The following is a 63,719-nucleotide window of genomic DNA, read 5'->3' as shown; positions in this document are numbered from 1 at the left end:
TTTCCTCTCCACCTATCCTCTCCTCTATCCATCTTCTATCCGCCTCCCCCTCTCTCCCTATTTATTTCAGAACCCCCTTCCCCTCCCCCATTTCTGATGAAGGGTCTAGGCCCGAAATGTCAGCCTTTCTGCTCCTATGATGCTGCTTGGCCTGCTGTCTACAACCCCTCGAGGTTTCGTTTTGTATTTTTTTTACTTGGCCCATCATCATCCCCATTTGTTTTGTACTTTTTTTGTCATTTAATTCCTCCTACACTCCATCCAAAACAGATTTTCCCTTTTGTTCTCCCCTGCCCCTTTCTCTGCCTCCGTATCTGCTTAAAACTGTCACATTTGTAACCAGCATTTTTTCCCAGTTCTGGCCAAGTGTCATGACCTAAAATATCAATGTTTTCCTCTTCCTACAGTTGCTGCCTGACCTGCTGACTACTTGCATCTTTTTCTATGATTTTAGGTTTTGGGCATCCATAGTGATTTTATTTTGTAATTAACAGCTTGAGTTCAGTCCAATATTTGGCATGGGCTAAGAAAGGAATCATTACATTGTCGAAAATGTATGAACAATCTTATTGCATGATGAGCTGTGTACTTAGCACATTCTAGGTAGACTTTTTAAAATCACTTTTTATAATTAATTTTAATATTCTACATCAGTGAATAATATACAATTTCTTTGTGCATTACTATTCAAATATAACACTAATATTTCATTCTAGATGTGAGTTTTAACCAATCTGTTTGGTTTCATACCTCCAGCATCAGTGGGATTTGAAATCAGATCTTATGCGTCAGTGGCTGGGACATTAGCACAATGTCAGAAGAGCCAGAGAAACTGATGTTATCATTAGGTTTAGCATAAATGACTAATGTCTTGCAATGTTATTGTTACCTTAGTTGCAAAAAAGAACGTGTCTATGACTTTTAGCTGGAAAACAAGTGTCTGGTCAGTATTTTAGACAGTATTTACTAACTTTTTGAGCAGGCAGAAGAATGTAGTGAATGTTTCATATATTTAATGACGCAACATATTTAAGGAATGATTGTTAATCCCATGGCACCCTTGCTGTATTCATGGCATGCATCAAAGCACATGTTTTGCTTCAGAGGAGGCCCAATCCCTTATGAGTGACATTAAGATAATTAAGAACATCTGGATCCTACTACTGCTCTCCAGCCTTATGCTTCAATTTGCTTATTTCCACCTGGGTTATTCTCTCCTTTTCTGTTCATCCCTGCAGAATGCTACCTGAGAAAAGACAAAATAAAATACACCAGATTGTTTAACTGAAAAATCATTCGAAACACGGGCAGATATTAAGACATAAAATACAAAGTGACACACAAATTCCTCCAATTTTTCATGGATCCTGATTTGTTTTCTGGTTTCTGCTATGGAAAATGCTATAACAAGCTCAGAATTACTTAATTTCCCCATAAAACATTGTAGAACTTTACAAGTTTGATTTTCCTAACTAAATTACAACAGTACACTGTTGTCAAAATTGCTTTAGTTTCTGTAAAGTACTTTGAGATCTCCTGAGACTGTGAAAAGTGCTACATAAATTTAAATCTGTATTTCTTTTCATTTTTAGAATTAACAGATATTTTGATGGTATTTAACATTTAGGAATTGCAGTTCTTAATTTACATTATTACATGTTTCTCAGCTAGATTGGAAAATTTCATCAACTCAACATGAGTAGAATGCTTAAGTTAGTCCTGTTCTAGAAGAGTATTTAATAATGGCATGCAATCCTGCTCTTTACTCCCCCATATCACGCACAACATGTAACAACTGGAGCTGGAAGCACCCCACCTAGTGAGCTTTTCAATCACCAGTGAGTTTAATTTCCAAATGACCACATAGTTTACATACTTCCCTAAAAAGGATATAATTTAAATTAAAGCAGGCTATCCAAATGGCATCTTGTAAAATGAGGACACTTCAGGGGTGGACAGAATTCATACAGTTTCAATCACAAATACATTAATAGCCTTGGTTATGATAACTGCTTAGTTTCGTGAATCATAAAAAGGGATAGAATGGCAGAGCTGCCAAAGAAGCTAAAGAAATAGTAAAATAAAGTAGAGATAGTAAATATAGTAAAGAACCAAGGATGCTGTAAATCAGAAACAAAGTTCTGAAGACTACAAACATTAACTCTGCTTTCTCTCCACAGATGCTTTTGGTTTAGCTGAAAAAATAGCACAGGGATTCAAAATGGTCTGGCACATTTAAATATGTGGAATGGTGATTATTTTTAAAATTAGCATCAGCAGTGAAACAATGCCTGATTGGCATCACATTCACGAGCATCCACTCCTTCCATCACCAACACTCAGTGGCAGTAGTGTGTACCATCTACAAGATACATAGAAACATAGAAGATAGGAGCAGGAGGAGGCCATTCGACCCTTCGAGCCTGCTCTGCCATTCTTCACAATCATGGATGATTGTCCAACTCAACAGCCTAATCCTGCTTTCTCCCCATTACCTTTGATCCCATTAGCCCCAAGTGCTGTATCTAGTCACCTCTTGAATATATTCAATGTTTTGGCTTCAACTACTTTCTGTCGTAATGAATTCTACAGGCTCACCACTCTTTGGGTGAAGAAATGTCTCCTCATCTCTAGCCTAAATCGTCTACCCCGAATCCTCATTCTGTGAATTCTGGTTCTGGACACATCCAACAGAGAACATCCTCCCTGCATTTACCCTGTTCAGTCCTGTTAGAAATTTATGAGTCTCTATGAAATCACCCCTCATTCATCTGAACTCTAGCAAGAACAATCCTAACCTAGTCAATCTCTCCTCATACATCAGACCTGCGATCCCCTGAATCAGCCTGGTAAACCTTCGCTGCACTCCCTCAAGAGCAACAGCATCCTTCCTCAGAAAACGAGACCAAAACTGCACACAATATTCCAGGTGTGGTCTCACCAAGGCCCTGTATAACTGCAACAACCATCCCTGCTCCTGTACTCAAAACCTCTCACAATGAAGACCAACACACCATTTGCCTCTTTAGACAGCATCTTCCAAACCACGACCACGTCCAGCTAAAAGGTAAAGTCACCATAGTCCGAACGATTGTCGGGCTGTTACCTCATGAGAGAGAGCGAGCGACTAGTTGTGGTTTAATATGACGGTCACCATACCTCAGGCAAAGGGAGAAGTTGAAGAGGAGAGTTCTTTCATACTAACCCCAACTGGTTGGATGGCCAGTTTGTGATGCAGAATGACGCCAACAGCATGGGTTCAATTCCCACACCGGCCGAGGTGACTTCCATCCATAAGGACCAGAGTGACAGTTAGATAGGTACACTGCCACCTAAGTTCCCCTTTGAGCCAATCACCACCGTGGCTGTCCCTGGGTCAAAATCCTGCAATTCCCTCCCTAAGGGCATTGCATACCACCACCTTCTCCAGTGACAACTAGGGGCTGACAATAAACACTGGCCCACGTCCCGCGAGTGACTATGAGAAAAGCCTACATTATGTTTGACATGTACAGTCAGAGTGACAGTCAATGTCGACGTTGACTGACTGGAGAACAGTCATGCCCCACCCACCGGCGTGACGTCACAAGGGATTCAGCCACGTGGCACGTCGCGTGCGTGTCTAGCGGCCGTCTCTGATTGGACGGTGGGTGCTGTTTGAAAAGCTGCCGTTTGAGAGACTCTTTAACTGGCGGCCTCGAACTGGGTATTCCTTCCTCCCGGGATACCAGCTCCATCCTTATTATTATTATCATCATCATCATTACCATCACCATCACCTGGGATGGCGTCGGCTGGCAAATGGGAAATAGTCAACAAGAAAAATAAGAAAGCCACTTTGACTAGAAATGAGAAGAAGTCGGCGCGGAAGGCCCTGTCTGAGAACATGCCTCGGATAGACCCAGTCCGTGAGTTGAGCAAATCTCTCTGAGCTTCCAAGTGTGGGGCCTTCGGGAAGAGGCCCGTGTGCCCGTTCAACCTGAACTGCACTGTGGGTGGGAAAGGATGTCGTCCTCAGCTTTGCCACGTACCGTAGTAGTTAACGAACATGCTCCTTGCAGTATCCGACTTTCAACATCTTAGGTTTTTCTTTTAATTCAGGAAGTGCTCTTCAGTCTGTTTGAATAGTTTAACATACTGATTTTAAATTCTAGGGTTGCAGTAAGCACTGCAATGCAACCTTCAATTACTCTGAAGTATAATGCTTTTGAGGGGCTATAATTGTGTTTCAGCTAGAATTTATTTGTCTGTTAACTATCTTTCGTACTTGGTCACTATACACCAGTGAGACCTTTTACCATTAGCATATGTAAACTCCGGTGATATTCTGAAGTTATCAATGCTGTGATGTTCCTTCAAAGTCTAACCCTCCCCACTTTCTTCCCCCCTCCCCCCGCCATCCCCCATTGAACAAGTACAAGAGTTCTGTTGGACTCAACATTTTAGAGTAAGCAGATTTTATTCTCAGCGAGTTGAGTGAACTTGACCATCAAGATGTTTTGAACAAACAAGTAATGTCGATGTGGAATTCAGTTTTTAGTACTTTTTCTTCGCAGTGGACCTGCTCTTGAGTATTAGCCAAAGAAACGCAGTTGACTAAAATTGAGGGGAATTAAACTAGTGCTGTGTTGACTCTTAAGCACTTTCTAAACTGAAGTCAAGGGTAGGAAGACCTCCGAGAATTGCCATTCACTTCAAAGAATGGTTGAATTTGAATGCCTTGACTGAACCTGCCTTCTCCACAGTCTTGGGCTGTGCATTGCCGAACTTAAACTACTCGCTGTGAAATTTTTCTTCTCACTGATTTGCCAATTTTGAAACTTGTGCCACTGTTCTTGATCCTTTTGCAAGTAGGAACGGTTTGTCTCTATCTAGACTCCTCATGACTTTGTTTCTTCCAAATTTCCCCTCAGCCCTGTCTTTTAAAGAAAACTATACTAGCTTCTCCAATCTATCCAACTTAAAACCTCTCGTCACTGGATTTGTTTTCCAGAATCTTTTCTGCAAACACCAATGCCTACGTGTTTTTCTAAACATGCAACCCAGAACAATAGGCAGTGCTCCAGCTGAGGTCAAATGTGTGTATTTTATACACGTTCAACATAACGTCCTTCGTCTTGTACTCTATGTCTGTGATGTTATTAGCTGTTCTCTCAACGTATCCTGCCATCTTCAATGATTGTATGCATGTATACACCTTGGTCCCTCTGCTTTCAATTTGATTTATTATGGTCACATGTACTGAGATACAATGAAAAGTATTGTTTTGCATGCAAACCAGACATATCATACCTTGTATAAATTCATCAGAGTAATAGAACAGAATAGTGTTACAGTTACAAAGGTGCAGAGACAAATCGACTCTAATATGACAGACAAAAACAAAGTTGCTGGAAAAGCTCAGCAGGTTTGGCGGCATCTCTGGAGGAAAAAACAGTTAACGTTTCAGGTCCGGTGACCCTTCCTCTAATATGAGAGGTCCCTTCGTAGCATACAGGCTGCTCCTGCACCCCCTTTTATGTTTGTACCCTTTTAGTTTTATAATATCTCCATTTTCTTACCAAAAATGAATCTTTGCATGTTTTCTTGCATTGAACTTTGAATGCCATATGTCTTGCACTATCCTCACAGTTTCCTGTCATTTGCATGCTTTGAAGTTGTGCCCTATGATCTAAAATGTTGTTATGTAATTCAGGAAACTGAAACATGCCAACATTTGACCCCTAGGCGTTTAAAATTAGAGATATACAGCACGAAACAAACCCTTTGGTCCAACTCACCCATGCTGACCAGATATCCTAAACTAATCAAGTCCCATTTGCCAGCATTTAGCCCATATCCCTCTAATCCTTTCCTATTAATATATCCATTCAGATGCCTTTTAATTGTTGTAATTGTACCAACCTCCATGCCTCACTCTGGCAGCTCATTCCATGCATGTGCTACTGTCTGTGTGTGAAAAGTTGCTCCTCATTTCCCATTTAAAATCTTTCCCCTCTCCCCTTAAAGCTATGCCCTCTAGTTTTGGACTCCCCTACCCTGAGGAAAAGACTTTAACTATTCACCCTATTTATGCCCCTCATGATTTTATAAACCCCTATAAGGTCACCCCTCAGCCTCCGCTCCAGGGAAAGTAGCCCTAACCTATTCAGCCTCTCCCTAAAGCTCAAACCTTCCAACCCTGGCAACATCCTTGGAAATCTTTTCTGAACCCTTTCAAGTTTCATAACATCCTTCCTATGGCAGGGAGACCAGAATTGAATGCATTATTCCAAAAACATCCTAAATGATATCCTCCTGTACAGTCACAACGTGACCTCTCAACTACTATACTCCATGCACTTTCCAATAAAGGCAAGCGTACCAAAACACCACCTATTGCACAACTTCCCCCATCCTGAAACCCTCTTTCTGTTTCGTGTCAGCCAACTAATTTAGAATCTTACTGCTGTCTCTTTTATTCTGTGAGCTAAACTTTTCTTGCATGTCTGTTATGTAGCACAGCATAAAACACTCTTGGAAGTTACCATCAACATACCCTTGTTAACCCTCTCTGTTACTGCTTTAATTTCTAAGTCAAACTGGTGCCTTAGCTACCTTTCGTCCTGCATATGTGTATTCTATTCCAGACTTGTCCAACAGATGGCCTACAAGCCTCAGTATGGTCTGCTTCCAGGTCTTGCATGGCCCAACAGGTCTCTTATTTTAAAGTATAAGTATAACTGGGAGGCTTTGATAAGAGCTGCTCCTGCAATCAGCGATTGGCTTCCGCCATTTGGTTAAGAAGCAGTGGTCTGTTATTGGAGGAGTAGAGACTAGCAGAAGTGAACAATTTTTAATTCTGTCCAAGCAGACTTTCAGGAGACCCTGACTCGGGAATGGATGTTGGAACTGAAGGTCAGGTGGCATGAGTTGTATAGTCGCCCACCCTTTGTTTCTCCCCAGCCACTTAATATCTCAATTGCCTCCACTTTTAAATATAAAAATTGAAGTTGTGATTTTATTTTAATGGGATACGCTTGCATAGAATTTAATTATAGTGTACTTGTTAATAACGTGAAATATTTCTAGCACTGTTTATTAAAAATGATGTAATATAGTTTTGTTTTGTTACACTGGCTGTTCAGTTGAAGAATGGGTGAAGAAAATGTTTTGACTCTGGTTTTCCAGTATTTTTCTTGCCAGTTTTGTCATGTGAAAATGACTTGCTGGCTTATGATTCAGTGGGCATCTGTGGTATTTTGTCCAGCTGACTGCTGATCATATGGGTTTTTATTCTGAATGTTGTTCAGTTACTTGGCTGCAGGCATCTTTTGTAACTGGATTTGACTTGATGTTGTCTTTGTCTATTTCTACCAGTGATTGCTGGTTAGCTGAGCCAAAGTGGGAAGCCTCTGAGTGAAGAGTGCTGCAATAAATTATATTTACTCAATTTGAAATAAATTCATTCAGCACAGGTAGAGGAAGCAGACTTGAACCTTTTCTGGTCTGTAATTTAGTGATACAGTGCTGAATTCTATATGGTAAGTTGTGTTTGGTTTTTTTGTTTGATTTCCATTTACATGAAATTAATCTTGGTTTTACTGGAGCACAAAGTGACAGGTATTGAAACTGAGGTAACAGTGTGGAGTTGAAGGAACACAACAGGCCAGCAGCATAGAGAGGAGCATGAAAGTTGACGTTTCAGGTTGGGATCCTTTGGAAAATTTTCTAAAGCCAAAAAAATAAGGAATATGGGGCTTAACAAAAATGTACCTGTCTCAGATTTTAAAGTTAACAACTGATTCAACACCCACTGCCATTTGTGGAAGAACGTTCCAAACAGCTACCACCTTGTGTGTCCAAGTGATTCTTAATGTGTCTCCTGAATGGTCTGGTCCTAATTTTCAGACTGCACCCCTGAGTTCTAGAATCCCCAACCAGTGGAAATAAGAAAAGACAGGGTAGATAAAGAAACTGTTAATATCCTGATTTTTGATCAGATCACCCCTTGATCTTCTTAAATTCGAGAGAATAAAGACCTAATTTGTAAAATCTCACCTCTGACTTAATCCTCGAAGTCCAAGTATTACTCTTGTAAAGCTACATTGTTCTTCCTTCAGGGCCAATATACCTCTAATGTGTGGTGCCCAGATCTGCTCTCAGTACTTCCAAGTGGGGTCTAACCAAGGTTTTGTGTAACTGCTTCCTTGTACTTGCCCTCTAGATATAAAGGCCTGCACTCCGTTAGTTTACTTGATTTATTTTCTGCATCTGTTTGTGACATTTTAAAGATCTGTGCACCTGAACCCCCTGGTTGTCTTGGAAGTCCACTGTATTTACTTTCATCTGGAAAGTAGTCTGATCTATCCCTTTTTTTTTTGTTCAAAATGGATAATCCATCACTTGCTTGCACTTACTTGCATTGAAATCCATCTGCCACAGTTTTGCTCATCCACCTAGCTTATCAATATGCCTTTAATTTTATGCTATCATTTACACTGTCTGCAATGCTGCTTAACTTTGTCAGCAAATTTGGACATATGACTTTGTAAGCCATTATCCAAGTTGTTAATAAACAAATAATTGAGACCCTAGTGTGGATCAGATCCTTGGGGAACACCATCGGTCACATCCATCCAATTTGAGTACCTACCCACTATCTCTATGTTCTGTTGACTGTCACTCAACCGATTACCCAGCCATGTCCATAACTTCCTTCCATTCTGTGAGCTTCTACTTTAACAATCTATTGAATGGAACATTTATCAAAAATCTTCTTGGAAGTTCATATAAACAACATCCACAGTCATTCGCCTGTCCACCACTTTAGTCACCTCTTCAAAAAAATTCAGTGAAATTTGTCTGGCATGACTTACTGTCATGACTCCATCCTGACTTTCTCCCTGATTAACTGAAAAAATTCAATGTGTTCAGTTATCCTGTCCTTAATTAGCCTCCAATGATTTATCCACCACAGATGCTAGGCTAACTGGTCTGTAATTCCCTGAATTTTTTTTCTTCTTTTGTTTTCCTTAACTGGAGTATCTAGAGAACTCTGAACAATTATTATTTGGGTGTCTACAATGTGCTCCCACACTGCCTTTAACACCCTCAAGTAAAAACCCACAGGTCCCAGGGGTTTGTCACTTTTTTTTAATTCAAGTAATGTCTTTATTACTGATACTTTAGTTGCATTAATTTTATCCAGGCCCTGTTTGAATCCATTTTTAATTCCTTTGGGACGTCTGGCAAGCTATCCTTCTTTCTCCTGTAAATAGAGATAAACAGTTATTCAACGTGTCTATTGTTTTCCCAGAGTCATTGACAATATCCCCACTTTGGTCTTTTTAGTGGGCCAACATTGCTCCTGACCCTTTGCCTTCCCTTTATGTAGCTATATAAAACTTCCTATTGATTCTGATGTCCAGGCAAGTTTCTTCTTATAATTCTGTTTTTTTTTAAAGTACCTCTTTTCATTAACTATTTTGTGCCCCTTTGTGGTATTTGTACGTTTCTTATTTGACAGGAGTTTTTTTTTTGTTTTTAAGCCCTTTTCTTGAGTTTTATGTTGTCTCTTATCTATCTTTAATTGTCCATGGCTGCTGTTCTGTGAAGTGGAGCTTTTCTCTCTCGGGCATAAACTGGTTTTGCATTGTCAAATTTTCCTGTAAACCTCCTCCATGGTTCTTGTTGTTTGGCCCATTAGGAGATTTTGTGGACAGTCTCTTCCTCATCTTATTGAAGTCTGCCTTGCCGAAATTTGGTGGCTGATTCATGCTTTTCATTTGCAAATGGTGCATTTAACTCATCATATTGTGATCACTATTTTGACAAATGTTCAAGGATAATTAGGTTGAATTAATTCTGATTCATTACTCATTATGAAATCCAAGATTGTTTGCCTCTTTGCTGTATCTGGTGTGCATTGCTGTTGGAAATGCTGGGCATAAGACATAGGAGCAGAAAGTAGGCCACTCAACCAATCGAGTCTGCTCTGCCTTTCAATCAACTGTTCTCCCCGTAACCTTTGATCCTCTTAACAATCAAGAACCTATTTATCTCTGTCTTAAATATCCTCAATGATCTGGCCTCCCCAGCCTTCTGTGGCAATGAATTCTATAGACTCACCACTCTCCAGCTGAAGACGTTTCTCCTCCATCCCTATTCTAAAGGGTCTTCCCTTACTTTTAATGCTGTGCGCTAAGGTCCTAGTCTCTCCTGTTAATGGAATGTCTTCCCAACATCCACTTTGTCCAGACCATTCAGTATTCTAAGTTTCAATTAGGTACCCCCTCATCCTACTAAATTCCATTGAGTATAGACCCAGAGATCTCAAATATTACTCCTGTTAAACCTTTCATTCCTGGTATCATTCTTGTGAACCACCTCTGAACCTGCTACAGGGCCAGTACATCCTTCCTGAGGTATGGGACCCAAAATTCCACACAATACTTTAAATGTGGCCTGACCAGAGCCTTTTAAAGCCTCAGGAGTTCATCGGTGCTTTTATATTCTAGTCCTCTCAAAATAAATGCCAACATGATATTTGCCTTCCTAACCACCAACTCCACCTGCAAGTTTACCTTCAGAGAATCTTGGACGAGGAGTCCCAAGCCCTTTTGCACTTCAGATTTCTGAATTTTCTCCCCATTTAGAAAATAGTTTATGTCTTTATTCTTAGTACCAAAGTGCATGACTCTCTCCCACATTGTATTCCATCTGCCATTTTTTTGCCCACTCTCCTCCTAACCTGTTTAAATCCTACTGCAGCTTCCCTGCCTCCTCAAGACTACCTGTCCCTCCACATGTCTTTGTATTATCTGCCAACTTTGCCAGACATTCATAACTTTTCTGACAGGTGCTTCTAACTGTGCTCTCCACCTGTCCTACCACTTTCAATGATTTGTGCACATACACCCAGTCCTTTCTGCTCTTGTACCCTGTTCAGAATCGTACTGCTATTTTGTTGTCTTTCCAAAACCAAAGTGCATCACCCCTCACTAGTCTGCTTTGGATCTCATCTGCCACCAATCTGCCCACTCCTCTAAATTGTCAGTGTCCTTTTTGGAGTTCCATTTTGCGATTCTTCCAAGTTTAGTGACAACTGCAAACTTTGAAGTTGTTCCCTGCACACCAAGATCCAGAATCCCTGCATATCAGGGAAAGCAAGTGTCCCAATACTGACCCCTGGCAAGTTCTATGACAAACTTTCCTCCAGTCCAAAGAATATCCATTCACCATTGCTTTTCTCCCCCCACCACTCATCCAATTTTGATGCCATTCTGTCTATAAACCTTGTTGAAAAGATGTAGTATCTACTGCAGCTGCAGTATATTGATGGGGACTTCTACAAATGTTTTGGGATGTAAAGATTACAAGGCCAGTATGTATTGGCCAACTGATTACTCTTGGAAAGGAGATTGACAAGAACTGCAGCAGCAGCTCACTATCAAAAATTTGGAACACCCTTCTTGTCTGGTTGTTTTTAAATGAATGGTAATTGGAGTTCCAAATTCAAGATGGTGTGTATGTGTTGAGAACTTGCTGTTGGTAGTGTAACTGGGTACTTGCCACCCATATCCTCCTAGGTGAAAGAAGTTGTTTGGAAGGTCGTGTTGAAGAAAGCTTGGAAGATTGCTACATTCCCTATTGTACATGTTGCATGCAACTGCCACTGCATAGTTACGGATGGTGGAGTTAATACTTAAGTTGATGTTGATCATGCAAGTGGTGTTTAAATGTTGAACTGTTTCTGACTTAGATGTTCATTGCCGTGTTTAGTGCAAACGTTACTTGTCATTAACCTGTCTAAGCCTGAATGTTCACTTGGGTCTTGTTGCACATAGGCATAGATAGTTATAGATAGTTTCTGACCACTGACCATTAAGCATCGCAACTTCTTCTGATCTTTTTCATATAGGGAAATAGTTGAAGTAACTGAAGCTGAGGTGACTGACCTCTAACATCCACAATCATCTTAATTTTGAGCGTCCAAAACAAATTGCTGGAAAGGCTAAGCAGGTCCAGCACCATCTGTGGAGAGAAATCAGTTAACATATGTGGTTCAGTGACGCTTTCTAACCCCTAGGTTAGTGGTAGTGGTTTTATACAGAAGATAGAGAGGTTGGGAGGGGGTAAATTTATGGAATAAATGGTTGGTGGAGAGAAGAACAGATGGAGAGACAAAGGAGTGGATAACTATCAGCCTGGGAGAATGAATAGCTGTTAAGCAATTAGTAGTTGACAATCACTGCTATGTAATAGCAGACCATGTGTTAACCACCTTGTGTGTGGGCATTAGGGTAAGGACATGGGAGAAGGTGCCTCAGCCCTAAAATAGTTGAACTTGATATTGAGTCCAGAAGACTGCAGAGTTTCCAAGTGCAAAATGAGGTGTTCTTCCAGTTTGAGCTAAACTGCACTGGAGCACAGCAGCAAGCGTGAGACAGACCTATTGGCCAGAGAACACAATGATGTGTTGAATTTTGAGTGTGACTGCAACCAGTAAGAGGTTTCCTGTTTCCTGAAGACTCTACTACTTCTGGTGCTGTTTGATGTCATGTTTTGTTTCAAATGTTGTTTGATGCACTGATGTCTGTTTCAAAAGAACACCCATTTCCAGCCTTGTGAGGAGCAGTGAATGTAGATAATATCCTGTTACTATAATTTCGCACATTGGAAATGTATTCTCAATGACAAGTGGAAGCATTTGAAAGAGAACATGTCCCCAGAGATAAGATTCCAAACCCAATTTTCCTTTTTCTGTTCCCTTCTTGAAGCAAATTTTGAGGAAAGGTTTGGAATACTAGCTTTGACCTGAATCCTAAACACTACCAGAGCAGTTGCCTCCTGTAACCTGAAGCAGACCCAGTAATTCACAATGTGAGGCTCTACTGTACATTATTTTGATTTGATTGAGTGAGGAACAATGAACTGGTTCACCTCTTCAACCTCCCAGGTTAGCTGCAATGTGGATACAACTCTGTTTTTTTTTTATATAGCCTGCAACTAAACCTCACTTCAATTGAAATGTAGTTTACCAAAGCTCACCAGAAATGAAATAAGGACCCAATTAGGGTTTCCTTCAGTGAAAAGAACAGTTTTAAAATTTCCTAATCCTGAGGAAAATAAAGAATGTGATATTAAATACATGCATACAAATACCAAATTAGTGTCAGAGATGAGAAGGAAACAAAAGAATGTGCACTTGGTCCTTGGTCCTTAGTCCTTACTATCTGGTGACCATAAGGTGTTAACTTAAGGCCACAGTTGATTATTACTAGTAATTTTGAATCAGCAGCAGGTATGAATGTTGCAGATATCCACCAGACACCATTCCTAGTTCCTCCCTTGTCAGTATTCTGAAGATCTTCATTCCTCCGGGACACGTTGGTCCAGTTCACTCCTTTGAACACTACCTTACACCCACATTCCCATGTAGCCAGAGTGTAACACTTGCCTGTTTACTCCCTCACTACCCAAGGCCCCAGACTCATCTTCTAGCTGAAGCAACAATTTGCCTGCACTTCATTCAATTTTAATCTGCTGTCATTGCTGCTCACGATGTGGAGATCACAGATGAGTGACGCTTTTGAGCATCTTGCTTGTATAAATGGCCCTGAGCTTCAAGTTGCCTGTCACTCCAATGCACTGCCATGTTCCCATGCTAACATGTGTTTCTGGCCTGCCACAGTACTCCTGAGGTTCCATGTAAGTTAGAAGAACAACATTGCTGCCCCTTCTGGCTGGTGCCTTTTTTTGAGTCTTGAATGCTGTAAAAGTTTGAATTTAACAACTTCAGATGTGAGCACTCCCCTGTTTACCCACTCCTTTTGGACTTTCTTCTATATTACTCCTCAATGTGATTTTTTTTTTGTGTGTACCCTCTTCATTCTTTTTGTTTTTCTTGGGGAAAAAAAACTCTGCCCTTTCTGTATTCCTCTCGAACCTCTGCTGTTTTGAGCTCTGTTATTGCCATATGCTTCCTTTTTCTCCCCCCATTGTGCAATCCTGTGTAGCTCTTCACATCCAGGGTTCTCTGGACCTGTTGATCTCGCCCTTCATCTTTATATGGGAGCTTGTTGGCTGTGCACTTGCTACCCTTTTGGAATGACACACTGTTCTGAGGAATTTCCTGCAAAGCTACCCACAGTTCACTATGGTTATTGTTGTCGAAATTCTCCCCCACTGACACACAATGATAGAGCTGTACAGCATCTAGAGATATCCTAAATTAATCTGGACCCATTTGCCAGTATTTGGTCCGTATCCCTCTAATTCCTTCCCATTCACATACCCATACAGATGCCTTTTTAAATATTGTGATTGTGCCTGCGTCTTCCATCACATCTGGCAGTTGGAGCCCTGTTAAATCTTTCCCCTCTCACCCTAAACTTTTGCCTTTTCGTTTTGGACTGCCCTACCCTGGGGAAAAGACCTTGACTATTTCTTATTCATGCCTCTCGTGATTTTATAAACTTCTGTCGGGTAACTCCCCAGCTCCCTCTTGCCTGGCTTTGTTGCTGAAATTATGTCCAGCGCTGGCTTCTCTCTTTTGTAGGACTTCCTTTGTGTTGCCTTAAAAGATGCCCATGAGAGTTTAAGCACTCTGCCCCTGTAAATTGTTTCACATTCTGTTTATCCCAGTTAATATTGGGGAAGTTGAAATCCCCTACTACTGTTACCCCATTATTTTGCAGTCGACTTGCCTACATAGGACTTTCTATCTCCCTGTGACTCTGAGCATCCATAGTACAAATGCAGCAAAATGATTGCCTTGCCCCCCCCCCTTTTTTTTTAATTAAATTCTACCCATATGGCCTTATTTGAAGAACCTTTTAGTCCTCGTTGCAGTACTTGACTCCTTGATCAAAATTGTGACATCACCTCCACCCTCAGTTTAACTCTTATTTTCCTCCATATTTTCAGGAGTATACTTTATGGGCCTCTAGTTTTGCTGAGGATTGGGCTGCTGTATTCAGCAGACCTAAAGCTCGGAGCTGCAGTACGCAGTGACCACTTTCTCTAAAATATATTGTAAACCTGTAGAAACCCAGCAATTGCATACTTGGGGACATCCAGCAAATATAGATTACTATTTGGTAAGCGATTCTTTAGAGAGCGAAGGAAAAAGAATGTTTAGTTCTCCTGCAGTTCTGCTGTTTTATTGAAAATCACTGTGATTGACAAGTTTCCTTTTGTCTTGTCTATTGACTTGTCATCTTGCACCTTCTCTCACCAAAGTAAAACTCTTAACTCATTAGAGATAAGAGCGCAATTTTTCTGAGCTGTCATTTTCTTTCCCACCTAAACAAGAGCATCCTAATAAACTTTTTGAGGGCAGAGAGAAATCTTTTTGCTTTTCTCTCTCTAATTCCAGGACATTGAACTTCATTGTACAGCCCCCATCAATCAGCACTTGTCATGCGTGAATTTGCCATGTAGAGGTTTCGGTGTTAGAGTTTTCAAATGAATTGTGCTTCTAGTCGTTTTCCCAGGGCAAGTAAAGCCTACACGATTCATGGGAGCATAATCTGATATACAGTTTTATTATTAACTAGTTACATTTTCAACCAAAATGAAGATATTTAGCGCTGTGCCTACATCTAATTTTATTGGCTAAAACAAAACTCTATCAGCAATAATCACTTTTTTGAAAATTGGATTTTAGTTATTTGATGATGAGGGAAATCTAGTTGTCGTCATTGCATCTGATGGGTATCTTTCTCCCTCCTAGCTCCTTTGAAACCATCTGAAACTCTCTTTGAGCTTGGATTTGAAAAAATAGGGAAGAAGCAAAACAAAGAACAAGTTCCTCCAACATCAGCTCCTGAGAACCAACAGCCAAGATCTTTCTCTGGAGGAAAAATGGTCAAGAAATCCTCTGGCGATTCAGGATTGAAGCACAAGCGGTTTCCTTCTTTGGACACTGCTGTTAAAGCTGTATGTGCAAAATATTTTTCATTTTTCTCTGACCTTTCTTCAATTTTATAGGTTTTCACTTGCTGCATGAAAAGTTAGTCTATTAACTTTTGGCGATTGAAGTTTAGGGGAATATTGTTTTCTTGGAAATTTACTATTTCCAACTTAAATGCAACTTTTGTTCAATGAAATTAATGGACTTTTGCCATTCCCACATTCGAAGCAATAACTATTAGCCAATGTTGGGTGTTAGCTTTTGGGCATTCAGTCTCATTGCACCCTAATCTCTTAATCATGTTGTTATCCTTATGTTGTGCTAATGATCTATTATTTTGTTGTGAATCTTATCTGGTAAGATGAAAAGTGAGTTTGAAATCTTGGAAATTAAAGAGCTTAATTTCTTCCAGCATTTAATTTGAATTTGAAGAGTTAAAATCCTGCTGAGACTTAGTTTATCCTCTCTTACCTGCCTCTAGTGAAAAAGTCTTGCATGTGATAATTATGCAATGTTATTTGATTCATGTAAACTGCAGTTGTTACCAAGTAGTTTCAAAATTTTCTCCACAGCTTGATTTAAAAGAACTTCAGGAGCAGCTGGATAAAAGCCAGAATTTGTTTCCTGGAAATCCATCTGTCTGGGTGAAGGATTTGGCTGGATACTTGAATTATAAACTACAAGCGCCAGAGTCAGACCCTACCCTCAGTCAATATTCATTTGGTCAGTTGGATTTTGACATTACTGTTGTTTGCTTTTAGTATTTAATATTAGTTAATTCCTTCATTTTGAGAATTTACATAATACTAAAGTTGCATAATCTGTGCACTGTGGTCTTCATGTCACATTTGTAACTGAGGGGTTGTTAAAAATTTTCTGTCAAGTTTTTGACTTAAAAGATAAAATTATTAATATTAATAAATCACTGGCAAGTTCCTGCTTGGACTGATATTTGTCGGCTTGCCTTTGCCTAAGGGATTGCAAATAAGTCTGTGTATTCATTCTGAATTGCAAGGCTCCTTTCTGGTTTCTAAATATGATTTATCAGTTGTAGCTTATGAGGTAAGAATGGGCATGAGAGCAAAGTAAAAGTCTATTCCATGATACTAGTAACCATCACAATGTGAGAAATCACACAACACTTGGTTTTTTCAAGTAAACCTGTTGGCCTATAAGCTGGTTTTGTGATTTTTTTTTTTTTCTGACCTTGTCCACCCCAGTCCAACACTGGCACCTCTGCGTCATCACAATATGATTTTTTTCTTTTTTTTTGACAATGCTGATTTTTGCATGAAGGATTTCTACACGACCTGATAACTAACAGGTTAGTCGAAAGTTATTTATTAACTTGGGGCGGCACGGCGGCTCAGTGGTTAGCACTGCTGCCTCACAGCGCCAGGGACCCGGGTCCGATTCCACCCACTGGCAACTGTCTGTGTGGAGTTTGCACATTCTCCCCGTGTCTGTGTGGGTTTCCTCTGGGTAATACGGTTTCCTCCCACAGTCCAAAGATGTGCAGGTTAGCTGTATTGGCCATGCTAAATTGCCCGTAGTGTTCAGGGATGTGTAGATTAGGTGGGTTATAGAGGTATGGGTCTAGGTGGGATGCTCCCAGGGTAGGTGTGGACTTGTTGGGCCGAAGGGCCTGTTTCCACACTGTAGGGATTCTAATGTTAGGTTGACTGACTCCCAAGACGTGCAGAGTGAAAAAAATAAATTGCTGGTATACTCCAGTCTGTCAGCATCTGTGGAGAGAAAATCCATTAACGTTTCAGGTCCAGTGATCCATCTTCAAGACACAGGTTTAAAAAAAGGCACTCTCTCACTTTCCACATTCAGCTCCACCTTCTGCAATTCACCCTTTTCATGAACTGTTATTTGAAACTCTGACTTGAACGTTCCATCACAGTATGAGCACTGCTTTATTTTTGAAACTCGTTAATTTTGAATTTGTCCCTTTTTTTTCTTGAGCTTCATGTAATTTGAGTCAACTACAGCAAGTGGAGTTTTTATTGTGGAAAACAAGAGGTTGACTTTTTTTGTTCGAAAGCCAAGACATGTCTTTTTTTTTTTAAAAAGTAGTAAGATTAAGAATTGTGGATGAACAGGGATGCACAGGTCTAAGTTGTGAAGTTGCTGATTGCTGGTTCCCCAACAGCAGCTCCCTCACTGGGTCTATCAATAAAACAAAGTGGGAAAGAACTGTGATTTAAGGAGCAGCTGCTTATCGTTTCTTTCCCCTCGTACCATAAAATGGGTCTTATCTCTACTTGCCCCCATGATTGAATTTTTTCAGACTTTTTTTTAAAGAATGATAATTATCTGCTACTCTCCTGTTGATAGATTTAGTTCTAGAAAAGTAAATGTAGCGCAACATGACTCTGACACTTATGCCAAGAAGAATTAAAATTTATGTTGTCTGGTTTTAACTATACAAGTAAAAGGATACTTCCTGGTAGCTTTCTCCACTATCCTCATAAACCTCTTAGTTTGCTGACTTTTAAAAAGATTGTAGGCTAATGTTGAATATAGTCATGTACAATCTTGGAACTTCAGTATTTTCTTTGTGTTTTTCATATGAGTATGCAGAAGGATATTGATCCTGCCCTGAATTTATGGCCAACAGAACAATCAAAGGCTCAAATGTCTGAACATCATTGTGAGCCTAAAACAACTATATTTTGTATTCCTGGTGGTGTTGCATGATGTCTGTAGTCTTGCTTCAATGCAATTGCTGAACATGTCACTTTTTGTTCTACAAGAACAACTTTGAATGTTTGTAAGAATTAGTTCTAAATTTTTTTTTAGACTATCCATATAGCCTTGCTAACAAGGAACTTCGGAATATTATCAAATCGCTTTTGGGCAAAACATCAGACCACTTGGAACACTTCTTCGACCACTGTATCTATACGATGTTGCGTGAACAAGATAAGGCTGCAGGTAATGAAGATTTTTTTATGTATTACAGTTAATCTTGGAGACATTGTCAATAAAAATCTCTGGTATTTACTTTGCAGTTGGAATTTAGCTGAAGTATTTTTAAAGAATTTCACATAACACCAGCCTGATAAACAGTCAAAGAACAGAATAGTTTCTTTGGAACTGTGGTCTTAATGTATTTGGGTAATCAATTTGGGTAACTTTTTATGTATATCAATTTTCACTTGGCTAAAATTTTGAAAAATTAAACATTTTCCATTTCAATCATAATGCTTCACTAAATTATCCCTAAATAAGTTATTGCATATAAAGCCATGACAGGTCCTTGACTATAGGCTTGAGCATCAGTCAAAGTGGAATTGTTTATTTGTGTTCCCTTGTTCTCATTTGAGAACTAAAATGTGGTGTGTCTCAGACAATCAATTTCTAAGTACTTAAATACCAACTGGAAAATCCCCTTTTTTAACATTCTATAAATGGGATGATTTAAGGCTGGTATTTATTGCTAATTGCTACTTGTTTGAAGTTGGAGATGCCATCTGGAGCAGGCATAGTACATGTTGTGAAAATGTTTCTGTGGGCTCACAGTCCCAGGATCTCGATCCAGCAAAATAACGTTATTTTGTCTCCAAGTTCACATCCTATGTGGTCTGGAGGAGAATATGGGAATTGTTGAAGCTAATGTGTTTGAAGGAGCTTTGGTGACTTGCTACTGTGCATCCCTTGGGTACTGCAGACGGACAGGAACGAAAAACCAGAAGTGAAGGGAATGCATGCTTAAGTACTTAAGATGCCAGTCAATCAGACGGGTGTGTGGGGTATATGCTGCCTAGTCTCCCCTAGTATAGGTGTAGTAGCTACTCCGCTATATGGATGGAAAGTACACTATTACATCTCTGGCTTATCCAGGTGGTCAGAGGCTTCAGTCAGTTGGGAGGAGCAATGTCTCCTCTGAAATAGTTTTATACCCAGTGCACTGATCTACATGACTCAGCAGATGTGGAATTCTACTATGGTAATGACCTTGTATGTCAGGTAGCATCAGACAGTGTGATTTGAAGTTTGTCTTGTGCCTTACAAAAATTCATTGCTGCTGTTTAACAATCCTAGATGTTTCCAGGTCTTGCTTCCATGGATTCTTATTGTTATCCAATAACTTAAATGATCTGAATGCTGTATGGTTAAGTGAGTGGATTAACTTACCTATGTATACTAGAACAAAAGTCATTTTGAAGAAACAATTGAAGGTAGTTGGAATTGTGATACCAATCTGAGCAACTCCTGCTGTGATGATTTGACCTCTGGGGTAAGTGATCCCCAGTGACTTCAGATTTACTAGAGCTCCCTGATGCAAGACATGATGATGCGATGCTGTTATGAGGCCAAGGGCAGCTACATTCATTTTGTCCATCTTTTGCACCAAGATTGAACTATGCCTCTGCCAGGGCCACACTGGTCCAGTCCCAAGTGTCAATAAGCAGATAGTGAGTGCACTGCAAGATGGCAGCATTGCCAAATCCTTAGGCTGATTTAATTGAACAGGTTACCAAATTCTGTTAAGCTATGGAATTAAAATGACTGTAGATACAAAAGTTATGTGACAAAACATTAATGGCTGCTTTCAGACTGGAAGGATGTGCTCTGGTGCCTTTGGGGAGGTGGGCAGGTGTTGGTGTTGGGACCATTGCTCTTGAAGACACTAGTGACCTTTTCTCATTAATGATTGTAGGGGATCATGATTGCTGAGTTTGCAAATTGCACGAGAACTGGATCGTACATAACAAATTGTAAGTCTTATTGAGGCCGTTATTGAAATGGGCAAACCCATGGCAAATTGGTAATACCACATTTTTCCTACCAAAACATAAAGCAGTATAAATTAAATGGGGCTGTTTTTAAAGACATTGGAAAACAGGAAGACCTGATGTGTACATGTCCAATTTTTGTCTTTTGAAGATGGTAGGACAAGTTGAGTGGAGGCATGGAGTACAAAGCCAAGAAGTTATGATGTCCATATTTATGGTTTAAACCCTAGAATATGTACAGTTCTGGACATAATATGTCAAACGGTGCAAAGAAGAGTTTTTTAACATATTATTCTAAGCAACTCTGCATCAGTACCTCTGCCCAACCATCTTGAGCTACTTCATTGAATGATTTTCCTTCTCCTCAGAAAGTTGCAACATTCACTGTAATAGTCAGTTCCATTCCATCTGGAAAACATTCAATCTTGTCGTGTAGACACAAATGTTACTTGTGCAAAGACTGCAGTAATCTAAGGTGGTTTCTTACCACGTTATCACAGATGTGGGGATGGTTGATTAAACCCCAGTAAATAGTGTGGCTTCATGACCATTCTCTGGGGAGTCCAGCAATTGAAGGCATATCATGAGACAGGAACGGAAGTGGGCCATTCACCCCACCGAGTCTGCCTGCCTGTCTTTAAGTTAAGTCGTGGCTGATCTGATCCTCAACTCCACTTTGCCTTTTTCATCGAAATCCTTGATTTCCTTACTGACTTTTAAAATCTGGATCTCAGCTTTGAATGCACTTAACAAACCAGCTTCGACAGCCCTCTGCAGTAAAGAATTCCACAGATTCTGTACACTCCAAAAGAAATTCCTCCTTGTCTCCATTTTAAATGGTGCACTGTTATTCTGAGATTATACCCTCTGGGCCTAGATTCTCCCACAGTGGGAGATAACCTCTTGGGACGCTTGACAGGCTAGATCTAAAGAATCATGAACGTTTCAAGAAGGTTGTGCCTCATCTTTAAATCCTAATGAGTACAGGCTCATCCTCTTTAACCTTTTTGTGCTTAAAATACTACTTCAATACCCAGTATCAGCCATGAGCCTTCTCTGAACTGTCTCCAGCTCCTTTGGTAAGGGGCACAAAACTGTTTATGATACAACAGATTTTTTTTTTTTGGGACCAGTAGTAGTGTACTGATTGATTATGTGGAACTCTTGGTCAAATGTAAAAACACATAATGCAGGGGGTATATACGTCACTGTTATACTTTATTTACAGCATAATACTTTACTTTACATAATAACCCTTCTGAGGAAGGGTCACTGGACCTGAAACGTTAACTCTGTTTTCTCCTTCACAGATGCTGCCAGACCTGCTGAGCTTTTCCAGCAACTTTGTTTTTGTTCCTGATTTACAGCATCTGCAGTTCTTTTGGTTTTTACTTTACATAATAATGCCACTTTGCCTTAACTAAAACTTATTGGCAGAAAGCCTTCTCACTTGCACCCCCTACTGACTACTTGGACATGTGGAGGTTGTGATTAATACAGTAAACTTCTGGTATTCAAGGTGTATAACTTTTGCCGGTTTATTGAATGCTGGTTCATAAGGTGCCAGTCAAAACAAAGTTTGCCATATTTCATCTGCAGTCTGACTACTGCCTTGTAGAGTTGTAGCAAAACCTCTGTTTTCATGTTCCATTCTTTGAAATAAAAGCCAACATTCCATTTGTCTTCCCTATTACTCACTGAACTTAGTTGTTAGCTTTTTGTGATTCATGCATGAAGACTTCCAAGTTCCTCTGCTAAAGCTTTCCACAGTCTTTCACCTTTTTGCAGCTCCTCTATTATTCCTGCTGAAATGCATAACCTCACGTTTTCCCACGTCGTTTTCTAATTATTTTTCTTACACTCTCTCTTTAAGCTGTCTGAATCCCTTTGCAGATTGTCACCTTCCCACCTAATTTTGTCATTGTTTGACAATTTGAGTACATTCACTTTGCTTATCCAGCCCGATCCCTGTGGCACCATAGTAATTACAGGTTGCCATCCTGAAAAAAAACTCCTAAAAATCCAAATATTATATCTGCTGCTTTGCCTTTCATGGATTCTGCTTGTTAACACCTCAAAAAATTCTAGTAAAATTGTCAGGCATGATCTTCCCTTCATGAAGCCTGCTGACTCTGCATGATATGTGTTTCTAAATACTCTGCCATTACATCCTTATGGGCTCTTAACATTTTCCCAATAACAGGCCAATAGTTCTGTTTTTTTGCCATTCATATGAATGGTGAAGTACTTTGTTGCCTGAATAAATGCAGCACCGTCACCTCCAAGAACCAAATTTTGCATCATCCAGGACACAACAGCTTCTCTGTTTGGCACACCATGAATTGAAATATTCAATCCCTCTGCCACTGCACAAAGATAGCAGTGTGTACCAACAGCAAGATGTGCTGCAGCAGTTTGCTAAGCTTCTTCTTGACAGTGCCTTCAAACCTACTACTATTACCTTGAAAAAGAACAACAGACTCCTCGGAATATTAGAACCTGCAAGTTCTCCAAGTCTCAGCCATCCTGACTTAACCAACCTACACCATTAGAATACACTGTAGTTTGAGGAGATGGCTCATTACGTTCTGTGGGCAATTGCGAATGGGCAAATAGTAACATTCACATTCAATGAAAAAGAAATTTGAAGGGCTAAGGCGAAGAGCAGATGGGTGGGACTGATGGGTTTATTGCTTTTTTTCACTGAGTTGCCGCAAACATGGTGGACCTAATTGCTTCAAATCAGAGCCCAAATAAAGTTGTCATTGCAACTGGCCTGGAAAAGCATGACTGATTCTACATCTCAATTTTTGGCATTGCTTGTTGAATGGTTTTTTGGGTCCTAGTTCCAACTGCTGGTTTCTGTTGGATCAGATGAATCTAATTTGGGTGGAAATGGCATCTATCGTTACTTGTCCGCTTTCTCTAGCAGGCTTTCTTCACCCTGTATTTCTGGCTAAGATTGTTGAAAAATACTTATGTCATTTGATACTCCAGTCCTATGCTTCACTGTTCTTGAAGCGATGTCCAGTCTTCTTTTTCAGTAAGCTACTTAACTTTCTAACACCTTGTGGGAATATAGAACTTCAACATTAGAGAGCTTTTTTTTTTGTTGGAACAGTAACTTTTTTCCTCTGGTTTGGAACTGAGCTGAAGTTGCGTTGAACTTTGGACTTTGAGCAGCAGCTTTGTTTCTTTGAGCAATAGCTTTGTTTTTTTAATCAGTTTTGTTTATGGGAAACTGGCTTGGAAAGTTGTTGACTTTCAAAGAAAACTACAGACATTTTGGCACATGAGATGTACTGTACTTGAGGGCTGGCAGTTGCTTGGATGCTAAAAGGGGCCATCAAAAGGAGGCTGCTACTGACCAATCAAACAAAAACTATGATTTGGACAGAAGGCAGTGTTGCTGCAAAAGCTGCTGGATGGCATTTTGGTTGCTTTCTAGTTATCCTTCAGTTATTGCAAGTTCTGAGAAAAGCACCCAAATCTGTAAGATAAGACAAGACCTAGAAGTCTCCAGTCAACAAAAGCTGTGTACATTGACTAGTAATTTTGGAATTCAAGCGAGGTTGACAGACATTTAGGACTGTAGACCAACTCATTATCCAAAGTCCATTGCATGAAGGTTTAGCAACCATTCTTCAAAACTGCTTATGTTGGAACTTTTAAAATTGTATCCCTTACCACACTCCCATTTGAGGGTTATGATCAAAGAAGATTGGGTTTAAACTGTAGACCATTAGATTACCTTGCAGAGTTTCACTCTGCTGAAGTTACAATATTAATGTTCTTAACTAGGTTTAATCAGACAATTTTGGGGCCATTGAACATCTTAATTATATTATATTACAATATTCAGTGTTTGTGAGTCAGTCTTGCTGGCCTAGTGTCATAACACCAGGGTGCTGATCTTCTTGTCACTGTAGCTGTTGTGTGCATGAAGAGTTCCACAGTGTGACTCCTGCAATTTTTTTTGGAGGGACTTCTGATCCTGGCTGAAATATTGATGGGTCATGCAGGCTATCAGGCACTACAAAAGACTGGATACTCCCCTTTTCATTTGAGCTGCTGTATTCAGGTTTTTTTAATTAAAACTGACTTTCATGGAGGTTGTTACTTCAGCTAATGGCCATTAGTTAGACCAGGTATGAAGTGTAATTTTCGTACTATCCTGGCAAGTCCTGTGTATCAGGTTCAAGTCTCTGAGACATGGCATGAAATTTAGGGTTGGAGACAGAGTTCTGTGTTGTGTGAAATTGGCCAATCAGAAGCTTAAACTTCAAGGCAATTTTCAATATGTCTATGTGCGTCTGAACTTTGAGATCCTGAGACGCATTTCACAACTTGCTTCCAATCCTTGAGCTAGATTCTGGAAGTTTTAATTTTACTGGATTTGCAACAGCAAACTACAAATTAAAATTGGTGGGTGTATAGAGTTCTTTGTCTGTTTTTTAAAAAAAAATCTGCATTCAATTATTGATTCAGACTTGCAAATAAATATATTAGAACTTGTTTATGGAAAACTTATTCCTTATCAGACTTTTTACCTTGTTTTTCATCAGGTAATGTATGTGACTAAAGGAAAGTATGGCTGATGTATCCAATGCTTATTAAGCACTTTATTGCTTTCAAAGAGAAAAAAACTTGCTCCTTTTTTACAGGTGAGTCCCTACATGGCTACAGAGTTTGCATTCAGGCTATATTGCTAGACAAACCTCATATTGGAACAATGAATCTTGGAAAGGTAAGCATGGGTTGCACAACATGTTGCAGCTTTGGTTTGAGATATTCATGTTCCAGCGTAGCAGCAAGCTTAGTGGAGCTTTGAAACTCACAGGATTTTATCAGCAAATGGCAGTTTCTGATTTTTTTTTTTCTCGGAAATGTTGCCTAATTTAAGTGGATTAAGAGAATGCAGTTGGAGTAGTTCAGTGAAGAGACTTTTGAAGGACGTTACAGCTTTTGCTTTTTTTCTGAAATAAGTGTAGACTTTGAAAGTTAGTGGTTAGACATGAAAATGTCTGATAAGTGGGGGTCCTCCCAACAGAAGGATGGTAATTTAGTCAGGATTGGATTTAATTTTGTTCTTAGTGTATATAGATAATTTTGGACCTGAAAATAGCACAATAATGGGTGGTGGGGGAAGCCCATAATCAAAACGCACTGCAGAGTATGTGATTCCTATTCTGGTCGGTGGTAGACCTCATTGTGTTCAGGGTAAAAGTACTGATTAAATGTTACTAGATACTTGTTCATACACAAGTTTGTCTGAACATAATTGCCTCACCCACAAGAGGACACTGTATAATAGGTATCTGGTTATTTGAGCGAACAGGATTTCAGACCATAATCAGATCAGTCATGACCTCTTCTTCAAAAGGTGAAGCATGCATAAGAGGCTAGATGGCCACATACCTCTGGGGCTAGGAGTAATGAAATGGTGTGCAGATTTAGGGCATCAGGGTAAAACAAGAAGTTGTTTTCTCACCATACTTGTCACATAGTAATTCAGCTTGAACTCTCAGGTGTAAGACTGAAATTCCATTATTAATTACAAGATATACGTTTTCTTTAAATGCTGTTGTTAAGCTTAAGCTCCTTGTGCTCCTTTTTATTTTTATTTTACTTGGTTTAATTTAAAGTGCCACTTTTTAAAAATTTCAGTATCTGGAATTGCTGAGGTCCCAGTACAATAAACCAAATAAATGCCTCAGCATCATGTGGGCCTTGGGACAAGCTGGAACTGATTTAACAGAAGGACTGAAAGGTAAGGAATTAATGATTTTCAATTTGGAAATGCTTTGACTTAGCAATAGTATCTGATTTTTATTCACTCTTTCAGTAACATATTATTTAGATTTGAGATTTTACAAATGCACACTTTAATTTTTTTTTGAAAGTAGACCGTAATTCTTAATTGAGCTAGATTAATTAGTATCATCTTTATAAAAGACTTTCTTTATTCTGTATTTGGGGGAAAAAAACTTGGATTAATTAAATTAAAATGACCTTATTTGTATGTTTTGATTGAGAGTAACTCAGTGACTGAGATGGGGTGTGCACTCTCTCTAGTTCCATTACTTTGGTCATAACACAAATTTTAATTGTTTTACCAAGTTCCTGATGTCGCCCAGAATAAAGAGATCCATCAATTAGCATTCCTTAACACAATTGATACTTTTATTTAAAATCTTTAAAAATGAAGGTGCAAAACTCTAACAATTTGTAGCAAAATGGCCCAAAAAACTCAACTCAAACCAGATGAGCAAAAAGAAACTGATTTTTCTTTGTAGTGATTTATTTTGGCCATTAGTGCTTTGTTCACAGGAGGGACAGGAAGTCTGTGCAATGTTTGGACTGCTGTTGATCTGGTGTTCTGATACAGGTCACAAGACACAGCCCAGAAGAATCCTCCTCCTTTTCTTTTTCATTCCAACTTTTTGAAGTCAATATTCTTTTCCTGCTCTTTCTTTTTCTCCTTCCATCTTGCAAGCTAGTTTCAACTTTTTGATTTTTGTTTTCCTCCTTTTTCTTCACCGCCACCCCCCCCAACCCCCGACTCTTGTCAAAAGCCTTTACTGAAGACCATGTAGACAACATGAACTGCACCACCCTCATCTACATGTGACATATTGTAAAATTCAACCATTTGCTAGCTTTCAGGGGAAATGATGTCTATGCTGACTATCCTTGATTGATCATTGACTCTCCAAGTGGTTATTATTTCTTTTCTAATAGTTTCTTTTATCACTGTTACACTCAATGTCCTGTAATTTCCTAGTTTATCCTTCACTCATTTCTTGAAAAATGGTGGTACATTAGCTGTCCTCCAGGCCCCTGCCACTCCTCCTGTGACCAGAGGGAATTTGAAGATTTTAATGCCAGAGCCCCTGCTGTCTACTTCCAAGCCTCCACAGCGGTCTGGGCTACATCTCATCTGAGCTTGGGCACTTATCCACTTTCATGTCTGCTATTCCTTTCCACTTCTTCTTTTTTCACTTTGAAATGTTGTACAGTTCCTCAATTGGGTTGCTGTCTGAACTCCTTTTTGACTCTAACTTCAACTTGTCTATCAATTTCCAGCCATCTCACCTTGATTTTTTTGTTTGTTTGAAGATTGCTCGGGGATGTATTTTCCAGCTCCAGAAAATTCTTAGCATGAATGTTGCTCAATAATGCACCAGAAACCTGGTGTTTTTCCCCACTTTTCCACCATCCTTCAAACTCAGAAAAAACATTCATAACACTGTTCTTTTCCTCCGATTTTAGTGTGGCTTAACATCATGCTTCCTGTATTGGGTGTCAAAGCTCTGTCTGCTTATGCAATTAGCTATTTGGATCGATTGCTAATGTGAGTATATACAGAACTATTTGAATGAGAATTCTCAATGTGCAAAACCTGTATCAAAATTCACAATGTATGAATCAGCTAAATATCACAGGAATTTAGTAGAGACTTTCAAAAAGGAAATGCTGGGTAAACTCTGATCTGATCACGCCTGTGAAGAGAAAAACGTTTAACTTTGAGTCCAACATGATTTAACAACATAGTTTTCTTTTGGAGGTGTTTGCTAATCTTTTTCCTCTGCCTGTTCAATATTATATATTGCAATTAGCTTTAACTGGCACTTTTTTTTTTTTTTTTTGAAGTATGCAAGCACACACACCTGGCACGAGTAGCCCAGTGGTTAAGTGGGCTTGCAATCCAAAGATTTGGTTCAAACCTGTTGCATCAAGTTGTGAAATTGAAATTAGGAAATTCAACAGCTTGTGCACAGAATTTGCTGACTTTTTGAAACCGAACTGGCTCACTACTTCAGAAAAGAGAATTAAGACCGTAACACACAGGAGCAGAAATTAGGCCATTCAGCTCACCGAGTCTGCTCCGCTATTAGCCATGATTGAATAAATTTCTCAACCCGATTCTCCCGTTTTCTCCCCATAACCCTTGATCTACTTGACAATCAACAATCTATCTATCTCCATCCTAAAGATACAGAACAAAAAGAGCTTTCTGTAGGCATTCATACAAAGTTGAAGTGAAGAATTAGGCCTGCTTTCACTTGACCCATCTGGGAATGCCAAACGCATCAAGTTTTTTTTTTTTTAAGACCACAAGGTGCAGGGCTGGATGAACACAGCAGGCCAAGCAGCATCATAGGAGCAGAGAGGCTGACGTTTTGGGCCTAGACTCTTCATCAGAAAAGCTATCCCTTGAGGTTTGTCTGGAGGGAGGAGGGTAACTTCTTCAGGCTAGGCATCCTTAGAAGAGGCTTCGCAGTGGGGTTAAAATTGAATCGGAGATAGTAGGAGCTGCAGATGCTGGAGAATCCGAGACAACAAGGTGCAGGGCTGGATGAACACAGCAGGCCAAGCAGCAGCATAGGAGCAGAGAGGCTGACGTTTTGGGCCTAGACCCTTCATCAGAAAAGTTTTTTTTTTTTTTTTTTAAACCACTTCATTCTGGAGAGCATGACTTCTTCACTCCAGTATGATATTCAGGTAACTGATTTTCGCTCCCTCTAATCACATCCCTATCCTTTGAAAAGTGTGCTAATCATAGGAAGGGGTTGCAGCTTTTATAATGCAAAATATAATCTCAAAGATTTAATTTAATATATCCCTTCCCTACCTTAAATTTTTCAGGATGCATTCTAATCTGTCCAAGGGATTTGGAACAATCGGACCGAAAGACTTTTTCCCATTGCTGGACTTCGCTTACATGCCCAACAACTCACTTTCACCCAAGTAAGTTAGAATTTTAATTTGGTACTTTAAGGAAACTGCAAGTTTGAGATTGTCCTTCAGTTTTTTGTGACTCATTGATGCATTAAATTTATTTCCAACTACATAACTTGCATAACAAGTGTTACTAAAATAAGGTTAGTCTTCAATATATTGAGGTGTAGTTAGATTTCTGCCTCACTTCAATGCCTTGGAAAAAGTGGTGTTCCTATGAACACTATTCAATCCTATCCTGTGAATAAATGCTTGCACCTTGATGGGTATTTAATTGTAATAGCTAGTACTCCCTGAACTTTCAACCAGCCAGTTACTGAGTATTTTAAGCCAGTTAATGGACAACACTAACTACACTCCTTGAGATTCTTGCTTGTATCAATCCTTTTCTGAAGACAAAGCATTTGAACAACTTAGGCTAGTTTACATTTGTGCTTCAGCACTGCAACTAATCCTATCTTTGGAAGCTAAACTAAATGTTTACATTATCTGTGCCTTCCGTATTTAAAACAAAAGCAACTGCATTTTCTTTTAAAGGCTCGAAGTCCCAAGTCTTGCAATGATCATGTTAGTGACAATTTATAAGTGTATTGGTATCCTTTTTTAAGATGGGGGATGCAAATTGTGAATGATGTAAACTGGACCTTATATAGTTTAACATAACCATTTGGGACTTGATGCCAATAGAACAAGTTATTGGCTTGCAACAATCTCCATGTAATTCTTGTGACTTTAGGGAAGTGATGAAATTGGTTCCTTAGCTTGCCTGTCAATTTTATGATTTTCTTTCAGTTTACAGGATCAGTTACGCCATCTTTATCCTCGGCTGAAAGTGCTGGCTTTTGGTGCAAAACCTGACTCTACGCTACACACCTACTTCCCATCTTTCTTATCAAGAGCAACTCCCAACTGCCCTCCAGAGATGAAGAAAGAGGTGCATGCTGTTATATGTCTCTAAAATATATTTTATTACGGTAAAAATTTAACACCAAACCATTTTGCTGCATTGTTTCCCATAAAGCATTCATAACAGTTAACACTTAAGATTGATCCAATCTAGTCTAGATTTGTAACATCTTTGCAGATTTTGGTTTTGTTTATAAGGTCGAGGGAAAGTATGTTTGAAATTTGAAAAATTGCCTGGACTACATTCTTAAAACATACGATGCTTGAGGAAAAACTTGGATCGATGTTAATATCAGTGAAACTAGCTTCCAATCCATCATGAATATCTTTATCAAACAATCAAAAATGCTTTCAGAATGGGACATTTGAATTTTTAATGTTCCTCCACTCTAAATGTGGAAATTAATTGAAAATAGTAGTTTTTATTTTGAAAGCAAGAGCTACATCTATGACAACAAGCATGTATTCTCAGTTCAGTTGCTGTTAAACCAGTCTGAAATTATGCACATTTGGGCACCAGTCTCTTTCTTTTTTGCCTTTTGCTTCCTCCCACCACCACCACATCTTCGTTCCAATAGCTTGTGCACGTTATCTGTCTCGGCTCTTGAAGATGCAATTGGGCAAAGTTCCTGATTGTCTGTGCCTCATCTCTAAGAGGTCAGCTATGGGTTGAAATGTGATATAATGAATGAGCAAGAAGAAATTGCCAGCTTGTCACTAATTTTACTTTGTATCATCTCTTTACTGGTTTTTCTACTTGTGCCACAACTGATCAATTGGAAAATGTGTCTTTTGTAGTCAGGATATTTTGGGAACAAGAGTAGGCCATTCAGGCTCTAAGAGATGTTTCACCATTCAGTGAGATCATGACCTGATATGTAGCTTATTTTCATACACCTTCCTTTGGCCCATATTCCTTTATACTTTTTGTAACTTAACAAAAATTTATCTTTTACATTTTTTAAATCCTAACAACTGATAATGCATCTATTGCATTATACATCCTTTGAAGTATGGTGCCCAGATCTGCTCTGCCCTCCAAGTGGGGTCAAATCAGGATTTTGTACAGCCACAGCATAACTTATCTATATACTCCAGTCCTCAAGATATAAAGGCTGGCATTCCACTAGCCACCTTGATTTATTTTCTGCACCTGTTCATGACATTTTAAAGATGAATGCACCTGAATCCCCAAGTCTCTTTTGGATATCTACTATATTCCGCCTCATACCATCTAGAAAGTTTCCTGATATATCCATTTTGGTCCAAAGTGAATAACCTTCCATTTGCTTACATTGATCTCTTATCGGTCAAAATTTGCCTTTTCACTTAGTCTATCAATATCCCTTTGTAATTTTATGCTATCTACAAAGCTGCCTAACTTTTATCATTAGAAAATTTGGATATAAGACTTTCTATGCTATTTTCCAACTTGGTCAATAATATGAATAATTGCCATAACAGATCCTCATGGGACATCACTGGTCACATTCTGCCATTTTGAGTACCTACACATTGTCTGTACTTTGCTTGTCACTCCACCAATTTCCCAGCCATGTCAGTATTTTGCCCTCTACTAAAGTGGAAACCCACAGTATTAACACTGTCCTTTGTGAACTTTTTTATCTAGCATTTTGGAAAGTTTTGAAGTAATCTGAATTCTATATCTCTTGAATTGATTTATATTATGAAGTTAACAAATGTTGCTTTTTTTCCTCTTGGCTTTCAGCTCTTGAAATGTATGGTTGAATGCTTAACCACAGATTCTAACAGTTTCAGTGTATGGAGACAGCTGTACACCAAGCATCTCTCTCAGTCCAGGTGATTTGTTTAACATTTTAGAGCAGAGCATGGGGATACGCGAGTAGGAATGGATAGAGATCCTGGTGTTTTTGTTAAAGCAATTTCAGTTGTCTTTGTGTACATATAAACTGATGTAACTGGTTAGTTTTGTCAAACCTAAATCTGATCACGTTGCTAACTTGAGTTTAATTTTGTAAGCTGTTCTATTGTCTTTGCAATTTCTGTTGCAGCTTCTTGTGAATACTTTTTTTTTTTAAAAATTCTCAACAGTTTCTTTTCTCTTTTGAATACTTTTCAATCATTATATCTAATTTTCCCGAGATATCTGTCACAATGGTGGCTGAGCCTGGTTAGCACAGTGAGCAACAAAATTACTTGGGATTTTTCTGTGTTATCTCCCCTCCATATTAGACGAGTTTTCGGAAACATTCCAGTTTACTTGTAGTTCAGTGAAGAAACCTGGTTCTAATTCTTCCAATTTTACAAGTAATTCTGAATTTTCAGCAACCTAGAGTATCTTTGATTACATATTATGCTGGTAGGTCACCACTTGATAACATTTTGGTGTTATGACCTGATTATATACTCTTTGGTTAAATCTTAATTTTGAATCATAGATTGATGCAAGGAGCTTGTAGTGTGAAGGAGTGATTTTTGCACAATAGTTAATGCATTCTGATATTTTGCTTGATTTAATTTGCTTTGTTAGAGCTGTCAAGTAAAGTGAGGCTGTTATGGGACATCTCTAAATATTTTTGACACAGATAAAATCAACATTAAGGTGTTTTGGAGCTTGTTGCATACAATTACATGTCAACAGTTGTTTCACAAATTTGGATTTCTGTTAGAACTTTATAAAATAAAACAAAATGCAGGAGAAACTTCACAGGTCTGGTAGCATCAGTGGAGTTGATGCTTTCAGTCCAATGAGACTTTCGCATCTAAATGTCTGCAATATCTCTCAACATTTTGCCTCCCTTCAGAATACACGATTTATGCTGAAAGCATGCTCTTTAGAAAAATGTTGACCGACTTTATCTGGAACCTCCTTTTGATGTTGCTTTTTTTTTAAATTTAAGTGTCCAATTCTCTACCCTTCTCTCCATCAAAAGGTCAGAAATGGGCATGTTTGTGCAGTGTTCAGTACCATTTGTGACTTCCCAGTTAATGAATCCAGTAAAACCTGGACAACATCCATATTTGGGGTGTGCAAGTGGCAAGTACCTTTCATGCTACAAGTGCCAGGAAATCACAGTGTCCAATAAAAGAGAATCTATCCATCGCCCACTGTCATGCAAAGGCATTACCATCACTAAATCCTTCACTGTCAATATTCTGGTGGTTACCATTGACCCGAAACAACTGGGTGGGCTCTATATGTTTTCTGACAAGAGCAGGTCAAAGCCTAGTAATCATGCAGTGAATAACTTGGCTGCCTACCAGTTCCTGTCAACCACAGTGTAGCCAAATACTCCTCGCATGCCTAGTTGAGTACAACACCACAGCACAGGCTTGACATCATCCAGGACAAAGCAGCTAGCCCGACTGGCATCGCATCCACAAATGTTTGCTCCCTCCACCACTGCTCACCAGCAGTGTGTACCATCCACAAGATGTACTGCAGAATTTCATCTGAAGTCCTTTAGACAGCACTTTCCAAACTCCTGACTACTACAACTATGCTCATCTGCTGCCCTTGTCCTTCTAGATAAGAGAAGACCACCACCTGCAAGCTCTCCTCCAAGCCACTCCCCATCCTGACTTGGTGCTGTACAGCCATTCCTTCCATGTTGCTAGGTCAGAATTCTGGAACTCCCTAATGGCATAGTGGGCTATACTTGCATCAAATGGATTGCAGTGGTTCAAAAAGGCAGCTCAGCATCACCACCTCCAATCACCCAGCTGACATGCCCAGAATGAGCAGTTAATGATCCTTTTGCTTCATTGTGCCATCCCAATTAAAATTTTTTTTTTTGTTCTCCGTGTTTTGCAAAATCAAGTCTGTAGTTCCCGATCTTGTTTCATTTCATTTATGAATGTAGTATTAACTCTTATAGCCCTCTTTGTTGCAACATCGTGTTTTTTTTTTAACTGTAATATTGGTTGCATTTAATTCAATTAAATAGCAGTGTTTTTTTTTCTTTCAGTCTCTTGCTAAATAATCTTTTGGAAATCTGGAACAACCTTCCAGCCAAGGTAACTTTCATTTTATTTTTTCAACTACAGTTATACTTTCAGCTGCACATCCAGAAAATGCTTCACTTTTTATTGTTTTTAAGCAGTATAGTTTTGTTTTCATTTCAAATGCCTCTTTTTTTTTTTTTTTTTTTGCCATGAGTATTTATAGACTTAGTTATCTACCTTGATCAGAAATCCAGCATATCTTTTAGCCTTGATATTAAATGGATTGGGAAAAGGAACTTCTTGCAGATCAAACATAATCATCTAAAGTTCAGGGTGATCCACTTGGAATTTTTCTCTAACTTAAGAGTTTTGCAAAAAGTTTCACTAAGAAGGGTCACGTAACTATTAAACAACTGATCCTTGTGGATTTAGTTGACTACTGTCCAAACTCTTCTTTGCAATGTAAGAGTGCCTTCTGCTCTGATGTAATGCTTTATTTTTCTACTTTTTATCTACTGCTGTACTATTCCAATAACTTGATTTACTGATAACATATGGATTTTTCTATTGCACCTGCTTACTTTTTGCTGTAAATCTAGCTTTTCAGGTGCTTTACATTAGGCTTTTTTGTTTTAACTAACTAGCTGTAGTAATAGTTAAAAGTTACCAAAAGTGAGTAGGCTGTGGGGAAGCTACTTTTCAGATTGTAGAATACTAAATGATCAATCCAATAGCAAATTATTATTTGTATCTCTATTAATGCACTCATGGATGTTCATGCTCCTATTTTAACAAATGTGGTGTTCTATCCAGATGCTATTTGAGAACATAATGGTGCAATTCCTCTTCTAGCCATGTTACGCACATTAAAAAAGTATTGCGCATATCTCCATGGTGACTGACATCATGCTTAAAAACTGAAGGAAGTTAGTGTTCTTGAATGTACTTTACTGCTAATTATTGCCTGCCATCATTTTCTCCACTAACATTAACATGAAACCGATAGTGTAATGTTGGTATTTATTTTCTGTGCAATGCCTCCAATCCCATGTCTGCTTTGTTCCTATTGCTTTCAGTCCCATAATGCACCATTTGCAGTTGAGTTTGCTCAGCTAGCTGGTCCCAAATTGTGCATTATGAAACATTTTTGTGGAGTTACATTTGCTAGTCTCGATGGGGGAAAAATGATGGGTTAAATTTTTATACAGGAAGACTCTTAGACTTGTTTGGTTGGACCTGGATGCAGAAGTCCTATCACTGTTTCCAACAAATTTAATTTTTGTCATTAGGGATAATTGAATGGGTTGATTCACACAGGAGGTAAACCCAACTCCAGGCCATGTAATCTCTGGTTATAAATAAACTCCATTTTTGGCTGTAACAAAAGCCTTCATCTACAGTATGGGAAGTCGTAAATTGATGGATAGATATAGATGTTGAAGGGTGGATAAGGTCTGTAGTTCTTATGATTTAGCAGTTTTAAAATCTGCTGATCTTAATGACTGCTGCAACCAGTAGTTTAAGTTTAAGTAATTTGCCTCAAAGAAAAAATAACTGGTCTCCAAGAGCTCTTGTGGTGCAGCGGTGGTATCCATACCAATGAACTGGGAGGCCTGGGTTCAAGTTCCACCTGTTCCAGAAATGTGTTATTACATCTGTGAACAGGTTGATTTGAAAATGTCTAATTAGCCTCCTAGGTGGTCTTGACTGGCCACCTGCTTCAGGTTGGAGGTGGGGGATGAAATGCCTCTTCTTAGTTTATTGTTCAATTGATAGTATAAACAAACTATTAAAGAACAAGGTGTTTTTGATTGCGTGGATCTGAACTAGCAGTTTCTTCAATTTTATAAGCGATTAGCCACTTGAAATTCAAAAGTATTTCTATTTCTTGAATAGAAGCCTCTCATGTAGGAGTAGGAGAACGATTTTAGATTATTAATTTTTTTTCCCATCTGTATGTGCCCCCTGAGGTCTGCCTTCAGATACTGGATGAGTGGCTGTAGGGTGTGGCCTGCAGAGTAGAAGGGTCTTTTCAGTTGAGATTAGGAAAGAAGTGGCTGGATTTGAAGAGAGACTAGAACATTTTTGGCATTGCGTTTGCATTGATGACACTTTTTTAAAGGGGTGGCATCTGTGTATTGTGAAGACCAAAAGATCTGTTTTTGACATCGCCAAGATCAGGCTTCTGCGAATCCAGCCTCTGCACTTGCCCAACCCCCTCTCCTTTTTTTGCTTCTGGGATCTGCAAGCCTGGATCATCTCGCACTCATCACCACCACCACCACCAACCCCCCGCCCTCTCACCAACAGCAAACTAGGCACAAACCAAGTATTTGTTACTGACATGGGCCCAGTGATTTTGGGAAACTTCCTGACTTTCCCTGAGTAGTGGAAATCTGTACCTAAGTGACGGGAGCTATGGATTATGACAGACTTCATGAATGTGTGCTAGATGTGAAAAGTCCAATAGAGTTGTATGTTTTGTTTCATAAAGTTTGAAATTTTAAACTGACTTTTAATATTAAGCATTAATTGTAGGTGCAGAAAGCTCTGCAAGAAACCATTCGTTCATTTAAAGTTACAAATGAAGAACTATCTGGGAAAAGTACTGCAAATTCGCAAGAAATACAGGCCTGTAACACTGCATGCAATGTAAGAATCTGAATATTTATACTTGCTGTTTTATGTTAGAATTATTCTGTTCAGATGAGTTGGACTACCCTTGTTTGAGTCTTTTTTACTTTCAAGCCTTTTTCTATTTGTAGCCTTAGAATATACTGCTATGGCTTTTCATCTTACCCCTATCCTTTCACCTTGAACAGCAACCTTTTTTCAACCACATGGTAACAGCATCTCAGGCTTCTGTCAGAAGTTCTGCTCCCTGGCCATTATCTCCAGGCTGAATTGGATTGCTTGTTTGCAATCTTGGCACTTATGGATTTTAAACTTAACTTCTAGCTTTTTGCATCTTGATGGTCATCTACTTGCACCATTTATTATTGCTGGTATTCACAATATGCCTCAATCTTTCTGCTGCTGAATCCCTCATTAGTAGTTTTGTTAACCTTCAACTCCAGTATTCCCAATTTTTTTACACTCTAAATTGGATCTCATCTGAAGCTGTCGCCATATCCTAACTTGTATTATGTATGGTTCTCCAGTCACTCTTGTGATTCATTTGGCAATTCTCATGCCTCACTGAAAAAATACTTGTGTTCAAGCCACAGTTTACTCTTCTTTATTTCTGAAACCTCTTCCAACTCTGCAACCCTCAGGTCTTGTGTTTCTCTAAATGTGGCCTTGTATCAACCTCATTTCTTTCGGCCCTTATCTTTTGCCTGATGTCTCTTCAGCTGTGTAGGCCTACTGCTCTGCAGGTCCCTTCATAAATACAATCTCTTCTGAAATGCTTTTTGTAGTGCTAATTTCTGATCAAGCTTTTGGTCACCCAAACTAAAATCTTCTCCTTTAGCTTGGTGTCAACTTTTTTTTGTGATTTATGTTGCTGTGAAGCATCTTTTGAGCAATAATGTGATGAACACTATGCAAGTTCAGGTTGTCACTCTCACTGGCTTCTGCTCTAACCAATTTGTATTCATTATTTTTAAGATTGCATGATTTCTATCTCTCTCTCTCTCTCAATTTTCAAGAATCTCCTGCAGAAACTGAAAGGTGGTGGCTTCCCGTGGTTACGCCTGTTACTTGTGCTCACTATTTTTGCAGCAGGATTTGTGATGCATGACATCCGAACACATGGATCCTTCAATGGTTGGTAAAGTTATACTTTGGGTGAATTTCTATTCTTTGACCATGAAGTATTTCAAAGCCAATGTTCTTGTTTGCAATCAATAATTGTATTTAAAGTTCATGATTTTTTTTTAAGAGAAGCATCAGAAAATTTTATTATAGGTGGAGTTCTGATATCACTGATATAAAAATGTTTCCAAGAGGAGACTACACTGATCTATTGAAAACAGCTTTATGTTAAGGTGGCTTCTGTTGTTTTTGTTTTTTTTTTATTTCACTATCTAAATTTCTGATATTTACCATGCTTATCACTGGACTGGTACAGAAGGAAAAGTAAATATTAGTCTTTACTTCTCATGTTAAATAGCATTTTGTCTGTTTTCAACTATATTTTGTAATGAGCCAAGGTTAGTCTTGCATTGGAATCTTGTGATTCTAATGGTTTTATATTGGCTCTGAATTGAATCTTGTTTTCAAGCACAGTTTTTTACTTGTTCAATGGATGTATGTGTCACTGATTTAAATCTATTCATTGCCCATATTTAATTGACCTTAATTGTGGTAGCTAGCCACCAGATTGAATTGCTACAGTCCATGTTGTATGTTTGGAAGTGACTTCCAGGATTTTGACCCAGTGGTCTAAAAGAAATGCGCTATGGTACTTGCTGTATTTTTCAAGGTACTTTGGCAGAGCCAATGAGGTTTCATGAAGGGGAAATTGTTTTACAAGTTTGTCAGTCTTCTTTGCAGAAGTAACATGCTTGCATAAAGGGGAACCAGTGGATGTACTGCACTTGTCTTTGCAGAAGGTATTTGATAAGATGCCACATCAAAACTTATGGGGTAGCAGATTGGCATGAATAAAAGATTTGGCTGGCTACAGGAAACGGGTGTCTTTCAGGTTGGCAGGATGTAACAAATGGTGTATCACAGATTCAATGCTGGAATCCTGGCTGTTGAGGATTTGAATGCAGAAGCAGGGATACTTTGCTGCAACTATACAAGGCCTTGGTAATACCATTCTGAGAATATTGTGTGCAATTTTAGTCTCCCTATCAAAGGAAAGATATTCTTACTTTAGAGAGTGCAGTGAAGGTTTACCAGACTAATTCCTGGGATTGCTGGATTGACTTGAAGTTGAACTGGATTATTTTGGCTCGAATTCAGAAGAATGAGGGGGGGGGCGGTCTCATTTAAAAACCTTGAATCCCAACCAGTCTAGACTGGGTGATGGATGAATCAAGAAATAGAGGCCTTAATTGAAGGATATGTAGGAGGGGAAACCATCTCTCCAAGATGAGAAACTTCTTCACCCAGAAGCAGGAACAGGCTATTGAGAGTAGATGATCAGCTATGATCATGAATGGTGGAGCAGGCTCAAAGGGTTGAATGGTCTTCTCTTTCTAATTTAGATCCAAATGGTCCTTTTATTGTCACTTTTTTTTATTTTATGAAAAGTGGTGTTTAAGTTGCTATACCATGGTGCCTATATTAATAACAAGGCATAAATTTTAAAAAAACTTTAAGATTTAACACAGTCCATCTTTGTTCAATTCCTGGCTTCCTTGGGTTCGGGCAAACAGTTTCCTGATGAGATAAAAGTAGCAAAGTTAGTAAAAGGGTCAAGTGAACAGGCAAAGGTGCTAGATGAAAGAGAATAATGTAGGGTAAATGAATTGTATGACTTAGCAGTGAAATTTTAAACAATCAATTTGTAATTTTTTTCAGCTCTCCTGGTCAGGCTGGGAGTTGGTGCTGTTGCCCTCCATGCAGTAGGGAGTGCTTGATGAGCTGTCTGGCCTTTTGTCCCATATGATCTGGGGCTGTCAAGTATTTGGAGGAGGGGGGTTGTGTATATCCTCTGGATCAAGAGATATCGGACTGTAAGCTATTGTCATTGCTTTGTTGAAGGGGAATCATTGACCAACATAATGCTGCAAACTCACATGCAGCGGGCAGCATTGTTCTACTATTTATAATGGTATGCTGGTCTAGTTCCTGCTCTCCAAGACTTTCACGATTGAAATCTAAGTGAGAAAACTAATATCTAGTTTGTGCCATTTTGACAAGTACCTACTTTACAATGCCTGAAATTGGAAGTTCATTTAAAGATCAGATTTTTGGAATTGCAGTGTTCAGACCGGTAAATTTTCATGTCCACCCTGTATTCACTTAATGACTTGAACAAGTTGAATCTACTGGTGTACATAATGGAGAAATGTGAATCCCTTTTTTATTACTGACTGATTCGATAACAACTTTTCTTTCCCTTAGCATCGTCGTCTGCTCATGTACTACAGCAGTCAGGAATGATGTCTGTGTCTCAGCAGGCTTGGAATAAAATATCTCATTATTCCAAGCAGGGATACAGGTTAGTGCAAAGAGGGTGTCTTTGGAGGAAAAATGACCTTTTTTGGCTGTTCCTTCGTACAAAATAAATTTGAATGGCTACTCTTTGTTTATCTATCACATTAAAATTCTGTCTTGTCTTGAAGTGATCAACGGTCAGTCGATCGCCATTTTTCTTCAGTAATTGAAATTTGAGGTGAAAACAATCCATAAACATGAGCTTGCCTGTAACCATTCTGTAAATCAATGTACACTAAATACAGCAAATTGTTTTTGTTAACAAGCACCTATGGGACCACAACTGTGCCAGTTGATCAAATATTATGGATAATCAAGAGGTATGCATGAAGCTTCGCCTGTGGTTGGGGCATTAACATACCTCAATCTATGTAACAATATCACAACACGCCTAAAATCAATGTAAAAACACAAAGTAATAGAAACAATGCAGTTGGTAAACCCATCACTGTTATACTTTATTGGCAGCAGTGAGAAGAGGGAGAGATGTTGGCTCCCTTTCAATGTATGGTCATCTGGAACCGCTCCAGTTTCCTGTTCTTTAAAAAGAATCAGCAAGTCTGTAGTACTGATACTATTTCTGTTTATAATGGACTTATTTGCCACAGAACTGTAGTTGTATAGCCAGCAGCTAATGGAAAATGGGTGGTGGTCGTCCTCCAAAAGTGAGCAGGTCAATGTTCGCCGCTAACATCCTATGAAAAGATGATTATCCACAGAAATGGCTGCACACCCTAAACAGTTCGCAACAGATCATCCACGAGAACAAGTATCAAAAGCACCTTCATATGGCTGCACTTCATACCATAGCTATTCTGAAGAGCCAGAATCCAGTTGTGGTGAAGAAGTGCACTTGGGCTGTCAACAGTGCAAAAACTTGCGTTTTGTTTTTTTTTTTTTTTTTTTTAAAATTATATAGGTGGTTTTAAAGGAAGATTTGAGTTAAAAAAAAATTCAGACATCGTGGTATTTGAGTTATATAATTTTTGCTGGGTTATCAAGAGGGCCACTTGATAAATTGCTGGTTAAAATCAAGCTTGCTGTATTTTGATAGAAATGTCTAATCTTAAATTACTACATTAGGTCATATAACCCTTGATAGAACAATGTTGCTGGGAATAACCTAGGTACAATGTTGAGAAATTCAATAACTTTTGATCTAGTCAAATTGAGTTTATATTAGAGTTGTGGGACTGTTTGTGGAATTTCCAGTATTTGTTTCCACCTTTTTATATCTACATTCTCTAAATCTAACTTTTGACTTGTTCTGTTGGCCTATTCGTGTTTTTTTAATTTTGGATGCATGTGTAAACTGAATAGTTATTCTAGTTGATAACACATGAGGGCTAACTATAGGAGATGATCAAGATTTAGCAGAACTTGAATATAACAGATCCATGAATCTTGGAAGATAACTCACAGGTTGGGGGAAGGTTCTTGTGTGTGCAAGATCTGAGGTGGTTCTGGAATGTGAGCTTGTGTGCCTTAAGGGAGATCCTGATCTTGTAATGAAAGGCATCATCTTTTGAACTCGAGATTTTCAGAGCAAGGTCTGAAGATAAATTATTGGAGCAGGGGTGAGCCATATCTTGAGATTTCACCTAGCAAGAGAATCTATACAGATGAATTTACCTTCATAATTGGCACTTGCATTCATTATGTTTAGTCTCTGCCTAAAAGGTTTTTTTGATTGCAACTGACCTTGTGGTCTGGGAAAGTTCCAATTGTCACTGTATAATTGTTTAGCTGTCCAGCTTTGCACAGCCCTATTGTTCACAAACTATATACTGAACGTCTCTGAAATATTCTATTCAGTATGAATCTTCAATATAGTAAAAGTTATTAGCCAAAAATGATCTGAATCCCTAACTAAATAGTTCTATTGACTTTTATGATCCTTCCTTTTGCTAAACTGTCATTTGTCGCTATAATCACAACAGAATCACCTAGAATGGACTGTTTCTGCTGTAATCAGTTGGTTTACTTTTATTTGGTCTTGGTCTCTGAAAGAAACTGTTACTCCCAATCTCCTTTTTCTTAAGGCTGCATTTTTTTCCTTTGCTTGGCTCATTCCTTTTTTTTTTTTAAAAAAAAAAGCCATATTTGAATTGGTCTCCTTCAGTGTGTTCCTTACCCTAACTGCAGGCTTTGAGAAACAAAACTTGTCCATTTGTTGTCTTGGGTTCTTCTGTCACTGACCCTTTAAACTGGTGTCCTCTTGAGCCTTGATATTTCAATTTTACCAGCAGGAACAGTTTTTCCCTACTTAATTTGTCTAACAATTGTGATTTAGGTGTCTCAACCTCCTCAACAGGGTAACTGCTGCTTCTCCAATTTAATCACAACTGAATTACTAATCTTCGTTCTGAAGAATCTTTTGTGAACCATCAAGCATTCACCTTTTTCCTAAAGTGCCCTGCACAGAATTAAATGTTAATCTATTTGAGCCTGATTTGAGTGTTTCATAAATGTTCTTCATAACTTCCTCTTTTTGTAATCTGCATTGAATTGTAAAGCCCAGGATTCTGTATGTGTTCTCCTCTTAATCACTGTCAATCTGGCCTTCTGTCGTCTTCAATTTTGTGCACACATCTCCCAGGTTTGTCTGGCTTATTATCATTCCTCTCCTTCTACCAACTTTTCTTGACATGAAATTCCATCTGCCACATGCCCAGCAACCAGCCTATGCCCTCCTTGATTATCGCAATTCTTCTGTCAGTTCACAATACTTGTTGCAGATCCATGGGAGCCCCACTGCATACTTTCCCTCGTTCTGAAAAAAATTACCATTCATCACTTTTTTTTTTTTTTTTGTTTCTTTTCATTTTAGTCAGTGCTGTCATTGCCCTTTTGCTGATGATCCTTTTATCCTTGCCCTCTCTTCAAATGGTTTTTTGGAAATCTTATGTACAGCACATGAACTGCGTTGCCCTCATCAAGCCCCTTTTGAGAGAACATAAGTTGGTTAAATGCTGGATGACTTCAAATCTATGCTGGCTTTCTTGAGTTAATGCACACTTGTACAAGTCACTGTTTAATTCTGTTGCTTGTGTAGAAACTAGGGGTGTAGGAGTAGGCCATTCGTTCAGTTCATTCATTGCTCTACCGTTATGATCATGGCTGACATTCAAGCTCAATGAAATGAACACCCTTGAGAAACTCATCACTTCTGCCTTTTACGTCCTTTAATTATCCTACTTTACATTGGGATAATTTAAAGTCTGTTACCTCCACTCTAGCTCTTGCACTCCTGGAAGTTGCCCCTCTTAAGGTAGTGACCTACAGAAAGTATCCAACAATTGCATGACACTAACCACTTCTATTGTTGCTTTATTCAAATCTGTCCTTGACTTCTCTCTCCTCCCACTACAATAGTCTCCATCAGGATGACTACACCATCTACCTTTCCCTCATCTTCCTTCATACAAGAAAATTTAGAAACCAGTCCTCCTTGATCTAGATTTCTCTCACTTGTATTCTGCAGCATTATATTCCAATGTGCTTGTTTATGCCTGCAGGTCACTAATTTTTTTAACTATATTATGTGCTTATGCAGATGCACTGTAGTCCTAATTTCGACCTCTTTGCACTTGCTCTTACTTTGACCCCATCAAATAACTTAATTTCTTACTTGTATTGTCTATCTCATCCTTTTTTAATTCACTTTTTTTGTTTCTCCTTTTTTCTAATGTGATTTCTAATATCAATCTGCGTTTATGCCTTATATTTTCACAGTTGGATAGAAACAAATACTCCTTATTACTACTCAGAGGCTGTAACAATGTTTGGACCAAGCCTTGAGCTGGTTTGGAGGAGGCTGCTTGAACTAATTATATATACAAAGGAGACACTATCAACTCATATGGCATGGATTGTTGAAAATCTACCCAGATTTACCGAATGGGTAAGTACTTGGTTTTGCAGTAGGTTTTTAGGGAGTCTCTCATTAAGTTTCTGAATTCTGCCAAATAAGATGATTCAGTTCCTAATTAGTGCTAGTTATCAAGTCCTGAGAAATTGGAAAATGTCAGCCATTCCACAATTTCTGCTGTGGTGAATTGAAAAGATCATTGACTTTTTTTCTGTCTCCTGCAGGAAATTTTGGTGACCTGCTACTTTTGTAGTTGTTTTGATCTGTGATATAAAGAGTCACTAAATCCTCATATCCCCATTCTCACTCGTTTGGGTTACTCAAAATTTACTGAGTTTATTCTGTGCAAGATCAGTTTACACACTGGAAAACTGTGACATAATATTGGATCATTTTAAATCTGTCCCCAGTTCTAATATGCTAAAATGAAAATTGCAGCTAAAGGTCAACATTGTATCCTAATGGCTGAGCACTTACTTTAAATTCAATTCTTTAAAAATAGTGATACAAGTGCCTATTTTTGTTTTCAAATTCATTTTGTCTAATTAATTTTAATAATGGCCAGAAAAGAAAACTCTGTTCAGTATCCATTTGGTGGTAGCCACACATTCTAATCATGTTGCACTGCTGTGTTTTACGTTTGATGACTGACTTCCGAGGTACTTGTTTTTGCTCTTCCTTTTTGTTTACACTTTTTTTTTCAGGGATCAGTCTAAAGCATAAACTTATCTTTTGTATATATGTGTCTGAATACTGTTAACATACTGTGATTTTTCTTTTTTAACAGCTTCGTTCTAGTCTCCCAGATGTAATGTTGCAGTTTGTAGAATATGTCAAGGAATTGCTTCTCTTTGTACTTCAGAATTACATATTACCAGCTTTAGAATATATCAAAATGGTAATAAAAGAATGGTGGAAGCAACTTGTTAATTCTTGCGAGTAAGTATTTTTTGGATTTTTTTCTTTTTATTGACCTATTCAAATCATTACCTATTAAAGCCCAATCTTAGCAATGAAATAAATACCCAAAGAAATGCAGATTCTGTAAATCAGAAACAAAAACAAATTGTAGGAAAAGCTCAGCAGGTCTGGCAGCACCTGTGGAGGGAAATCAGGGTTAATGTTTTGGGTCGAGTACTGAGGGAGGGTTGTTCAACCTGAAATGTCAACTCTGATTTCTTATCACAGCTGCTTGGCAATAAGGCGCCTACCTGACAGTGTTGCATATGTAGAGGGTGTACCTTAACTATTCTCCTGGGTACAGTGGTGATGACTATACAGTGGAAGTGAACACATTTGCCAGTACTAAACAGTATGGTCGCAACTGTAGTACACTATTGCATTCTTAACTTGTAAGTATCTTTTTAGATTTGCTGCTCTGATCTCTTGAAAGGCAGATTAACAAAAAATTAGTGCGGGTAGGTATGATTTGCTAAACCCAATTACTTGCACTTGCAACTAAAGTATGTTGTGCTTGGCTCATCTCACACTTACTCAAATGGGCAAGGCTTTGGCATTGATTTATTTGTGCTTCCCTGTTCAGAAGGGCCACTGGACTCGTGTTCACTCTGCTTTCCTTCCACAGAAGCTGTGAGAACTGATTTTTCTCCAGCAACTTTTGCAAGTGTTGAAGATCTTCAACATTCGCAATTCTTTTGTTTAGTTGCCCTATTTCTGTTTGTGGTGATTTTTTAATATCTCTATCTGACATATAGCACCACAAATTGGAGGAAATTCAAGACCTTGAGCTCTGGGAGAAACAATAAGCTGCTTAAATGAAACAATCGCAGTGCGAATAGTTGTGTATTTACATTTTGTAGATGTTACCACCTTTTATACTGTTGCTGGATGAGTGAATGTGATATTGTACCATGCATTTTCTTTGTTTTTTGTGAGATATTGTTCTGTATTGCTAAATAAGGTTTTACTAACTAGCAGATAATGCAGTCTTTGGTGATAAGTGGAAACCATTTGGTTATAAAAACTGCTTATTGCAGTGAAGAGTTTCTTTTTAAATTATTAACATTAAGTATATCTGATCTTTTATTAAATTGTGCCCAAGATGTCCAACTATAATCTGGTTCCAATGTTTTTTAGAACACCGAACAATAATTCTTGGTTTCTCATTATGATTACTATTTGATCAGAGCCACAGTTTGATATCTATCTGGTCTGAAAATGTACAATTGGCTATCTTTTGCTGGGATATTAAGTAAATTTTAAGGAGAAGATTGAATTTTTAATAACGGGTTGGAGGGTTATGGAAAGTGAGCAGGAAAGTGGAGTTGTGGCAAAGATGAGATCAGCCATGATCCTATCAAATGGCAGAGCAGGCTTGAGCTGAAGTGCCTACTCCTGCTCCTACTTTTTGTGTTTTTAACATTCTGTATTTAATCTATTGCACGTTTGCCAAATTTCAGGGGTGAAATCAGTCGGGAGTGTCTGAAAACACATTTTGTGAACATGATACATTTAACATGGAGTTATCTACAGAACACAATGACTACTATCAAAAACTGGACCTCCTCTATGATTTCTAATCATTGAACAAGAAGCATATTCCAAGCCTTTTTGAAAGCAACAATTATTGCATTGAAGAATTCTTATGACTTGACCTTGCTTCCTGCTGTGGAGAGAGTTGAGAATTAATTGAACTAAAAGTACAAATGCCACTAATTTTCTGTTTATAACAATTTTTACTTAACTCAACGCATGTATTTTGTATCCAATTTTCTTCAAGCTCAGATGTTATAACTGTCTTCTAAACAAATTTCTTTCTGCACATTGAAACTTTGGATAATGAACTCAGTTTAAAGCTGCGATGTTCAGAAATGTTTATAGTGTGATAATACAGCTGTTCATTCTCTTGCTACAATAATTAGACTTCTGATTTCAACTGTTTAAGATTACAGTATTTTTAAAAACCAATGCCACATGAACCAGGTATGTTCAATTTTAATGGAACAACTTGTGTGTTTTTAAGTAACTGCAACAGTTGATGGCTAACTTTGTTTGTGTTGCTGTAGTTTGATTGTAATTATAAAAGTAAATTACTCTTGAAGCCATTTGTTCTGCACGCTGAGAGGTTTATGGAAAAATGTGGTAATGTTATCAAATCTAGCTTTTAGGTTCAACAGTACTCATCAACTTTTGGCTATTGAGAAACTTGAAAAGGATTGATTGGTGACACCCTCTCTTTAATTTAGCAAGAGTTTTCTCGGCAATGTAGTATCTAATTCTGGGTTGCTTATATTCATGAACATCATAAACACCTGATATATTGCCTGAAATCAGCACTTCCGAATTTCTACAAATTTGGTTAATATCAGATATGCATCATCCTATCAAATGGCCTAAAAAATCCTAGTCAATTGTGGTAAACAATGACAGTATAACTAGGATCACTTCAACTACGGTTTAAGAGCATGAATTAGTTACACCACTAAATGCTTCCATAATATTCTCCAGCCGGAGATATTTTGAAGCAAATACCCCTCCCTACAGTGCTTCTCTTCCGGTGTTTGGGACTGATACTAATCTGTTAATCCAGTGTTACACATACAAATGATGTAATTGGATAACTATCCAAAATGAGGTCTTGTCATTTCCCTATGAGTGTAAATCATTGCTATTATCCTATTCTTGCTTAATCCCTTTACATCCAATTCTTGCGTAACAGCATGTGTGGGTTTTGTAATGCATTAACTTACACTAGTACAAGGCAGTGTACTAGTGTACGCAATATCACCATTTGGTCTAAACCTTGGGTAATGACACTTCCTTTGACATTCAAATTATTTTTGGTTAATATGCCCAAGTCACGTTCCATTTATTTTGTGTTCAAGGGTTTCTAAGATTGTAGCTGGTGCACTACATCTGAAATACTGAAGAAGATGTTTGTTAATAACTTCCTTTGCAAAGTTTATTTTGTTGTGATTCAGTTTTTGGCAATCATATTGCCCAGTGATGTTGTTAAGTGTCAGTACTGATGATAACAACATGTAAAGTTATTTCAAGCATGATTGTAGGTTCTGCATGATTGGCTGTCAGTAGTTCAGTCTGCACAGTTGCTCTTGCGTGAAAGATTGTATGGCTGAAAGGAACTGCTCCTACTGCCGTTGCTTTTCGAAGATTTGTTTGTTTGCATATAGCTTTTAAAAATATGGTACTATCCTCCTAAACCTAGTAAATATTTCAGTCACAAATGCAATGTGTGAAATATAGTACATGTAATGCACATCTGTGTTGATCTTAACTTGCATTTATTCTTCAAAAAGCTACAGTTGGCCACATACTTGAATATTTTTCATCCATTTCAAAGGGAGACCAAAGTGATATGGGGATAATTATAGATGTGTTTTTTTTTTTTTGTCATTCTACCATTATTTCTTTTCCAATAAGAACTACAACTAATGTTCATCTAAATGATGCCCATAAATTTATGGGAAAGGTTGAGAAGACTACTATTTACTTTAATATGTAGTAAAGACTGCATATGTATTTATGAAAATATAACCTTTATTTTGTATTATTCAATTAATTTGGAATGTGAATATAGTATATTTCACTTTATTTATATTTAAGGTGGTAGCTTTATAAAAATAAGGTTTGTTTCCTGCCTTTTTTTTCTTAGTGCTCTCTAACCACTTTCTCTCCTTGTCCATCCAAAATATTAAGCAAATTTCACTTGGTTCATCATCTGGCCCCATTTATTAAATTGACACTTTTATGATTTGATTTAAATAATTTCCTTGTTCATTGACTAACTTATTCAAGGGTGATTTTTAACATTGATTCTATATGTACATATTGATTGTGACCCAAGCGGTGGATGTATTTGGCCAACACAATGTTCATCAATTTCATGTTCTGAAGCAGAATTAATGTGTATTGTCCCAATGTAAATTTCAATCATGAATTTATTTCTGGTGAAAAATAAAGATACCCTGCATCTTAGTTATTTGTCTATAAATAACTTTTTGTCAATATTTCTTGTCGTGAATGGCTTTTGCAAGGCTGATTTGGCTACAAGGTATTGTACATCTCTGGGCAATTTTCAATCGTTCTGCCCAGACTAGTGGAAAAGTGCATATGTCATTTGACTACCAGCTGTGTGAGCTGTTACTTCATGATGGTAGGTTCTAATATTTGTTCAGTTTCTAATGTATAGTGCAGTCAGCTTCATTCAAGAGAAGATTTTCCATTATTGCTGTACTTTCTTTATGGTCCAACTTGATCAATGTTACAAGTAATTGTGCTTTGAAACACATCTTCAGCTGCTCTTGAAAGTGGAGGAAACTTTGTTAGATTGCAGACTATATGGAGTTGTCATGGGCTGAGAAGATAAACCCTCTGGTTGACTAAAAGAAACCCAAGGAAAAGTCCAGGGCACTGCTGTGTTTCTAAGCTGAACATATGACTGTTGTTGTGATTGTAGTAACTCTCTTTGCACTGTAAAAAGGATGTAAGTTTTTAATTCATTTGAGGAATGTAGGAAGGGGATCAAAGAATGAGCTTGAGTTCAAATAGTTATAATTTTAGGAGTACACCATTCAGCCTGTTGAACCTGTTCATTGATCAGCCATGATTGTACAAAACAAACATTTCAATGATTTTTTTTTTTTTTTTGACTACACTAATCCTTTTTTTATGCCACTGGTAATGTGAAATCTCAAGGACAGACTTCCAAAGCCCCCTAGATATTTGCCTCAGTCAATAAAAAATTCTCCCCATATTCCTCTTAACATTTATGCCCCTAGTTTGAGATTACCTCCCATTCTTCTAAACTGCAGAAAATACAGGCCTAGTTTGCCCAAGCTGTCCTAATTGAACATTCCTACCATCCTGAGAACCAGTCTGGTGAATTGTCCTTATTGCAAATACTAGGTAAATCAAGCTGCAGTAACCTAATTTAGACAAGTCACAGTGGATTCGTGGGCAGTACAGCTTCTATGAATGTTCTTGGCCAATACCAGCATCAAACTCTCTTTTTTGGGAGATTACTGGATGAAAATTAGCAATTCCAGGCTCATTTTTTCACTGACCTTAAGTGAGATGTGGGAGCATGTGCAGCTACAGGCTAAGAGCTGGAAAATGGGATTTGACTCTGACTGTTTGACCAGCACAGCCAAAATAGGCTGAAGGGCCTCTCACATGATGATTTTAAAACTGACCTTTTATATATGTTGAATTACTTGGTAACTGGTCAACTAATGCCAATATTGCAATTAATCTATGCTTAGCTGATTCCAAATAGTAAAACTGATCTCCTGTGAGCTACGCTGAGCTATTTTCTAATTGGAGGATGCAAAAGTTGGAGAGAAGGTTTAATTAATAGTTAGAATGGAAAAGTAAGAAATTACAATAGAGGTTGGGATGAAAGTTGTTTGGTAGTGTCCTGGGCAAAGTATTTGAAAAATGAGGACAATCACAATTTGTGTTGGTAGCTAAATGCTGTCTTACAATGCCAATTCTCCTGAACTATCCACAATCTTTTCTCGCACTCTTTCTTGTAGAGAAATGGATGCCTTGTTGAAAGGATAGTGTGAAAGCACTGCCATCGACACTGGGCTGTGGGATCTGTATCATTCTGATTGGTCTACACCTGAACTGTACTGAGATGGGTGTTTGTGAACTGCATTACGGGAAAGATAGAATAAGTTTTAAACTGAGTAATGGAGACCAGATTCGTTTGGGAAGTTGAGAGTCAAAAGTGTGGAATAGGCATGAGGAAGGAATTAATATGGGAAATGATAAATAGTAATAGGAGGGTCAGAACACAAAGTACTGTATTTGAACATGAGAGGCATTTGAAACAAAACAGATGAACGATTAGTGCAAATTGAGGTAACTAAGACATGGTTGTAGGATGATGGAGATTTGGACCTGAATAATGAAGGGTATGTGACATTTAGGCAGGGTAGAAGGCCAGGAAAGGGTGGAGGAGTGGTCTGTAAATTATACTTGGCAAACAGAGCATCATGCGGCAAAATCTGAAGTTCAGTTTGGAAGGCAGAACAATACTATTTCAAATGGAGAAAAACTGTAGAAAACTTCAATTCAAAGGCATGTGGGATGTACTTGTGCAAGAAACACTCTGCATCTGTATGCTAGCTTTCAAACCTAGAGGCTCTTGAAATATTGGTTCGAGACAAAAAAAACTGCAGATGCTGGAATGCAAGGTAGACAAACAGCAGCTGGAGGAAAGGAGCAGTCAATGTTTTGGATAATTACCCTTTTAAAACTTTCTCCTCTCTTTATTTTTTTAAAAAAAAAAAAAAGCCCTCTTGTTTTGAACTCCCTCACTCTCGGGAAAAGACCATTCCCATTCCTTATCTATGCCCTAAATATTTTATAAACCTCCATAAGATCACCCCTCAACCTTCTATGCTCTTGTGGGGTAAGAAAGTCCCAGCCTAATTTTATAACTTAAACCCTCCTGGTGCCATCCTGGCAAATCTTTTCTGAATCCTCTCCAACTTAATAACATCCTTCCTATAGAAGACCAGAATAGCCTACGATACTCCAGAAGAGGCCTGATCAACGTCCTGTAGAAGCTCAACATGACACTCAGCTCCTATTCTCAAAGGTCTGAGCAACGAAGGCAAGTGTGCTAAGTGCCTTCTTAACCATCCTGTCTACTTGTGACAAATTTCAAAGAAATGTGTACCTGAACCCCTAGGTCACTCTGTTCTACATACCACTATCCAGGGCCCTACCATTAATTGTTTTAAGTCCTGCCCTTGTTTTACCAAAATGCAATACTTCACATTTATCCAAATTAAACTCCATCTGCTGCTCCTCGATTGATTACCATCTTGCTGTAATCTTGGATAACCTTCATTATCCACTCTACCACCAATTTTGGTGTCATTTGTAAACGTACTAACTATGCCTCCTATATTTTCACCCAAATCGTTTATATAAATGACAAAACAAAAGTGGACCCAGTACCGATCCCTGTGGAACACTGCTGGTCACAGATCTCCATTCTGAAAAGCAACCCTCCATTATTATTCTCTCTCCTACCATCAAGCCAATTTTGTATCGAATTGGCAAGTTCACCCTGAATTCCATGTAATCCAAGTTTACTAATTCATCCACCAGGCAGAATCTTGTCGAAGGCTTCACTAAATAATCCAAAAAGCGCAGAATACGTACCCTGACAAAAAAGAAAAATTCCGAAGGATGGCCCAACACTCAATGTCAAAGCTTGTATTAAACTCAAAGAAAAAAAATATATAATTGTGCAAAGATAGGTGACAGATCAGATGTTTAGGCAGACTCTGAGAAACAGCAAAAAATTAATGAGGGAAGAATTAGAGTTGGAGAGGAAGTTATCAAAATAGACTAAAAACTGATAGGAACAATTTACTGAAGATTTTCAAAAAAGTGTTAACAAACTCCGTATTGGTCCTACAGACAAGAGTCTGGGAAATTAGTAATAAAGGATAAAGAGCCAGCAGATGAACTGAATAGATATTTTGCATTGATCTTGACTAGAGATTAGTGAATTCTTCAATCACCTTCACACAAGGAGCATCCTGCAAATAACTGTAAATCAGGAATTCAAATGACATTAGTGAACCAGATAGTTTCTTTTTGTAACAATTCATGATTTTGTGGTCATCATTAGACACAATTCCAGATTGGATCATATGCCAGGTCATTATCTGTGCCTCTGGATTAATAATTAATAGTCTAACAATAATACTGCTTGGCCATCACAAGTGGGCGTAAATTTAGGTGAGGAGTATGTGGTTTAGAAGGACTCTGAGGAAAACATTTTCATCCAGAGGGTAGTATACATATGGAATGTGCTTCCTGAGAGGTTGGTGAAAGCAGGCATTCTCGCAACATTTAAGAAACATCTGGACGTACAGGCTATGGACCAAGTGCAGGTAAATAGGATTGGTATAGTTTGGAATTTGTTGGTCGGCATAGATATCATGAGCCAAAGTGTCTGTTTCTATGTTGTATGACTCTATGATCTCCCGAGATCCTGAAGGATCTCATCATAGTATTTTAAAGGAGTTAACGATTGTGATAGTTGATGCATTGGTTTTAATTTTTCAAAACTGTCCATGACACAAGAATTTTGTATAATAAGGTATTTTGAATAAGGTATTGTCTCATTCTTCTAAACGCCAAAGTATATAAGCCCAGTCTACTCAACCTCTCCTCATAAGAAAACCCCTCCATATCAATGAAGTGAACATTCTTTGGACTATGTTCAATGCTCGTATATCTTTCTTAGATAAGGGGACCTTATAACCTGGTGTGGATGAGATGGTTACAGCATCTACAGGCAAGTCAGTCTAATATCAGTGGTGGTGGTAAAACTTGGAGAGACAATAATCCAAGACAAAACTAATTAGCATTTTGAAAAGTGTCAACCAATTTAAAAAAAAACAAATATGTTAAAAGCAAATTGTATCTGATCAACTTAATTGAGTTCCTTTCTAGAGTAATGAGAGGATTCATGATGGTGGCATGTTATAAATGTGGACTTCTGCGTTTTGACTTAAGTATCACTTTATATCATAAGTTATTAGGAAAATGAAAGCCTGTGTGAAATTGCCAAAGGGATAGAAAGCAGAGAGTAGTGATAAAAGGTTGTTTTTCAGAAGGGACTGAGGGATACAATGGTGTTCCTTAAAGAATATTAGAAGCCCTGCTCTTTTTGAAATACACAGGGCCAGGAGCTCATCTAGTATCTAACTGTTTGCTCTGGTGTTCTCTGTCTCATCAATCCTTGTGCAATTTGGTCTGGTTAATGTAAACCAACATTAGGTAATAGAATTGCAGGCATGACGGGCCTCTTTTTGCATCGTAACAATTCTGTATTTCTGTGATTCTGTGAAATGTGGCTTTTTGTTATTCCTCTTAAAGATCTTTATCCTTTCTCGATTATATTATTAAGAGAAGGTAAGGATGATGGTAAGATCAGGGAGGGGTATGTTGATGCTCTTGAGTATGTCAGTATTAGGAAGGAGGCATGTTAGGTGTCTTGAAAAGCATTAAAGTAAATGAGGCCCCAGGGCCTGATAGGATTTTTCGAGAATACTGAAGGAGGCAAGGGAGAAGATTGCTGGGGCCTTGACAGACATTTTTGTATCCTCTTTAGCCACAGTCAAGGTCCCTGAAGACTGGAGAATAGCTAATGTTGTTTCTTTATTTAAGAAGAGCACCGGGGATAATCCAGGAAAGTCTTACATCAGTGAAAGGATAAATAATGGAGAAGATTCTTAGGTATGGGATTTACTCGCATTTGGAAAAGAATGGACTTATTAGGGATAGTCAGCATGACTTTATGCGGGAGAGATCTTGTCTCACAAATTTGATTTGAATTTTTCAAGGAAGTGATGAAAATGGTTGATGAAGGTAGGTGTTGCAAAGTTGGGTAGAGTATTGGGAGGCAGGATGTTAGAATTTGGTGTTGTAAAATATTGAGGAGTTTGTAAAATTCTAGGGGGAGAAGCATTGCGTGGTTCCTTTAAAAAAATTGTGCTTTTTCTATACTTGGAGATATTTGTGAGCAGCTTGAAAGTTTGCAAGTACAGAGAGCACCCGAATTGAAACATTTGTATTGAAAGGCCATTGCGTTAGCAGGCCAAGCAGCATTTGTACCAAGAAAACAGGTTTTTGGATTTAGCCAATCAATTTGAACCAAGCACTTAGATACCAAAAACCTATCAAATTGAATCTGATGGTTTTGACAAGCTAGAACTGATCTGATTGTAAGAAATTGAGATGTCATCAGGGTTATAAAAGAAGAGGGCAGTTGGGGGACAAAGAAAGGATAACTAGCTGCCATTTGCCACAGTTAACAGTTCTCAACTCTCAAGAGAGAATTGCTTGCTCTCACAGAGTCATGCAAGTCTTAGCGAGAACACCATCTAAATATCAAAGGTACCAACGGCACAACTTATTAATATTCCTGACAGAAGAATTGATGGAGGAGGCGTTCCTGACAGAACATTCGATGGAGAAGGCATAGTGCATTCCAGAAGACACGTAATCTGGCTGTAATTTTGACAGACTAAATTCTACTTTTATTTTGCATATGTGAGACTTGTATTTATTGGAACAGCATATGATTAGAATCTTGTTTTATTCAGGAATAGTGAGTAGTTAGAACGGGTTTATTCGGTTTGTTAATAGTTTAGTTAATTTGTTCACTGTTACAGTTTGATAAATAAATTTTTACTTGTCAATTGTAAAGTGAATGTCGGGGGTTTATTTTACTTAACCACTAGAAGTTGCTGAAAGGCAGGTTACACCACTTTTCACACTCCTTTTACAGATTATAGGAGAAAAAATGCTCCTCTTTGGGTGTTTCAGTTTTAGTTCACAGAGGTGGTTCAACCTCTGCTTTATAACAGTAGGGCAGTGGATGTTGTCTATTTTACTATAGCATTTGACAAGGACCCTCATGGCAAGCTAGTCTGGAAGATTAAGTCACATGGGATCCATGGTAAGTTGGGTACAAAACTGGTTTGATGATAGAAGACAGAGTAGTTGCACAGGGGTGTTTTCTGTATGGAGGTTTGTGACCTGTGGTGTTCTACAAGGATCAGCGCTTGGACCTCTGTTGTTTGTGTTACTTGAATGAAAATGTGCCGGTCTGATTAGTAAGTATTCAGACAAGACAAAATTGGTGAAGTTGTGGATAGTGAGGAAGGTTGTCAAAGGATATAGGATATAGATTGGTTGGAATGTTAGGCCAAGAATTTGCAGATGGTAATTAATCAGGACATGTATGAGGTGATGCATTTTTGGGAGGTCAAATGCAAGAGCAAAGTAAATGTAAACGGCAAGACCCTTGACAGCATTGACATACAGAGGGATCTTAGCATCAAAGTACCTAAAGGTAGCAACACAAGCGGGTAAGGTGGTAAAGAAGGTAAATACATGGTTTCCTTCATCAGTCGGAAGTATAAAAATTGGCAAATTCTGTTGCAGCTGTATAACTTTAGTTTTGCCACATTCGGAGTATTGTGTGCAGTTCTGGTTCTCACACAATAGTAAAGATAATGGAGGCTTTGGAGAGGGTCAAAAATAGGCTTACCTAGATGTTGCCTGCACTGGGAGTGTATTAGCTATAAGGACAAATTGGATAAACTTGGATTGTTTTCACTTGAGTGTTGGAGGCTGAGGGGCGACCTGATACAAGTATGTTAAATCATGAGAGGCATGGATAGGGTGGATAGTCTGAGAGTTTTTTTTTCACAGCGTGGTAATGTCAAATACTAGGGAGCGCAGGTTTCGGGGGGGGGGGGGGGGCGAAGTTTAAAGGAGATGTGAGAGGCAGGTTTTTTTTACACAGAGGGTGGTAAATGTTTGGGAGGCGCTGCCAGGAGAAATAGTAGAAGCAGATACGATAGCCAAGTTTAAGAGGGGATTAGACAGAAACATGAACAGGCAGGGAATACAGGGATACGGAGTGTGTGCAGGCAGATGGGATTAGTTTAGAATGGCATCATGGTCAGCACAGACATAATGGGCCGAAGGCTCTGTTCCTGTGCTATGTTCTATTAATGCCACCACAGCAACTGCAGTGATCACCTTGGGGAAGGTCGCCATCCTGCAGGCGCTGCACGCAACACCTTTCAATCCTCAATAAAAACCGAAAGAACAATCAATCAATCCCATTCCTTACCAGAGAAGGCATAAGTAACCTCTTAAGTTCTGGCGAGGCGTCAGTGGACCTGAAACGTTAGCTTCCCCCCAACAAATTTCAGATGTCCGGCGGTGTTTGTTTATCTTTCAGTCCTCCCCTTCCTTTCACAGCATCATGACCTACAACGTGCCCATGAACGCGCAACTGAAAGGTAATTTTTAAGCAGCGTTTAAGTCCGTGATCCATTTGTGGACCGTTGACATTTCTATTTAAAAACTGCCGTTAACCCACAGCAGGTCACTCACGAGCCTCTCGCGCACACTTTGACGGTTAACCAGTGGCGGGAATCACGCTGTGACCAGTGGCTCCTCACTTGTGGACATCAGGCAGAAAGCGCGAGCTGCACACCAGCGCCTTCGATAGCTCAGCTGGTAGAGCGGAGGACTGTAGTGGATTAGTTCCTAGTCATCCTTAGGTCGCTGGTTCGATTCCGGCTCGAAGGACAAATCTTTTCTGTTTCTTAAGTAAATACTCACTGAAGAAAACAGGGTAACCTCGAAAACGATTTGAACAGATGTTCGGGATGAATTTAAATGCTGCCTTTTTTTTAAGCGCAGGGAGATGACGGATCAGGACTGGATGATTAATGTACGTGTGTCTGTTAGAGACCTTGCATTACACGGCCCAGTGGTCCTGGGCTCCACACCAGGCGGCTGGCTCCCGCTTTAAGCGTAGGAAAGAAAGGACTGAGTGGCAACAGTAGGCAGTCAGGACGGTAGTTCAATTGTTTCACTTCATTTAGCACTTCTTAATATCATCTGTCAGGCAGGCACTAGAACCAATAATCATTCTTTACCCATATTGTTGGTTAGTTTTTCTGTCGGGGGATTAGCTCAAATGGTAGAGCGCTCGCTTAGCATGCGAGAGGTAGCGGGATCGATGCCCGCATCCTCCAAGGTCTGTCTTTTTTTTCTCAAACGGGGCAGAGTTTTAAAGTAATGTACAGTCATACAGCGTGGAAACAGACCCTTCGATCTAACTCGTCAACATTTAAATATAGTAAATAGGATAGTGAGAAGGCGTTTGGTACACTGGCCTTTGTTGGTCAGTGCATTGAGTATAGGAGTTAGGAGGTTATGTTGCATCTGTACAGGACATTGAGCCGCTATTGGGATACTGCGTGCAATTCTGGTCTCACTGCTATAGAAACAACGTTGTGAAACTTGGAAGGGTTCAGAAAAGATTTACAAGGATGTTGCCAGGGTTGGAGGGTTTAAGTTATAAGGAGAAACTGAATAGGCTGGGGCTGTTTTCCTGGAGCATCGGAGTCAGAGGGGTGACAATATAGAGGTTTATAAAATCATGAGGGGTATAGATAGCACAAATAGACAAGGATTTTTCCCCAGGGTGGAGAGTCCAAATCTAGAGGGCATAGGTTTAAGGTGAGAGGGGAAAGATTTAAAAGGGATCTAAGGGGCAATGTTTTCATGCAGAGGGTGGTGCGTGTATGGAATGAGCTGCCAGAGGAAATGGTGGAGGCTGATACAATTATAACATTTAAAAGGCATCTCGATGGGTATATGAATAGTAAGGATTTAGAGGAATATGGGCCTGATTCTGGCAAATGGTACTAGATTCATCTAGGATATCTGGTCAGCATGGACGAACGGGACAGAAGGGTCTGTTTCCATACTGTACATCTCTATGACCCTATGACATTCAGATAAGTATATGTTTGGAGGGATATAGGCCAAGCACAGGCAGTTTGGGACTAGTTTCGTTTGGGAACATGGGTGGTATGGGTTGGTTAGATCAAAGGGTCTGTTTCCATGCTGAGGAAGGGTCACCGGACCAAAACGTTAACTCTGATTTCTCTTCACAGATGCTGCCAGACCTGCTGAGCTTTTCCTGCAATTCCTGTTTTTGTTTCTGTTTCTATGCTGTATGACTGTAGGACTCTAGTCCACGCCAACCACATTCCCAAACTAAACTGATCCCACTTTCCTGCCCATATTCCTCCAAACCTTTCCTATTCATGTACTTATCTACATGTCTTTTAAATGTTGTAGAGTATCTGAAAATAAAAAATTTCAGCTTCTGCTATATAATAACCGCAAGAAATCCACAAGTAAAGCCTGCAACTCAAGAGCAATTGCAAGATCCATGCTACTCTTGTTGCACATTTTGTTTAAGTTGCTGCCCATTGCAATTTAAATCCCATTCATTTGGAAAGAGCAGGAGGTAATGCTGTTAATTTTAGTGTGTATTTTTAAAATTCATTTGTGGGACGTGGGGGTTGCTGGCTGGGCCAGCATTTATTGCCCATCCCTAGTTGCCCTTGAGAAGGTGGTGGTGAACCGCTGCAATCCAGCTCCTGTGGGTTGACCCACAATGCCATTACGGAAGGAATTGCAGCATTTTGACCCAGCAATAGTGAAGGAATGGCGATATATTTCCAAATCAAGATGGTGAATGCCTTGGAGGGGAACTTGAAGGTGGTGGTGTTCCCTTATATCTGCTGCCCTTGTCCTTCTAGTTGGAAGTGGTTGTTGGTTTGGAAGGTGCTGTCTGAGGATCTTTGGTGAATTTCTGCAGTGCATCTTGTAGTTAGTACACACTGCTGCTACTGAGCGTCGGTGGTGGAGGGAGTGGATGCTTGCAGATATAGTGCCAATCAAGCGGGCTTCTTTGTCCTGGATGGTGTCAAGCTTCTTGAGTGTTGTTGAGGCTGCACTCATCCAGGCAAGCGGGGAGTATTCCATCACACTCCTGACTTGTGCCTTGTAGATGGTGGACAGGCTTTGAGGAGTCAGGAGGTGAGTTACTCCCCGCAGTATTCCTAGCTTCTAACCTGCTCTTGTCGCCACTATGTTTATGTGGTGAGTCCAGTTGTGTTTTTGGTCAATGGTAACCCCCAGGATGTTGATAGTGGGGGATTCAATGATGCTAACACCATTGAATGCCAAAGGATGGTGGTTAGATTGTCTCTTATTCGTGATGGTCATAGCCTGGCATTTGTGAGGCATGAATTTTACTTGCCACGTGTCAGCCCAAGCCTGGATATTGTCCAGATCTTGTTGCATTTGAACATGGACTGCTTCGGTATCTGAGGAGTCACAAACGGTGCTGAACATTGTGCAATCATCAGCAAACATCCCTACTTCTGACCTTATGATGGAGGGAAGGTCATTGATGAGGCAGCTGAAGATGGTTGGGCTGAGGACACTACCCTGAGGAACTCCTGCAGAGATGTCCTGGAGCTGAGATGATTGACCTCCCACAACCATGACCATCTTCCTATGTGTCAAGTATGATTCCAACCACCAGAGAGTTTGCCCACTGATACCCATTGATTCCTGTTTTGCTACGGCTCCTTGATGCCACACTCGGTTGAATGCAGCCTTGATATCAAGGGCTGTCACTCTCACCTCACCTCTGGAATTCAGCTCTTCTGTCCATGTTTGAACCAAGGCTGTAATGAGGTCAGGAGCTGAGTGGCCCTGGCGGAACCCAAACTAGGCATCAGTGAGCAGGTTATTTCTGAGCAGGTGCTGCTTGATAGCACTGTTGATGACACCTTCCATCACTTTACTGATGATCGAGAGTAGACTGATGGGGTAGTAATTGGCTGGGCTGGATTTGTCCTCCTTTTTGTCTACAGGACATAATTGGGCAATTTTCCATATTGTCAGGTAGATACTAGTGTTGTAACTGTACTGGAACTGAATTAGTCCCACTTGCCTGTGTTTGGTGCATATCCCTCTAACCCTTTCCTATTCATATACCTGTCCAAATGTCTTTAGAAGATGGTGGGGTAGACCCACAATGCTGTTAGGAAGGGATTTCCAGGATTTTGACCCAGCAACACTGAAGGAACGGAGATATCTATCCAAGTCAAGATGGTGAATGGCTTGGAGGGGATCCTGCAGGTGGAGGTGTTCCGATGTATCTGCTGCCCTTGTCCTTCTTGATGGTTTCGAAGATATTGACTAAGGAGTCTTGGTGAATTTCTGCCGTGCTTGTAGACAACACACACTGATGCTACTGCGTATTGCTAGTGGAGAAAGTTGGTTGCTTTGTCCTGTTTGGTGTGAAGTTTCATGAGTGTTGTTGGAGCTTCAATCATTTTGGCAACTGGGGAGTATTGCGTCACATTACTGATTTGTCTGTTGTAGATGCTAAGCTGTTGCAGGACCTGTTGTATGGAGGTAAACAGGATTTTACTTTTAAAATATCATGTTAAAAAGTAATGTATAAATTTGAACAAAAAGTTATAAAAATTTCAAATAAATTTGAGCAGCCAAATTTATAGATATGTTAAAAAAAAATGATATCAGAGATATCTTTCGGAAGTCATTTATATTTAATCATTTAAGAAGTCGGATCATTATTCACAATCATTCCCACAACCATTTTCACACTTCAAATCATCCTTCTGTACCAGCATTCTCCTTAAATCTTCACAAATTGACACAGGCAATCCTTACCAACTGGATATACCAAAAATGCTTCAGCAAGAAAATTTCATTACAAGTGATCAAATAGCCCGAGTTCATGGCAATACTATATATTTACTTTTGACATACTGTTAAAAGGGACCGGCTAGCTCAGTCAGCTAGGTGGCTATTGTGTGTAGTTCAGCATGCTACCATCAGCATGGCTTAGATTCCAGCTCTGGATGAGGTTGATTTGGAGCCAGCCTCTTTGCCCTGTGTCACCAAAGAAATAAAAGCTCTGAATGAAGCACCAGCTGACAAAGCCAAGGTCATGGAACTGGCAAGAAAGAAAATAAAAGATTAAACAAATGGATAATAACTACAAAAAGCAAGGAGAAAGGAAAAAGATGTCTCTACATCTTTCTCACATGATCAATCGTACAAGTCTTCTGTAAGTTTGTTAAAGTAATTGTGTAATCTTTCCATTTAATATTACAGTTTTGAAATTTCATAGACCGATTTCTCATTGTGTGACACATTAAAATTTAAATGACCATTTTGTTTAGGTTACTTTTAAATAATATCATTTGAGCTTGGTTAGCATCTGGTAAGTTTGACAGGAAGTGTTGCGTAATACTCTGAACACAGTTAAGTGGACCAGGTTATTTATAAAGTTTCAGTTAAGACAATAATTGGTAATTGACCCAGCTAATGAATGAATCATGTTTTTGGTAACTATTGCTTCTTAATTTTGACCTGTGATTTATTAGTCAAGCAAAATGGCTGAAAAATCTCTTCTGTTGTTGGTCAATGACAACAACTGCTGATTGGTCTCTGGTACAGAGAGGAATGGTATCACAATGACAAAGTGACATCATTGAATAGTTTCTGCAAAATATTCTAATTAGGTTTATACAATATGAATTAAGAGGGAAATATTCACCATCCTTTTTCTCATTTACTCTGCATTTATTAGAAATGTATGTGATACAGACAGGTAAGGAATAGAGTAGCAGTAAATACATATTTTGCATTTGAACAATGTCACATAAGATAACTTGTTTCAATTAAAATTAAGGAATAGCAGCAGACGAGGTGAGGGTGATATGTTAATGGTAAATGAGTTACAAGGTAAAACAAAGACAAAAGACTGGGCTTTGTATCCAAAAGTGTATTGCATTTATAGCAAAGCAAACAAATTGATAGAGCATATTAAAGTAAATAAATATGATCTAATAGCAATTACAAATTCTGTCCCGAATATTGAGAGATACGTGGCATTCAGTAAGAATAGGAAAGTAGGTAAAGGTGGAAAGGTATTCAAAGATGACATTTGTGCAATAAAGTTAACATTGTTTCAGGAGATCAGGATGTAGAATCAGTTTGGGTGGAGATGAAAAATGGAAAGGGAAAGGAGTCACTAGTCCCTTAACAATAACAACAATGTAGGACAAAGTGTACCAACAGAAGTACTGTGTGCTCTTGATAAAGGAATGGCAGTAATCATGGGTGACTTCAAAGGGGAAAACCAGTAGTAACTTAGATGAGGAGTTCATAAATGCTTTCAGGATAGTTTCTTAGAGCAGTGCATTCTGGAATTGACAGGAGAGCAGGTTCTATTAGACTTGGTGATGTTTAATGTGACAGAATTAATGAATGACCTCAGAGTAAAGGCATCCCTAGTTTTAAAGTGAGAAGATTGGGGTTAAGACTGGTATTTTAAACCTAAACAAGGGCAACTGTGTGACCGTGAAAGCTAGGTTAGCTGAAGTGAACTGGCATACTTGGCTAGGAGACAGATCATCAGAAATGCTGCGGCAGACTTTTAAGGGGATCCTTCCAAATACTCAGAATAAGTATATTCCTACAATCAGGAAAAATTATTAAAGGGAGGACCTGCTTTCTGGGGTTAATTAAAGAAGTTATAAAAAGGATCAAACTTGGGGAAAAGAATATAACTGTACAAAGATGAATGGCAGGTCAGATGATTGGGCAGGCTATAAAGAATGGCAGAAATGACTAAAATATTAAGCAGGGGAATAAAATTAGAGTATGAGAAAAAGGTTGCTCGGAATGTGAAAACAGGTAGCGAGAATTTCTACAAGCATTTAAAAGGTAAAAGAGTAACTAAAGTGAGTTTTGGTCCTCCGGAGAGTGAAAACAGGGAATTAGTCATCAATAATAAGGAATCGGAATGTGAATTGAATAAATATGTTCTACTGTCTTCACTGCTGTTAGAAAATGCATTCTCCATTTCAGTAATAGCTATAAATCAAAAATCAGAATTAAGTGAGTAATTTAGTGAAATTACAAACATGAGGGAAGTAGCACTAAGCAAACTGATAGAATTGTAGGTTGTTGGGTTTCGTCCTAGGGTACTAATTAGATGCAAAAACAGAAATTGCTGAAGAAACTGGCAGCATCATAGAAGAGAAAATAGAGTTAACATTTCAGT

General features: G+C 38.8%; 1 protein-coding gene, 2 non-coding genes and 1 pseudogene across 4 annotated transcripts; all 4 read left to right on the top strand.

The window, feature by feature from the left end:
- Positions 1-3,658: 3,658 nt before the first annotated feature.
- tmem214 (transmembrane protein 214) lies at positions 3,659-49,162 on the top strand. 2 transcript variants are annotated; one of them, XM_020512664.2, is made up of 17 exons: positions 3,659-3,908; positions 15,719-15,924; positions 16,471-16,621; positions 18,707-18,841; positions 25,311-25,393; positions 26,314-26,416; positions 27,919-28,000; positions 29,296-29,397; positions 30,181-30,322; positions 32,024-32,115; positions 34,245-34,293; positions 36,760-36,873; positions 37,872-37,989; positions 40,243-40,339; positions 44,071-44,239; positions 44,994-45,145; positions 46,627-49,162. In XM_020512664.2, exons 1-17 carry the CDS (start codon positions 3,785-3,787, stop codon positions 46,751-46,753), a joined length of 2,046 nt encoding a protein of 681 aa, XP_020368253.2. In that variant the 5' UTR covers positions 3,659-3,784; the 3' UTR covers positions 46,754-49,162. The 2 variants fall into 2 exon arrangements, with proteins under 2 accessions (XP_020368253.2, XP_048452929.1); XM_048596972.1 differs by lacking the exon at positions 3,659-3,908 and adding an exon at positions 6,797-6,897.
- On the top strand, positions 40,734-41,153 carry LOC125483137 (annotated as a pseudogene).
- Positions 49,163-57,241: 8,079 nt separating the features above from the next.
- Positions 57,242-57,331, top strand: trnay-gua. The gene is given in 2 exon segments: positions 57,242-57,278; positions 57,296-57,331. It is a non-coding gene; the product is annotated as a tRNA-Tyr (tRNA).
- A 379-nt stretch (positions 57,332-57,710) lies between these two features.
- On the top strand, positions 57,711-57,783 carry trnaa-agc. Its single transcript has one exon. It is a non-coding gene; the product is annotated as a tRNA-Ala (tRNA).
- The last annotated feature ends 5,936 nt before the right edge of the window (positions 57,784-63,719 follow it).

This window comes from Rhincodon typus, chromosome 5, assembly GCF_021869965.1.
Source record: "Rhincodon typus isolate 14 chromosome 5, sRhiTyp1.1, whole genome shotgun sequence".
Taxonomy (NCBI): Eukaryota; Metazoa; Chordata; class Chondrichthyes; order Orectolobiformes; family Rhincodontidae; genus Rhincodon; species Rhincodon typus.
Note: the sequence above shows the minus strand (reverse complement) of the source record. Positions and strands in the feature narration are given on the sequence as shown.

What these genes read in the sequence shown, in the direction of transcription:
- tmem214 (XM_020512664.2), top strand. Translation starts at nt 3,785, where the DNA reads ATGGCGTCGGCTGGCAAATGGGAAATAGTCAACAAGAAAAATAAGAAA. An exon ending in GAACAATGAATCTTGGAAAG is followed by an intron (nt 25,394 to 26,313) that starts GTAAGCATGGGT and finishes TAAAAATTTCAG; the next exon opens with TATCTGGAATTGCTGAGGTC. An exon ending in GGAACAACCTTCCAGCCAAG is followed by an intron (nt 34,294 to 36,759) that starts GTAACTTTCATT and finishes CATTAATTGTAG; the next exon opens with GTGCAGAAAGCTCTGCAAGA.